This window comes from Aegilops tauschii, chromosome 2 (assembly GCF_002575655.3).
Source record: "Aegilops tauschii subsp. strangulata cultivar AL8/78 chromosome 2, Aet v6.0, whole genome shotgun sequence".
NCBI lineage: Eukaryota > Viridiplantae > Streptophyta > Magnoliopsida > Poales > Poaceae > Aegilops > Aegilops tauschii.
The window spans coordinates 652,927,136-652,999,224 of NC_053036.3; the positions used below are offsets into that span (position 1 = coordinate 652,927,136).

The 72,089-nt window shown below is 44.3% G+C and overlaps 3 protein-coding genes across 3 annotated transcripts; 2 read left to right on the forward strand and 1 right to left on the reverse strand.

Annotated features, from left to right (window-relative positions):
- Positions 1 to 6,730: 6,730 nt before the first annotated feature.
- Positions 6,731 to 8,979, forward strand: LOC109760817 (putative disease resistance RPP13-like protein 1). The gene is made up of 2 exons (XM_073509419.1): positions 6,731 to 8,606; positions 8,819 to 8,979. The coding sequence occupies exons 1-2, from the start codon at positions 6,731 to 6,733 to the stop codon at positions 8,977 to 8,979; spliced, it is 2,037 nt and encodes a 678-aa protein (XP_073365520.1).
- Positions 8,980 to 20,574: 11,595 nt separating this feature from the next.
- LOC109760845 (wax ester synthase/diacylglycerol acyltransferase 11-like) lies at positions 20,575 to 26,368 on the reverse strand. The gene is made up of 7 exons (XM_020319651.4): positions 26,038 to 26,368; positions 25,350 to 25,949; positions 22,428 to 22,494; positions 22,254 to 22,330; positions 21,725 to 21,940; positions 21,483 to 21,620; positions 20,575 to 20,848 (listed from the first exon to the last, which is right to left on the reverse strand). The coding sequence occupies exons 1-7, from the start codon at positions 26,290 to 26,292 to the stop codon at positions 20,681 to 20,683; spliced, it is 1,521 nt and encodes a 506-aa protein (XP_020175240.1). The 5' UTR covers positions 26,293 to 26,368; the 3' UTR covers positions 20,575 to 20,680.
- Positions 26,369 to 41,079: 14,711 nt separating this feature from the next.
- LOC109760837 (tyrosine decarboxylase 1-like) lies at positions 41,080 to 44,329 on the forward strand. Its single transcript, XM_020319644.3, has one exon. It carries the CDS (start codon positions 42,646 to 42,648, stop codon positions 44,140 to 44,142), a length of 1,497 nt encoding a protein of 498 aa, XP_020175233.1. The 5' UTR covers positions 41,080 to 42,645; the 3' UTR covers positions 44,143 to 44,329.
- The last annotated feature ends 27,760 nt before the right edge of the window (positions 44,330 to 72,089 follow it).

Consider the following 72,089-nt stretch of genomic DNA (forward strand, 5'->3'; position numbering starts at 1 on the left):
GCGGGTGAGTCACTAGTGGTCGTCGCCTGCCCCATGGAGCAGCTCGTGCAGGCTAAGCACCAGCCGAGCCACTGCCTTGCAGTGCCCGCGGCCAGCGCCGCTCGCCGGCGGAGCCTCCTCCGACAGCGTCGAAACGACGGGTTGGCGGGATCTTGCATCGGGGCGCGGCTGGGCATCGCCTCCGGCGTATCCGTGCACACACTTGCTGCCTTGCTTGCTGCCTCGGTGAGATGGGCAGGAGACGATAGGAAGAGTGGAAGAGGGGATAAGATTTCTGTGATGGAGAACGAAAGGCACGTGATGAGGCGTGCGAGTGGTGAGGCCCACGCTGGACACGCGTCATACGATGGAGGCGGCTTACGAGTGCTTATTATCAGCCGGTGGAAACAAATTGATTTCCCGTTTTTTACGTGCGTGCCTTCTCCTTTTTCGTGCTGATCGCTGATTGAAGCGAATTAGTACATGCGTACGCTGCTTTTTTTTTAGGATCACATGCGTACGCTGCTATACCTGCCGTCCCTTCCTATTTGGATCTGGGCTACTTCTTTTTCTTCGAGAAGCTATGGCTTATGGGCTGCTTTGCCTTCACGTAATTAGCTGGGAGGGGGCCCCTCGGTCCTGGGGGCCCGGGGCGGCCGCCCCTGCTGCCCCTCCTCAGGGCCGGCCCTGAACTTGGCACTATACTATTCTATTATGCAGAACAACTTGGCACGCGGATCAGTCAGACATTTTCCAACAGCGCATAGAATAGTAAGTAAACCGGCATTTAAGGCCATGGGCCAATGTGGTGCACAGAGATTATATTACCAACAGCCTGATCAATTGTTAAACATGTTTAAAGGCTAGCGCTGGCTAGATCAATTTATTAATTTGGCCAAGACTTGGATTATTTTATATAGTAGCAATAAAATCCAACGAGTTTTACGTCCAAAATCATGATAGCATGCATGAAAAACTCTCTAATCATGCTTACGGGTATTCTTTATTTTTATCGATGCGTTCCTACCCACCGTAATGAAACTGCTAATTAGTTTTGATCTGTCCCAACGTCTATTATTTTAGTTATTAGGTGCACCGATGACAGGATTCGCGAGGACGACGCAGAAATCTCAGGTAGTGCGGCCATCAGCTGTCGTAGGGTGGGTAGATGCAACAAGCACAGGGGTGCCTCCTCGTCAGACTGTTCCCAGCCCTCACGCGCCATGCATCATGAAAACTCACAAGACGTGCCAAGCGCTGTGACTTGTCTAATCAACATGCAGGGCATGCATCAGCACATGATCACATGAGTTCTTCCATACCCAAGCAAGCGAGCGGCTCCATCGACAAGCAAGCGCTAGCATTTTTCTGTGTCTCGTAGCAATGAAAAAGAAAACGAGAACATTTCCCAGACGTGGGCGCTTTGCGCTACCGAAGGGCCATTTGATCAAAATGAGGCCCAAATGCTACCTCTTGGGCACTTCGATTTCTTCCTAATTCGTTTACAAATTTGCCGCCCGAAACACGATTCAAACATATTCTTAGCAGGAATGAAAATTAGCTAATATAGGTAGCGAACGTCTCAACAGTTGAATATAATTCAGGCAGAAGTTTGAAGACATTGTCAGCTAGCATAGCAACAAATCATTTGCATATACCCAAAACTCCAAATAAAATCACAAATCAAATGTGCCCATGTCAAAAGCTAAAGGAAATTAGGCACAAATGGTTCTGCACGCCTTGCCGTATTCATTTCGACAGTGTCCAACCACTCCACATTTCCCACACTTAGGCATCTTCCTCGGAGCTTTCGGACATGTTGTGCTCTTGATTCAAAAAAAAAAAAAACACAGCCAACTATGCTAAAAACCTTCCCAAGACTGACATTGTTTCCTCTCAGCTGCCTAACAAGATCCTTGGTGTACCGATCAATCAGCCTGTGTGAAAGCCAGTGCATCTTCTCCCCACAAGTGCTTGACAGAGAGTGATCTGAAATATACTATCCATTGTTATCAGATCTCAAGAGCCTAATCCTGGCAGCACAGCCGCACCGTGTCGATTTTGTATTCTCCCTCTCTGGGTTACCCTCAAGATGGACATACAACAACACTGCTTGCTTCTGAATCTTCCAGAATATATGCAGACACAAAATCTACCTGAAACTAAAATACAAAGTCCCTAAAAATGCATTAGCCCCTGTACTCGCACAATTTCTTTTTGCAGTTTCGTTTCAAATACAAAACTGCAAGATAAACAAATGTATAGTGACTAACAATCCAACAGGCCGCACATATAAACAGTTTCCGCAGTAAAAATGATCATGTCCCAATTCAGTTACATCCCTAAGTGAAAAATTAGACAGTAAAAAAACTACAGGTACATCATCTAGCTAGAAACGCCTGAGATCACACTTGCACAGATGACCAGCAAAGAAAAAACCAGGTGACGTACGAATACCTGCGTGTCCAACCACTCGTGGCCTCCGAACACACTTGCAAGAGCCGGTCCTCCTCAACAAACCCGGCATTTCCGCCGCCGCTGAAGAGGTCTCCGACACGGCGAATGCCCCCCTCGGCGATGCTAATTTCCTGAAACTCAATAGGCCGTGCAGCAGCAGTATCCCCCAACTGCCTCACTGCTGCAACCTCAATAGGCCGTGGAGAATTTAGGAATCCGCGTTGACTACAACTGGTAAGCACGAAGATCTAATCCTAACTTTATCTTGCGGGAGCTAATACTTGGAGGTCTGCTAAGTGCGATTTAAATTACCTGCCTTCTGCATCGCCCTGCGGTTGCATGAACAGCTCTATGGAGCAGGTTCCAAGGTCTCGATCTGAAGGACGAAGACGAGCTGGAGAGAGGAACAGTTATTTTTTTATGTCCGATCTACAAAATTACACAAAATCTACTTTCAGATGTAGTGTACGTTTGAGAGTAAGTTAGGATTAGTTTGAGAGCTAGCCAGAGCCTCGGATTGGCAGTCCGCACCACCTGTAGCAAGGTAGTGTACTCTGGCTAAAGTAATACAGTATACTTGAGAACCTGAGCGTAGTGAAGCATCATCTTCACTACTGGAATTTTCACGTACGCCGGGTGTAATGCTCTTCGCCGAATGCTAAACACGGACACTCGGCAAAGCAAACTTTGCCGAGTGTCACTCTCGGCAAACCCAGCTTCACGGCAAACTGCCATCTTTGCCGTCACTGCCTCATGGCAAAGAGGCACCGCACGGCAAACCCTGCAGACGATGAGAGCCGCTCACGGCAAAGAGGAGCCACGCGGCATGCCCGTCCCCAACAGACGGCTCCGTCACTTACTGCATACTTTACCGAGAGCCGCAGCACGACACTCGGCAAACCATATGCAACATCCTATTTTATTTTTTTTTGTGTGTTCTTTCTAACTGATATGTGGTCCCACTGATCACATTTATTTATCAGTAAAAGTTTTAAATAACTTCCTAAATATTCTTGAAAAAATATGATGATATCTTTGCCGAGAGCTGCTCTCGGCAATCCTCCTGACCAGTAGGACAGCGTGGCCCACATGGGAGCTGACAGTTTACGTCGCTTTGCCGGGAGCTGGTCTCGGCAATGTCGCCTTCCTTCCGAGAGTGGCTCTTGGCAAAGTCGGGGCTCGGCCTGTTGTTGTGGGCCCACATGTCAGGACACGACATGTGTCAGCCACCTAGTATTTCTTTTGCCGAGCGTGGCTCTCGGCAAAGTTTGCGTGGTCCCACATGTCTGGAGCTAACGGACTTATCCGTTAGCTGTTTTATTTTGCCGAGATGTGTTGTTTAGCTCTTGGCAAAGGCTTTGCCGAGTGCCCGTGTTATGGCTCTTGGCTAATTCCTGTTTGACGAAGAGGTGTACGCCGGGTGGCTTTTGCCGGAGGTGACACTCGGCAAAGGCGTTGCCGGCGGTTTTTGGGACTTTGCCGAGTGTCCGTGGCACTCGGCATATAGGGCGATTCCAGTAGTGCTTTAGGACCGGAGTTTTCAGAAGTAAACGAACACAGTTTGGTTTGCATATTTTGGTTTTGTTTCAGTTTCAAGCTGCAACCTTAGTTGATGTAGCAGTGGTTTCAAGTTTGAGAAGTAGACAAGGGCCACCCTAAAGTTTGGTGTACGCAGTTTTGCAGGGCTCATAATTGAATTATATGCCTCTTCTGATTATTTCAAACTGCTGGGCAGAGTTGCAAGGCCCATAATTTTTATGTCCGATGGCTGCTAGAAAGGTGATGTACTACAGATTGAGAGCCAGATGAGGTGAAAGGCCCCAGGGATCAGTTTGCAGTAGTCAAGACTTTTTTTCCAAGAGCTACCATTCATGCATGCATGAGCACTGCATCGACCTGCCTGCCTGTCTGAAGAATGAACAAGTGTTGTTGTAGGAACTGATTGATGCAACTGAAATGATTCAACAGTTTCTGTTGCTGTTGGTGGCGTGCTTTGCCTGCCTGCCGTTTCTGTTGCTAGCATCCTCCGCTTCTTTTACTACCACTGTTGCAGCTACTTTTCTCAGATACATGCATACTGAGGTTTCAGCAAGTGAAGAGAACAGTTTGGTTTTCAACTAATTATTTAGTTTTAGCATACTGAGGTTTTTCCATCTCCAGCTGCAACAGATGAACATTTCAGTATTTCGAATGGTTCATTGCTTCTATTATTGCTGCTTCGAGCCACAGCAGATGAACATTTCAGTTCATGGACCCTATAATCCACATTTTTCAACATGTATGCGATTTTTACTGGCAACTGGAGGGAGTACAGATTTTGTTTTTGTTTTCACGAATGCAATATATTCGTGATTGAGGATGTCGGTATTTGGCTCCCTCAGTAGTCGATACATCCGTTTTCGTGACCGTGTCCAACTTGGAAATAAATGATACAGAATTTAAGATAATATATGCAACATGGAGCATCTAGCATGAAAAGGATTAAGAAGCGAAGCATCAAAATATAATTATCGTATAATTTAATAAGATAATATATGCATCAAAATTCTAGGATACCAAGATACCATAGCTTACAACACCTGGGCGTTGTCACCAAGGAGAAGCGAACAATGCAAGACCATGCTTGGTTGGTGCTTCCGCCCACAAGCTGTACGTATGCGAGGGTTGGCACTTCCCAGGAGATTGTCATTAGGCTCGTCCTCACAGTCAGACCAATCCAAGATTTCTCTCCTCCTCCTGCTGGTGGTGCTGCTGCTGCTGCGCATTTGGAGGAGTCACTCGTCGACGGCAAGCCGCACCGATCCAGGTGAGCTTTCTTCTAAGTGCGGCTTCATTTCGTCTTCTGCGTTTCACTCCTATTTTAGCTCTAAACAAACCAGTTTTTGAATCGAGGGAAATTTCAGCAAGCAATTTTTTTAGCTCTGAACCACCAACCTGTTTTAGCTCTGAACAAACTAGTTTTCAAAGAAGAAAAATCTTTGCTTCAACCATGCTTTCTTCTAAGTACCCCTTTTTCTGTGTGTTCTTAAAAATTGAATCCACCAATCAATTTTAGCTTTGAACAAAACATTTCTAGAAGAAGATAAAAAAGAACAAGCAAGCTGGGAAAGTTTCAACAAAGCTGAAAAAGAGAGAGCTAGAGAAAGCAGAACGCTGCGTTATGAGGGACATCTCCATCATACTCGACGTGTTCAGTTTTGCCACGCATGCTCTTTCTCTCTGTTCCGCTTATGAATCGATCTCACTTGAACTGGAATACGTTTATGTATATTTTGCGTACATAATTTCTAAGATATATAGAAACTGTGTTCTCACTTCGCGACATTTCTCTAACTCATCCATTGAAACTAACTTCATGGGGAATTTTCGTGGAACCGTATCAGGAGAAAATAATTACTGCTACTTCTGCTGCGCATTTGGAGGAGTCGCTCGTCGACGGCAAGCCGCACCGATCCAGGTCAGCTTGAACCTTTACCTTCTTCATTTCTTCTTCTGTGTTCCACTTATATCTTAGCTCTGAAAAAACCAGTTTTCAAACAGGAAAAATCAAGGGAAATTTCAGAAAGCTATGTTAGCTCTGAACCACCAACCTATTTTTAGCTCTGAACAAACCAGTTTTGAAAGTATAAAAATCAAGGGAAATTTCAGTAAGCCGAGGAAGAGAGAAGTAGGGGGGGGGGGGGGGGGGAGGGGGTGGGGGGCAAGCAAAACGCTCTGTTTTATGAAGGTGTGAGGAGTCAGAACAAGATAATTTGGTATTTACAACATGCAGTGTATATTTCAGGTCACGACATCCATATATTGAGTATAACATGCATTCCACGTACATGATTTCTAGTCAAAGCACAAAATGTTTGCAAATAATTGCAAAGACATGTTGAAACTAAATGATTTTATTTGCACCGCAAGTACCAGAGATCATTGATGATGTTTCTCTAACTTGAATTCTTCCTGATGTATCCACTGAGACTAAATGGATCTGGACAAAATAATTACTACAATAGCTGGCTTGTTGTATATTTTGACTGCAAAAATTACTTCCACAATCCTTATTCTGTCCACTGTTTGCTCACAGGACGAAGACATATTCCATCTCTGCGCTCCTGCAACCATGAGCTTGTCTGCTGCCGGGATCATCAGTGCCATCAATGATTGTGTCAGTTTGTTTCTGTCGGCCAAATCTGCCATTTCATCTCTGCGCTCCCGATGGAGTGGCTCACAAGAGCAAAGTCTCCAGGATCAAGTACTGCAATTACAGAGTGATCTACAACGTCTCTGTGACATTCTTCCTGCAATGTATCACCTCATTAATGGAGCAGAGTGGAGAAGCTATGAAGAGTGTGTGGCCAAGCTCCTTCCGTGTCTCAAGGATGCCGTGTCTGAGGCCGAGGACCTTATTGATGAGTTCAGATGGCACGAGATGAAGGTGCAAGTGGAGGGCAATGCAATCCAATCTCCTTTCATTGACTTCCTTGATAAGGTCATTCATGGCAACTTCAACAAGTTGAATGATGTCCAATTGAGGTTGAATTACCTTTCGAGTGAGATGAAGGGTATGGGGCTTCGTGAAGTTACACATCACTTTGCCAAATCAGTCAGGCCAGTGACCACCTCTTTCGTGTCAAAGGAAACAAAGATATTTGGTCGTGAGAAGGAGGTGAAACAGGTATTGGGATTTCTTAAGGTACCTACACATCCCAAACGCAAGAGAGCAACTAGTTCAATCAACGCATCAACAAGCACATCATCAAGCAATCATGTTAATGGTGAACCAAAAATATTGAGTCTTCCTGTTTTGGTGGTAGCTGGAATTGGTGGTGTTGGAAAGACCACTTTGGCCCAACATATCTGCAACCATCAACGAGTGAAGTCGCACTTCGAGCTAATAATTTGGATTTGTGTCTCAGATGACTTCGATGAGGAGAGATTAACTAAAGAAGCCATAGAATCATGTACCGGAAAGGAGGCAAAGATTGATAATTTGGATTCTCTTCAGCGTGCTATTTCTAACCATGTGAAAAATAAAAGATTATTGATTGTCCTTGATGATGTGTGGGATGATGCCTTGAAGGATAATGGGCGGTGTTGGGAGATGTTTTGTGCACCTTTTGCAAGTGCCCAAGAAGGAAGTGCGATCTTAGTCACCACTAGATGTCCAAATATTACCAAGGCGGTGCACACAATGGAGCCTGTTATAGTTGAAGGTCTAAAGGATGATGTGTTTTGGAATTTCTTCAAGTTATGTGCATTTGGATCTGAGGGTTCTAGCAATGATCCTGAGTTAGAGTGTATTGGAAGAAGAATACTTCCTAAATTGAAGGGTTCTCCTTTGGCAGCCAGAACTCTAGGGCGCATGTTAAGGATGGACCATCAAGCATCGCATTGGAGTTCTATACTTGGGAGTGAACTGTGGGAGTTGAAACAAAAGGAAACCGAGATTTTGCCTGCCCTTCGGTTGAGCTACATGTATTTACCATTCTATTTGAAACAATGCTTTGCATTCTGTGCCGTGTATCCCAAAGATTACAAATTTGAGAAGGCATGCTTAGCTGAAATTTGGGTAGCAGAAGGCTTTGTGGAGCCTCAAGGTGGTGTTCCCGTTCAAGATATTTGCTATCAGTATTTTGAAGACCTTGTGGCACGGTCCTTCTTTCAAAAGGTTAATGGTCGATATGTAATCCATGACCTTCTGCATGACATGGCACAAAAAGTTTCAGAGCACGACTGCTTCATCTTACGAAAAAAGAGTGACTTTGATAAAGTTCCCCAGAATGTTCGCCATCTATATGTACTCCCTAGCAGTGAATTTGATGATTCCAACTTGTTGAGACTATGCAAGTACATGAAGCTGCGCACCCTAATTTGCAAGATTAATTTGGGGAAAAGAACATGCTTTGTAATGGACCAATGGTGTAGTAAACTTACACGTATGCGTGTGGTGTCTTGTGCCTTCACAAATGAATTACCTGATAGTATTGGAGGCTCCCCTAATCTTTCCATTTCTACGGGCACTAGCTGCATTAGAGCATTCCCGTCCCTTACTATCCTACAAGTTCAGTCCTGTGATAAATTGTCAACCCTTGATGGCATCCTAACACAAGAATACATACCTGCTATTGAGAAAATTGGCGTCGACTTTGTCCTGAGTTACTGTCCCTGCCAGTTGAAAGGTTTGTGAGTTTTCCTTATCTGAAACATCTCGTGGTTTCTAATTGCCCAAGTCTCAACTGGCAAAGGGGGCTGGTGTTGCCATCATATCTCCAAAGTCTATGCTTATGGAACTGCGGGGATATCTCTCCATATGTTCCGAGCTGCCTACAAAACCTCACATCCCTCGTCTCTCTGAGCATTGGTGGGTGCCAGGGTATAACATCCATTCCAGGTGACATTTGGAGCAGTAATCTTGCATCACTTGAGGAACTGAGCATTTCGCAATGTCCAGAACTAGTTGCATTTGGTGGAGCAGAGGCAGTTGCAAACATAAAGAAGGTTCAGATATTCATATGTCCAAAGTTAAAGAAAGCGGATCAGATATTTAGATGACCGCCCAAGGTATCTGTGCTTACACTTATTTCCCGTCCAGCTTTTACTTATATTTTGTTTGAAATTCCCTATATACTGGAAATAACTGATGCATTAGGCAGTAGTAATCCAACTTAAAACATTATCTGTAAAGTACGATGCATTAGGCCTCTACATCATTGATGCACACAACCATCTTGTTTCTGCTTGTTACTTCCAATGCTTAGTCTGCAAGGAATCATGATCTGTTAATATCTCCGGAAAGAGAAGTCCGTATGGAATCATGATCTGTTAATATTTCCTGAAAGAAATGTTTGATGCTCACAAATTACATACATGTGACATTTTGAAAAACTTGCTAACCTTGCATGCCAAGTCGGCTAACACTTGTTTCTGTCCAGCCTTTTCTTCTCTCTTGTTCGAAATTCCGTATACACCAGAAATAACTCATGTATTATACAGTAGCAAACTGCCAATCCAAGTTAAATTGTTATCACTAAAGTACGCTGGCACATATATTGTAGAATTTGTTTCTTCTTGTTAGTTCCAATGTTTAGTTCATATAATATATAATGTTTGATATATTAATATTTCCATTCTTTGGAAAACTGTGTGCTGTTGTGTCGTGAAACTCTCCCTTTTTTCTTTTTGCCACAGAGGCTTTACTGACCTTGTTTTCTTCTTCAATTACAGGCGAGCAGGAAGCCATAGATGCATTATTTGAAAAGTGGAAGACCTGAGGTCTGAGGACAACGAGGCTTCATGCCTTCCGTCTCGCTGTTTCTACCTATCTCTCCGTAGGAGCCTCTCTCTTTTAGCAGTTTTATTATCCCAATCAATAATTCCATCTGCAATCCCATAACTATCAGTTCCCAGTTTGCACACTCGTAGTCTTGTTGTAACTTATGAAAACGATGGAAAGTCGACTCCGTCCAGCTCCTTCATCAGCTGCGCCGCCCCAGCTGGATGCCCGCTGCCTCCAGCTCAACGTTCTTCCTCCTCTGCTGTTGGCAACTCTGGAAACACCGTAACGCGGTGGTTTTGTGAGAGAACATCGTACCCTGCCTAGGGCGACGGCTTCGTGTTATATAGCATCGGGGCGCAACTCCCGTATAGCGTACAAAGATTGGGTACATCGTTAGGATCCTAACTTGAGGTCCAAGAGATAGACTAGACAGAGGTTACAATAGATAAGAGAGAATCACAACAACCCTAATCTATAGCTTCGGATGGGCTCCTGGCTCAGCCGAACTCCATACGTGACAGCCCAATCATGTCATGTAGATACGTTGCTTAACAGGTTTCTCAGAGGCTACCGCCGTTGCTCCCTCGGCTGCTAAAACAGTGCCGCGATGACGCTGTACTCTGGCGTGTACGTTTGCCCGCTGCTCTTAGGAAGGCTGTGGATGTGTGGCTTGACTGCTTTGTGGGCCAGCCACCGCTCTAGTGTAGCCGCCTGTGTAATCCCCTCCTCCCTCTCCCTCTTGTGTATGTCCCCCTGTACTCTGGTTCGTTGTTACCCCGAGCCGCTTGGCTCACTTACATGGTAATATATTCAGGTGGGGAAAACTCCTCCGCAGTGAAAATTCGAAAAAAAAAAACATCTCTTAGAAATGTTGTATCTGTATGCATTTTATGTGCTTTGGTGCATCTTAACTCTGGAATCCATTAAAGAGTAAATTAGGATTAGTTTAAACAAAGAGCCGCTTTGCTGAGCATTTTCTGGCACAAGAGTCGGCCAGTTTACTTAGTAAGTGTATGAACAATGAAAACTTTTGGCATGTTAAAGATCTGGAACGTGTTTCACCATGCATGGATGGGCACTGCGTCTGCGTCTTCATCTTGATTAGTCTGAACAATGAACTCTTTTGGCATTCGAGGTGTGGTCTGGAACTGGTTGATGCAACTCATTGGTTGATTCATCACTAGCTATTTTGGTGTATGATGCTGTAGCGTTTCCTTTCTGTTCCAGGATTTCTTCCCTTCAACTCTCAATAGAATGATGCTGTAGCGTTTTCCTAGCAACTTGAACTGATTGGTTGACACAGAAACAAAGAAGAACACAGAGTTGAGATGGCTATTGTACAACATGCCAACAACTATTGCATGAGATATTTTCTGAAACACAATGACCATCTAACAGACAGTTTAAAGGGCCAGAATATTATATCCAGCTCCAATATTGACTCTAAACAACTGAGAATACAAAAACAGAGCGTTGGAAATGATTTGCAGCAGAGCAGTCTAGTGCAGCAGAGCATCTGCTGCTTAGGGTTCAGAGTTATAGGCGCCCTGAATTTGTTTCTGATCGCAGAGTATGTTCTGGAGTCAATCAATTTGTCTAGTAGAAACTCTATACATTACCAGCCAAACTGACGTCCAAGTCAGGGTAGACACGGTCCGGGCCGATCTGACCAGAGCCGTCGTTTGGACCGGCCGTCGGCGGTCCGGACCGGACCGGACCGAGCAGCGTTGCGGTCCTGTTTTCAGGGACCGGACCGCAGCGACGAAAGCCCGAGCTGGACCGAGCGGCTCGTTTGGACCGGCCGGTGGTCACCCCAGAGCTCGCGCCGGAGCACGGCGACGTGGGGAGGGCGCTGGAGGCAGCGGGGCTCGTCGTGGAGGTGTCCGGCGACTTCTGTGACTCACGGTGGATGGCAGGGTGGCCAGGCAGAGCTCGGGCAGCAACAGCGATGAAGCATCTGGCAGGACGGCCGGTGCACGACGGCCGGTGTACAGCGGCGGTGTAGGGCCTGCCGCTTCAAGTTCTATCTTTCCAGGTGATAGATCCGAGCATGGCGCATCCAGTAGACATGCTTGCCAGTGTCAGGGAGGCCGGTGGCCGCGCGGATGAACGAGGGCGGCGCTGACCAGCGCACGACCGACGCGCCCGCCACGCGCCCGCCTCGCCCCTGCCACACCCTCGGCACGCCCCCGCCACGCCCCCGCCTCGTCCCGAGATGCCCCTGCGACGCCCCTGCCATGCCACAGCTCGTGTTCGTCGGTCCGCTCGGTCGGACCGAGCTTTAACCGGACCGGACCGAGGGATTTTCGGTCCCGTTTGCAGGGCCCGGACCGGCTGGATTTTATGCCGGACTAGGACCGAGCCTGGCCGGACCGAGCGGGCCACGAGCCGGTCCTAAAGACCACTCGTGGCGTCCACCCTGACGTCCAAGCAAAGAATTTACAGTGACAGGGAGATAAAGCACGCCACAACACAAACAGTGGCAGGGAGACGCAGCCGGCCCTGAGCTCAGGGTTCTCCCTTGTCGACACGCACAACGAAGTTTCATCCCGACAAACAGTGCGGCATCGCTAATGTCGTCTGTCTCCTTCCACTACTCGGCCCCGGCATCGAGGACCTGCACCTTGAATGTCAAACGACGCGTGGTCTTGTCATGTTCCTAGAGCACGATCATCAGCCGTCCGCTTGGCGCCACCACGAGGTACTTGCGGTGGTCCCGACTGGGCAGCCACAGCAGCCGTGGCGTGACCACCACGTTAGTGAACACGCCGGGAGCATCAGCTTCCTGCTCACAAGCCTCCACCTCGCCGGAGTAGGTGATCGAGTAGAACCTTCCCAATGATGGATGGCGTCCTTAATGCCGTCCCGCGAGGGCCCCCTCTGGCAGGCTTGGTCCCGACCTTGGCGATGCCGTGACCTTCGTGCGAGGGCGGCAGCCTCCACACGCGGCCCTGCTGTTGGGGTACGGCGGGGGGCCCTGATGAATGACTTCTCCTTGAACGAGTTGTCCAGCCCTCTGCTCGCCGGTGACCGGGTTGACGAGGCGCAGCCGGGCGAAGGCATCGGCGGTGACCAGCCACCCGCGGGAGGACGAGGAGCCCAGGACGAGGTGGTTGGGCCCTGGGGCGTGCACAACGGCTGAGCGGCGGTCGGCGAGCGAGAAGAGTGTGGCGGTCTCCCGGGTATCGCCGTGTAGGACGAGCCACGGCGCCTCGGGCTTGCGGAAGGCGGCGGCAAAGGCGAGGCGGTCGAGGAAGCTCAGGCGGGCTTCGATGTTGCCTAGCATCTCCGATGGGAGCCCGGCGACGTCGCGGCATTGGATTGGCGATGGATCGAACAGTCGGGGATTGGAGAGAAGACCAACGGTTCCTGAATTGACTAGCGTTCCTCGATAACCTAATTAGTTGAATTTTACATGGACTAAGACGATGTTTTGGACAATAAAAACTCACAAACCTTTCAACTGACAAGGACTCTTACTCGAGACAACAATTAACATGAATTTTCTCAGTAGCAAGTAGATATTCTTGTTGCATACAGTACGTCATTCTTTCCTTTCTCACAAGGCCATTAGGGCAAAGCATTCCTCCCCTCAATCTACATCAGTGAGCCGTGGATTCGCCTCCCCTTTTCCCGCCTCTTCCTCGACCGGTGGTGGGGAGGGGAATTTTGGTGCCTCGGCTCCGGCTTAGTAGATAGGTTAGTGTTTTAGTCCTTGTAGGGGCGGTGCTCAGATGAATGACGGTGCTTCTTCTTCGAGTCAGTCTTCCCGGCTTTAATCCTTCCCAAGTTTTTCCATCGGGGCGGATTAGACGGAGCTCCGGCACAGAGAAGATGGGGTGTTCCACGTGTTTCAATAACTGACTAGCCTTCCTCGATGCCCTAGTAAGTTGGTTGTCAAATGGTACCCCTCCGCGACTTGTCCTAAATAAATGGCTGCGAATTTACATGGACTATAACGAATTAAGAGTAGACGATGTTTCAACAAGTTAACAAGTTGGATTGATTAACCCGTCGTGACTTCCAACATTATCGCCTCTACTTTTGTTCGGGCTGATAAGGGGGTGCTTGTCTTCCTGCCAGGTCTTGGTTTCAGTGTGGGGTGTTAGGGTTTTGTGGAGATTGGTTTGCAGCAAGATTGGGATTGGCAAATGGCGGGATCAGGATCTCAGTCACCTAGGGAGGGCGTAGCGTTGCGCAACCGCACGACGGCGAGCAGGAACAACGACGATGAGATGACAGAACGTTTGAAACTCCCAGGATGATGAAGAACATGACCTCAACTTTGAGAATTCCCAGATGGACACCTCGAAAACGGTGAATGGGAGCTGGAGCTTGACTACCCTATAGGTGAATGGGAGATTCATCTGGCAAATGCCTTAAGGACTACCTGTCTATGAAGAAATGAAAACATCTTGCTTCCAAGCTGGACGCCGCCTCAGCAGACTCAATCGGAGGAGGCCCCTCAGTAGCTCCTACAGTCCAACTCTGCTATCTCCGCTGCCTCAGCTGTCTCCGGTGCGTCCGCTGTCTCCGCCGCGTCAGCGGACTCCGACGGAGGAGGCCCCTCAGCAGAATCCTCCGCCGCCTCAGCTGTCTCCGCCTCCTCTGTCGCGTCAGCATACTCTGCCTCCTCCGCCTCCTCCACCGCGTCAGCGGACTCCGCCTCCTCAGCAACGGCGGAAGAGAGCCGTCGTCGCTCCGGCGGCTAGTAGTACAACAGGGAAAAAATTCAGAGCTGGTCCAAGCCTCAAGGCTCCTCCGAAGTTACCATATGAGATGACTGACGAGGAAAATAAGGACATCGTGGCTGCCAATGCGAAACGCCGGCTTGCACTGAAACGTCCACCTCCGAAGGTGAAAATAGATCCGGTAAAAGTGAAGTGCTCTCTAGATGCCCTTAGGCGACCACCACCGCCTCCGCCGCTATCTTGCTATGACCGCTATATTGAAAAGACATTTGATGAAGCGCGGCGGTCGGGAAGTACTAGCAATGCTGCAAGACGAAGTGGGAAAAAAATTCCCAGCTCGGCGAACAGGAAAAGCAATCGTGCCCCCCGCTCAAGGTGTTTAGCGATATCGCTAATGTTCCGGCGGGGGTAGCAGCCGATACCACTCTTGGTGATTACTTAGACGATAATGTACAATTCAAAATTGCTGAGGTAGTAACCTTCAAATACGAGCACGGGAAGCCTCTCGTCAAACCCGAGTAGCTCCCACATCTATCAACGATGATGCAAAGATTGCATGACTAGTACTCTAAAACCTGCAAGGATGGGGCCGATAATATCTTGCTGGGAATTAAAGATGAGCACGACTTCATTGGAGTTGACGTGTTGTACGTTGAATTTGAAGAGTTATTTTAGTTATACAATCAAGACGCCTCAACAAAACTTTCATCACTTGCTATTGCCTGTAAGTATTATTTCTGTAATTAAGTCTCTAGCTCAGGTCGTTCAATGCATGTATAATTAATTATCCTCATTATATGATGAAGATTGAAGATCACCGAATGCAATAGAGGACAAATATATTACATTGGGTTCATTAACCCATATAATGTAAATGAATATATGGTACAAGAACACCGAGAAAACTGAGAAAAACTTGCTAAAGGCATTACTTCGACATCAAAACAAAAGGGAAATACTCTTTCCTTGGAACTTCAAGTGAGTGCAAATTAGTGTCTTGTGCATATTCTGTTTCACTTACTCGAGGTTAAGTGTAACTGATGAGTTGTGCGTGCGCAGCTTCCACTTTATTCTGCTAGCCATTCAGCTTGAGGCGGGAAAAGTAATTGTCTTGGACTCGAGACGTAAAGAGCATAAGGAATGGGTGGACATGAGTGAAATGCTCCAGAAGTAAGTTCAATCATTATCACACCATATCGGCAACTTATGTTCATTTCCTGATATCAAGTAATCATTTTCTTTGCCGGGCAGGGGTTGGAAAGAGTTCACCAGCTTGGTACCGGGTCTAGAGAAAAAGGAGCTGCGATTTACGCACCCCAAAGTAAGTAGTACTAGCTAGTTCCGCGCATCTCTCATTGATTCTAGTTTCAATCCCATTATCATGCGTGATTATCATTTTGATTGAACTCTATTCTCGTAAAGTGCTTGTGGTAAGCACCCGGGAATAATTTATGTGAATACTACGTTTGCGAGTTCATTCGCCACTCGACCTCTGAGCGGGGCAGATCTTCAAGACAATTTGAAGTACGTAAGCAATATTCACAATTTTATTTTATTACCATCAATTGTGTTGAGTTTCATTCATATATATATATATTGACCCCCTTCTTTTAATTAGATCTAGGAGAAGCGGAACGAACTCCTACCAAATGATCATGTAAAAGCAATTCAAGAGGAATTGGCGGGATTCTTTGTTGAGCACGTCATACCCGAAGACGGAGAATACCATTGGGAATTGCAATGCGATTTTGGTAGATGATGTTAGGGATCTTAAGAGATGTTGTTTTGTATATATGCATGGTCGTGTACTATATGTAGTAGCGTCGGATAGATATATGAAAACTTGTTGTTCGACCAAGCACGGAGAAAGAGAGGTCACTTCTCTCTATATATATGTTCATGACGATGTTGTGTAATATAATGCTTCCTATATTTACTATATGTAGTAGCTGGCGTAGAGTTGAATGAAAAACATAAAATAAAAATGAAATGCTAAACGTAAAAGAATTGAAGGGTAAACACAAAAAAAGGGAGAAACACAATATGAAAATCCCCTCCTTAAAAAAAACAAATACCCCAGCGCCTAGCTGCCGACTTGTGGCTTCCTTTTAGTCCCGGTCGGTGTAACAAACCGGGACTAAAGGTCCTCTTGCCTGGGCGCCCCACAGCGGCCACGTGGAGCCAGTTTAGTCCCAGTTCGTAACACAACCGGGACTAAAATTGGTGGGCATTAGTCCCGATCGTTAAGTCCCGGTTGAAAAACCGGGACTAAAGGCCCTCCGGAACCCGGTCTGATGGCCCGTTTTCTACTAGTCTCATTATTGAAGCATGGATGCAGTCCAACGTTGTAGCTCGGACACAAGAGGACACCGCCGCACGGGAAACACTTCAAACCCGAGGTTTGGGGTAAAAATAATAAGGCATTGGTAAATGCCGAGAACTTAAAGGGGCTTCTCGGATACCCGACGTGTAAACTCTTTGGATTCACCTCGGCGATCCTCAAGATCGAAGATAGGAAGATTTGTTGAACCAGTTTTCAAGACTGGCGACCGAAGATGAAAAACAGTTCAGAAGAATCGAGGAGCATCCCCAACTTGAAGACCGGTTCACGGAGCTAATGACAGTCTCATGGGCTAGGGGATACTCATCACGTTGTCTCCCGACCAGGTGGATCGGGCCGAGGACCCCCATGACGGTTCACTCATGGGCCACTTCGGGCAGCTCATGACGCATACAAGGAAGATTCCACAAGACTTGACGCACAAGACGAGGACTCCTCTAAATACTAGGCCTCTGGTGTGTTATATAAACCGAGGCTAGGCTAGTCAATAGATGATCTCATATTCATTAGAACAATCTCGTGGTAGATACATGTACTCTGCACCATCCCCATATGAATACAATCAAGAGCAGGACGTAGGGTTTTAACTCCATCAAGAGGGCCCGAACCAGCGTAAAATCCGGTGTCCATGTTACCATCACTCCAAGACGCCTAGCTTAGGACCCCTACTACGAGATATGCCGGAAATAGAACCAACAGCGGGCTCTACTTACGCCTGCCACATATTCTACTAAAAGCACTGGCAGGGGAAGAGAATAGTTGTGGCGGGCAATACTTACAGCCCTCCACAACAATAAGCCTAACAGTGGCGGGCACCCGTCCGCCGCTGATGCCATAATAGCAGCGGCAGGAGGTCAGTGGCGGGCGGCCCTAGGCGCCTCGACCGCCACTACTGGCCTTTTTGCACCCACCACTGCTAAGCATTCCTGCAGTAGTGTGAGGCAAAGGATATTAACATCATTAAATAACAAACAAACACATAGACACACGCCAACGTGCGCGCACATGCACACACGGGTTGAGATCCTCTACAGTACTGTAAAGTGTTGTAGTGCGGATGATACATGGGGCCTGATCCACACCACGGTGACCGTACTGCACGCTGCGCTACAGCAGATGATCCTAACCCAACACACACACATCACTCGTTCAGTCATGGAAAATGGTTAATGTATCCTAGTCCTAGGGATGTCTCGCACCATTTCCATTTCATGCGTCTAGTTTTAAATAGTTAATAATAGGTAAATTTACAAGAAAGGATAAACCACACACATATTAGAACATGATAAACAATGTTGAAACTAGACAAAATCCTCGTTATTTACAAACCTTTCGGTTGATATAAAAACTATATAACGCTCCATTTTTACCATGTTTAACCAAGTTTTTCAAGTTTCAAGCTGTGAAATTTGAAATTCTTAAAATATATTCAATGTTTTTCTTGTTTTTATCTTTGGTCATGAGGAAGCCAAATGTTTATTGGGATAAAAAATGCGATTCATATTCAAAAAGCTACGGAGTTATCTATCTTCCTCATAGAATAATGCATGTGTTTGTGGAAGTGGAGAGTAGATGGACAGTGCACTCTTCAACCTCCACAATGATGCACAAATTGGCAACATGTCTGACAACATAACATATTATCCCCACTTAGAGCATCTCCAGCTGTGCCCCCAACAGCCACCCCCCCCCCCCCCCAAGGTGTTTTTCTGGCGCCGGCGGCCGAAAATCGGCCCAGTCACGCCCCCAGGAGCCCTTTTTCGCCGGTTTGGGCCGAAACTGGCGCCGGCGGAGCCAGGCCGAACCCGGCGCGCCGAGGGGCGCCGGGGACGCGTTTTCGTCGTGAACGGGGATGGGACCGCCGAGTTAGCGAGACACCGCTTCGTCGTCCTCATCGCCTCGGTTCCCGCGGGAATCAATGCCAAGACTGACGCGCTGCCGCGCCGGTCAGCCTCCATTGATGCCTCACGTGCGGTGTAGTGAAGGCGCCACCTCCGCGCGTCCCGCCTGCTCCCGCCACGCGTCGCCCGGCATGCAGGCTCTCGCCTTACCGCTGCGGCTATAAAAGCCGATCTCCCCGCTGGACAGCTGCCACACATCGCCTCACATTGTCACAGAAAAGCAACACACTCCCCCCTTCCCGCCGACGAGCAATGGCTGAGAGGTACCCATGCGACGACGCGGCGGCAAACGGCTTCGGCCACCGCCATCTCCAAGAGCCGGAGGCGCGCCTCCTCTACGAGGCCGACTATCCGGTGCCCCTGGACATGCGTGTGCCGGAGTCGTGGAAGTTGAGCGCCGGCGGCGTCCCGGTGCCACCGGTGCCCGAAGGCGCTGCACGGCGGGCCGAGATCGCCCGCGTCCGCTCGTCGCTGACAGAGACGCAGCAGAACGAGCCGAGGTACGCCGCCGACAGCCACACGCTATGGACGATGTACTTCGAGCGCCGCCGCGAAGACCAGATCACCTCCGCCAACGGCATCATCCCCAGCGGGCATCTCAACTCCGACGGGTGGCGCGAGTGGTGGGGCGTGCCCGGCCACACCCTCGAGGCCGTCCTCGACCACATCGAGGCCGGCAACACGCCGCGCCTCGAGTACTCGCCGCGGCCGCCGTTCTCTCGCCGCCATGGCAGCTCTTGGACGCCGTGGCGAATGGAGCCGGGGGCATCCTCGTCGTCGGGCTCCGGCTGGCTCTCATCCCGCTCGCCGGCGCTCCGCCCTGTCAAATTGGAGCCGGAAGAGACGCCGCTTCGATACCGCACCCGCAGCGGCACCCTCGTCATCAACAAGGGTGCTCTGCTCCTTCATAGATATAATTTACGCCAGCCATGGACTCATGTATGATTGTTTGCTATCACATCCAGAGCCAGAGGGGGAGGGGCGTATGATCTCAATTTGAGCTATGTTTGCATTTATCTCTATCTTATTAATACCAGACAGGTGATCCGTACGGGACATGATGGAGACGACTAGGGGAGGATACATATATGTTGATTATAAACTCTATAGAACCTTTGTAAATGCTGGCTATCTAAGTGTTATCATATACGAATATATTATGAGGCAAGATGAGATTTTGCAAAATGAATGATAATGTGAACGCTTGTGTATTTTTTATGTCAGTGTTATCTAGGAACTTCATTTGCAGGGATGGGTACCTACTGAAAATAAGCTGACAACTCTCACAAATGAATGGAGGACGTTCTGGGCCAAAAACTGATTCAATAGAAGAAGCATGTCATGCGTATATGTATGGGACTCCTTCAAGACATATATCATTGAAAGTGGTTATTAAAGGGGAATATCTTGCCACAGGGAATGACTCGAGAAGTTTTGAAAGTTCCTCCGATGAACTAAGTATTAGCGGTGCACGCTTACGGGAAGAATGAGTAACCGCCTAAAAGCACATTTTTGTAGTAGTGTGCACATCAGTTCCTTCTGATCTTCGTTGGGTCCAACACTATTACTGACAAAAATATCAGCAGGCATTCTCCCGGCATTACGTAACACTATATTGCACATGAATAAAGATAGTCATCGAAATATGTGGTACACTGTGTGACTTAGCCAAATGACTCGCATTGTATTGATAACTCAAACCCATTAATAATTTTAGATTATTCTTAGAAAACTTTGAGAACATCCACATACGTAATATGTATATACCTTTCCACAAGATCCAAATCCAAAATTAATTCACACAGCAAGTAAAAAAGATAAATCCTACCTTAAAAAGTGAGAACAATTCAACTACTATTCACATAAGGAATTCTTTCCATGTGCAGTTTAAATGTTTTTGGACATGAATTCTTATGGTAAGGTAGATCGTGCAAGTTGTATCGATGTTGCAAAATTTTCTTCAAATTTTTTCATCATTATTATAGATTATTTAAGCATTGTGTACAACATACACTCATATAACTGGGTGCACATAATAATGCGCTTATGCATTCATGTCATGGCTTCCATGTTTTTCAGCTGCATCCTTAATACTTCTGAGAGATTCAACAAAGTCGTCCAAAAGCTCGTGACAATCTGGAAACTGTGTTTCGTCCACAGCTAGAACCACCCTGACGGTGTTGACGTAACTATTGAAGTTAACGTTTATGGCCTATACAAAAAGACGACAAATGTAATAAAAAGTTAAGTTTTTCATTGTTATAAGTACAAACTTTGGTGGAAAGACATACACTTACACATGCTAGTATAATTAACTTTAGGCCAACTAATTTAATTACCTTTTTAGCAAACTTGTCCGTAGTACCATGTACAACACATATAAATGGTTGTTCCCCACTACATTTGTGTATCTTAACATGTACACATGACACATCACCATTGGTTATCTAATTAAAGACCCACCTAAACATGCAAGTGATTTTTTCATAATTAGTTGATTTCAATATGCATGATTCCCATCTCACCTCACATGCCACCTCATATAAGGCCAATCAGAACAAGCATGGAAAATATTTTTCTCTATATTCTGCTACTTATATCCGTAGATATTTGTAAAATATAAAATAATCAAATACAATATTATTTTTTAGTTTTAGTTTGCATATTTTTAATTCAAATATTAATATTTCATAAACCAAATTTTATTGAAATATATTGCAACTGATAATCGCAGCATTGCGTGGGTTATCATCTAGTTTCTGATAGTTTAGGCTGCATATATAAAATTATAGTTTGCATTTATTTAATTTGTTGTATATATTTAGTTCCGGTGTTGTCTAACTTACTTGTTGTAGTCCGTACTGGCTAGGGGCAATGAAGACAACAGGATGTCCACAGAACTCCACCTGTTCAACTGGACCTATCATGTTTGACAATAACGTAGTTGTATTGGAGAACATACGATCGACAATATAAGCACCTGCCTGTTTCACAAGTTGCAACACATAAAATATATTATACTCAAAATAATATAATCAACTCTTTTATTTTATACTCAAAATAATATAATCAACTCTTCCATATGTACCTTTCGACCAAATATTTTATGGATGACTTCTGCGGCAACATGTGTGAATTCCACTTCTAGTGAGCTCTTCTTCCGATCCACGGTATTCTTAGCCTTGCGAATGAAACTGAGTGGATCATGGTGCATGGCTATATGAACTGGAAGGATGATGAAACCAAGTTGATTTGCCCATTTCACATCACTTCCCTTTGCAGACTGTATCATACTAACACATTCCTGGGCATAGTAGTATGAATGGTATTCAAAACACAAGCTAACTTGTGAATTATCTATAGGGCCTAATATGTATTTTGAGGTTTACCTTAACCACTTGTTATGACAACAATATATGTTGTGTATGCTACAAAGACTATTCCACGGAATTTTTAGTTGAAAGCGAGTATTTTATTTGTATAATAGTTGAAAGCGGTATTCCACGGAATTTTTAGTTGAAAGCCAGTACTTTATCTATGGTAAAATTAAATCTCAAGGTACGTATACCAATATATATGTATGGAGGCAGTAGTTGTCTCTCTTTTCTAGTACTTACGTGTAGGGCTGTAGTTGCCCTTAAATTAACCACAAGTACCGATCGTAGACGTATCTCCTTGCCAGTTTTATTGTCACCTAAAATGGATAAGGATTAAAAAGGAATGAGTCAAACTTAAGTGTGGCATTAGTTAGGAATAGACTAGTATCAAGCGTTTGGTAATAATCTCATCACCCGACTTCCGGTAGTAGTATCGTGATAGGGCAGCATCCGTACATCCAACTAACACATCATTAACTGTCTGTGCAAGCAAACAAGCATAAAAATCATTCCCAGAGTTACACTTCATGGAAGAGGGCAACTGTCAATCGAGAAGGGAAAACAAAATCTGTGGAAGCCTCAAAAATGAATTAGTATCTTATAGTAGTGAAAAACATAAAAGCAACAACAATTTTGAGGCAATACGGAACAATATATTGGAGGCCATGTGACATAAGAGAAACAAATACGTTGATCAAAATATTCCAGTCTGGGAACTTCTAAACCTAAATAACTCATCTTACTACAAAAGAACTTACGTGTGTAGCTATTGTGATTTCGTGACGTTGGGTTGAATTAATTCTATATAACTAATAATGGATCCCCAGTATATATATTTCTCTCACCATGAACTCAAAATCTCATCAGGCATGAGAAAAGACCCATCGTAGCATGACCCACTATCTCTAATACTCTCAAGATGTAACTATGCTAACTAAACTTGCCACCGTGCATTAGGAAAGACTCACCTTAACATCCACCATGCATGGTACTTATATTAAATCAGTATTCCGCAACTACAAAATAACCATATACAATAAACTATATGTATTCTACGTTAAAATATCACATTGTAAAACTAAATACTAATGTTTCATACAACCAAATCCAATTGAAATAATTGCAACCAATTCCCTAAGCAGTGAGAGCTACAGTACATGCTCTATTGCTAGAACCATATAATATATTTTGTGATTTTCATGCAGGTCACGAATAAATATGTTTTTTCTGCAAAAAATGATTATATTGTTTTATAGGAAGTTAACATGGTAAGGTTTTGTTCCAAATATATATCAAAGATTCGTTTCATAATTTTTCAAAACTGCAAAGGTGTATCCTTTTTTCTAAGTTTTAGAATATGTATTCGTATGTGCCTGTGTCGTGAATAACATTTTCACATTATAATGAACAACCAAGCTCTCCAGCGACTTGTCTTTATGTGCTTGCTACTATACCTACAACTATTAACTCTGTAGATTCTGGCATATGGGAAGTGGCGAGTACCACCAATTTTTTAATAAGAAATGACATGGTCATCGATCTATTTCTCTCCGTCTTTCACCATATATCTATCTATTATATTATTAAAACAGAAGTCAAACAAGCCATCACGGTTGTCCACACAGATTAAATTATTTCTAACCGTTAATTTTTTCATGTAAACGGCTGAGATTGAAAAACTATAATGTTACATACAAATATTGCATACAGATAGATATTGTGTTGCACCATGAAAGTCTGTCATGTATATATTATATATCTGTGATGTAAAGTTGAATCACGATCCTGTGCATAAAAAGGCACGTACAAGCTTTACTTACCATGCCACGAACGTGTATGTGCTCTCACGTAATAAGTTCCGGTTACTATAATCTAAACAGAGACACAAGAGAAGCCAGCCATATCATAGCAACACGGTTGACGGAAAGTCAAGAGTCCATATGCGGTTAGGCGTGCGTACGTCGGCAAAACTTAAGAGTCCATCTGAATTTGGAGACGACTCATACTTAGAGAAAAAAAACATCAACCTGACACACGTGCTAATTGATGTGATAGACAACTAACGTGTTTGATTTTTTTTTTGCAGGGACTAACGTGTATGCAAACATAAGAAGTGATCCGACAGTATGGCTGCTTAGTTAAACACAAGAAATACATCGCTCTACAATATATAATTAACTAAAAAATCAGAACTAAGAAAACAATTTTCGAATTCAGTGAAGCTTTAGAATATATTTTTCTTAAAAGGTAGTCTAATTTGTATGTGATTATATGTAGGACAACCTGTACATTCCCGGAAATGAAAAGAAGCAAAACAATTTAGTTTTGTTGGATGCCATGCAGCACATACTAACTAATAAGAAAGATGGCTACAAAGTAAAAAATGAAAAATTCGAAAAAAGGTGTTTTCATAAGCACCTAATGAATTCCACAAAGATTTATATGTATACTAAATATGGAACAACATAAAATGAACCTTTAAGCATGCCCATGATTATCAACATGAATGGGTTCAGTGATACAGGAAAATAAGTCTATACTAGTTCATGAGTTTCGGTATATTTTGAAGAATAAAAATCTATGTGTGCATGCGAAATGGGTTTAATGCATGCAAGACATCGGGTTAAAGGAATTGAAATATGATTTCTGTGTGAAACATGTATCATACTTGAAAGCACCATAATGTTCTGACTATAAAAATGGCAATGTATAAATCATTGCAGAACAACATATACAATGAGAGATAATTCATACGAAAATGGAGGAAAGTGCAGGCGAGAGAGATAGTACTTTACAAAATATTAGTATAGAGAAACCATCTCAAGTCTTTAACATACATTTTATTAATGCAGAAGGGATAAAGCGAGTGAGAGAAATAAATATTGTGTTGCTAACCTTATATAACTGATACCAATTATATCGACGGTTAGCGGACTTACACAATAAGAGCAAGAATAGCTATCTAGCTAGAAAGAAATTCGAGCTATGACATGGAGGGAAATACATCCACCGAGAATATGGTTACAAAATAAAGACATCTAGGTTCAAATATGAGTACGAACTACAAATGTTTGGATTTAATTTCGAGAGAATTTGTAATTGTCATGGAAAACATACATAAATTATTAGTAGAAAATTAGGCACTTGCAAACATGGATTTGAAATAAAAAACATCATGTCTTATTCAATCTAATAAAGAAAAAATATATTAATAGATCTAGTTCTTTACCAATAAACTATGGGACGGAATCTCACTGATATTGCACGTATGGAGATCGCAACAAGACTCACTTGCTCAGTAACAAATTGGGATTCCAAAATTTAAATTAATCTTACGCAGTTCATGGCATCCTTGACGAACTTGACGTCATCAAGGCTAAGACTTCGGTGCACGATGCGGTTGGGGCGACGGTTCCCATGGTCCGTACATGAGAATAGCGTCTGTGTATCTTTCAGAAATAGTATGGTCGAGATAAAGATTGCAGCGTCCCACATGGTGTGCCAAGCGAGCAGGACGAAGGACCAAAGCCACAAGGCGAAGGCCAGCGAGCCGGCAGACATTGGCGGTCGTGGACGCACGTATATAGCACTGGTGCGTGCCGGCAACGGTGGCAAAGCTGGCGGCTTCGAAGGATCCGCGGCGCTGCGTGTGCTCGACAATAGGAGCATGAGCAGGGAGGTGCCATCGCTGAGGGAGTGGTGCACGCGCATCACGGCTGTTGCGGTGGCCTCGGAGGTCGGGAAGTCGAGGATGTGGAACTCCCACATAGGTCGGGAATGATCCATGGGTTTAGTGGACAGAGACGCCACGTAGTCTTCCACAGCCTGGTCTGGGTTGACTAACACGGCCGCCGTGTCCAGCATGGGGAAGATGATGTGGTAGTCCAGGTCAACCGTTGTCCTCACCCACCGTAGAGTACCGTCCTTATCTGTCGCCTGCACGTAAGTTACACCAGTGAGCGAGATGAGATACGGTTCTCCTTGTTTCAAAACAACTTCCATATAGGTAACCTTGTACTAGTACCTGGATGCTTTGAAAGCGTGGGTAGCATGCGATCTTCGCACCGATGCCCGCGCGGGCGCTGGATTGCTTAATGGGCGCCCCGAGGCCTATGACGACAACGATGAAGTACTCCTCAACGAGCCTGGCGGAGGGGCTGACCGGTTCCCCAAGCGACTCACCGTCATCCGCCGTCCGCCCTTCCACAGCCGACGCTGCTCCATTGCTCCTCGTGCGAACCGACAGTGACCGCTTTCGCAGGGTACTTGAAGCGTCCATTTGCCTTCTTTACAGCCTTTCGCTGGACGCTGTAGTACAAAACAGTTGATTAGTGTGGGTGCTATATATCCATAGTCCAGGAGGCATGTGGTATATATAAGGACATCAATGGTTTGTCGTTTGTGTGCTTTCTAGCGCCCAGTCGATTACGAACACGTTTAAATATGCGATCCACAAAATGAGCAATATTTTCCCAGTACTGGTCAGGGAAAACTGGGCTATGAGAACTGTTCGCCCAATGCAGGGGGAAAACAACTCGACGAAGATACCAAACTTACCAAAGTAAAAACATTACTGATTTTTGCAAAAAATGAACTCGGCAAAGACCTGAGCGAGTGACCCCACAAGGACAAACCAACGTCGCCCGGAGACAGCTTAGAAATCAGACCATCTCCCATGAAGGATCTACGTTTCAAGAGGGGACACAGCGGGTTTGTTAACTGCCCCATCCATCACTTGCCGTGAAACTTTTTCTACACTCAAAAGATACAATTACATGACGCAATGAAGGTCCTGGCCATGTTTCGGGCATTTAGTGCATTTTCAGGATATTTAATGCCAGAAATTTAAGATATGTAGTACTGTGGCCCATGAGAGCATGGTTAATAATATAGGCAGCTGGTGGCTATAACATGTTGTCATGTCATTTACAGCCAATGTAATATCTAACACGTATAATAGTTGGCTATAAAAAAGTACTACTTTGTCAATATATGGCTCACCTTTCACTCTCACAAAATATCTTGGAGCTCGTGCCACCGTCGGGTGTAGACTGCTTTCCTTCTCTCTCCTCCAACTAAGCAATAATACAATATTTCAATCCTTACAAGCCCCTTACATAATCTTATTATACTTGCTCTGAAACCATGTAATGAAATGGGTGGAAACTCCTATGTGAGGTCTTTGGGACGTTCCTTGGCCATGTGCAGCGGAAGTATAGGAATGGACAGATAACGGGGAGGAAGCCTATGCCGTTGATAAAACGGGGATGCTGTCATTTAAGTTCAAAAAATTCACGCGAAGCCTAAAATTGACTGGACCAAGCATGGTGTCATCATATGGCGCGTGGATGGTGTGGTCAAAACTTTAGAGCACTTCGCAAAAGCTTTCTCAGAGACCGCATAGAAACTAGAACATCTCCCAGGAAGGTTCTACGTTTCAAGAGGGGGCACGTCTGGTTTGTGAAGCAAGTGTCGTGCCAAAACGAAATCAGCTTTGAAACTTTTTCCGCACTCAACGGAGGCCAATACATGACATATTCCAGGTTCTGGTCATTTTGGGGGTATGTTTGCTATATTCAGGATATTTACTGCATTTCAAGGGTTTTAATGCCAGAAATCTGCGGCCCCATGAAATCATCGACAAAAATGGGAGGCAAACTCCTACGTGTGGTCTTTGGCCCATGCATATACCATGTGCACCAAAACTATAGGGAGGACCCCGGACCAAAGGGGGCAAAGGCTAGGCTGCCGATAGGGATGCTGACATTTAAAGGCAAGGCCGCCGACATGAAAAATGATGTCGTTTAAATCAACCAAAATTCACATGAAGCTAGAAATTTATGGGACCTTCCATGGTGCCATGATATGGCGTCTGGAAGTGGACCATCTCCCCGGAAGGATGTAAGTTTCGAAGGGGGGTTCATGAAGACCGTGTCGGGACAGCTCCTCCCATGGCCTTGCCTCCCAAAGTAATGTGGCGTCTGCATGGTTACTTGGCCTGAGTCACTCACTCCCACCGTCCGGTGAAAAGTGTACATATAGAAATTTTAGGACAAATTATGGAGTGGGGTAAAAAAATGTACTACCTCCGTCTAGGTGAATAAGGCATTCGCGTAGTTATAGGTCATCGATTTGAGGAATTAAATATGTGTTATATGCCATGAAAAGTATATTAGTAGATTTCTACACGGATGTAGTTTCTACATATATATTTTTTGTCACATATAATACATATTTAGATGGTTAAATCATCGACCTAGAACTACGCGAATGACTTATTCACCGAGACGGAGGTAGTAGTATTGGAAAGTTGCAAGCCACCATCTCTCTCCTCTTTAATTATCTAATCCCCAATGAGTTAAGTGCATGTAAAAATTAAGGAGACCACGTGTAGAGTGTTATTGGTCTTGATAACCGTGTGATGACAGAGAAACATTTTTTTGTATTTTAAATTGCATTGAGAAGAGAGAAATACACTCTTTTGGGGACAAATTTTAAAGCCAAATGTACACTCTTCACCGGACGGAGTGAGTACCTACCAGAATACTAGATTCTATACTTGGGTAATGCTTATGTTTGAAAAAGCTGCCTGCGATGTCCTACATCAAATAAACAAAGGACTAAAGACTTGAACAATATGATTTCTGACTTCTCACCTCTAACTACCGTACTATTTAATGGAGTACCAATGTGTGGCTTCTTTATTTCCTAACTTTATTTGTTGACATATGGCTATCTTAATAGCAGCTCAGTAATTTTGTTGACTTCTTTAATGGGTTTGCTCAATAATTTTGTTGACCAATTTAATGGCGATAAGTATCCAGAAAAATAGCCGTCCAATTAATGTTATTTATTCGTGGGTGATTACTATATATAACTACCCATTTATTATGGTATTTGTTGTTAGGTGGTTAGTTTAATAACTGCACATTAACTAGGAAAGGTAACCAACAACGATTCAGTCTAACTAATACTCCCTCCGTTCCAAAATAGATGACTCAACTTTGTACTAACTTTGTACTAAAGTTAGTACAAAGTTGAGTCATCTATTTTGGAAAGAAGGGAGTAATAATCAAACAATACTTTCTTAATATGTTTTTTTATGTTGGTAGATGCTTAATTAACTTTACAAGTTCTCAACTATAGTGACATCTAAAATATTTGATGTTTCGTATCTTGAAAATTTGCGCCTCAACTGGTTAACGAAAGTGATATTTACTATATATAAGATCTTGATTGCACAAAAACCGGACTTGATTAATTGCATTTTCTAACACTATACAATAAATCTAACTATTGCTTTAATCTTACTATAGCCCTTTTATTGCATATGAGTTTTTGGGAAGTTCAAAAGTTTTTAAGTGAATTTTAAGCAATCATTGGTTTTATTGGGCAGACAAACTTGCGTCGCTGTATTTCAGAAATGAGCGAGCTGTTGTTACACTGTACTAGAGGGGATATATATTTTTACTCGTTAGTTTTATGAATTGGAAAAGATTCATCTTCTTGTAAAACTCTAGATTTTATTGCATTATAATCAGGTACTAGCCCCTTATCATGTTCTTCAAGGAAAATAGCACAATTTTTTTATTCCGGGCTATATCCCTTTTTAATGTAGGCACCTCCCGTTCTATAAGGGATTACTCCACAATACTTTTAGATTCTTTCGCAATAGAGGGTTGTCGATCAAAATTCTGCAATTGTGTAGAGAATGCACTATATGCTACAATATTAGATGATGGCATGTGTGTTCCTGCAAAATTTCACCTATTCGGCTATGACCATGAAGGCGCAGAGCCAAATTATAAGGACTTAAAGGAACAACGCGTGACATTTCCCCATAGGGACAGACACAGGAGTAAAGAAGGAGACATGCTGGTCAATCCGTGTGATCTGGAGCAGTAGCAAACTACTATGGCTCAGTGAAAGCACTAGGAGGCATTTCCATATAGGAAAGGCTACCAAAGGCACACGTCTAGGTGTCGAATCCCACACATACCAATGCATCTCCTCGGAAGGATCTAAGTTTCTACTGGGGTTCAGGAAGCAGGTGTCGGGGCAGCTACTCCCTTGGCCTTGCCTCCCAAAGTGATGTGGCGTCCGCGTGGCTACTTGACCTGAGTCACTCACACCCTCCGTCTCGTGAAAAGTGTACATATAGAAATTTTAGGAAAATGATGGAGTGGAGTAAAAAATGTAGTATTGAAAAGTTGGTAGCCACCATCTCTCTCCTCTTTAATTATCCAATCACCAATGAGTTAAGTGCATGTAAAAATTAAGGAGTCCATGTGTAGAACGTTATTAGTCTTGATAATCGTGTGATGACAGAGAAACATTTTTTTGTACTTTAAAGTGCACTGAGAAGAGAGAAATACACTCTTTTGTGGACAAATTTTAAAGCCAAATATACACTCTTCACCGGACAGAGTGAGTACCTACCACAATAGTAGATTCTATACTTGTGTAATGCTTCAGTTTGAAAAAGCCGCCTGCGATGTCCTACATCAAATAAGCAAAGGACTAAAGACTTGAACAATATGATTTCTGACTTCTCACCTAACTACCGTACTATTTAATGGACTACCATGTGTGGCTTCTTTTTTTACTAACTGTATTTGTTGACATATGGTTATCTTGATAGCAGCTCAGTAATTTTGTTGACTTCTTTAATGGGTTTGCTCAAAAAATTTGTTGGCCAATTTAATGGGCGATAAGTAACCAGAAAAGTAGCCGTCCAATTAATGTTAATTTATTCGTGGGTGATTACTACATGTAACTACCCATTTACTATGGTATTTGTTGTTAGATGGTTTGTTTAATACCTGCACATTGACTAGGAAAGGTAACCAACAACGATTCAGTCTAACTAATAATAATCAAACAATACTTTCTTAATATGTTTATGTTTTATGTTGGCAGATGCTTAATTACCTTTACAAGTTCTCAACTATAGTGACATCTATAATATTTGATGTTTCGTATCTTGAAAATTTGCACCCCAACTGGTTAACGGAAGTGATATTTACTATATATAAGATCTTGATTGCACAAAAACTGGACTTGATTAATTGGATTTTCTAATCGTATACAATAAATCTAACTACTGATTTAATCTTACTCTAGCCCTTTTATTGCATATGAGTTTTTGGAAAGTTCGTAAGTTTGTAACTGGATTTTAAGCAATCATTCACTACCAGGGAAAACCTTATACACAACATCTTAGCAGTAGGGCTGGACAAAATCATGCGCTACTGCTACTTAGTAGTAGCGCGTGTAAATAAACCGCGCTACTGTTACCATTTTAGCAGTAGCGCATACTAGCAAAAAGCGCTGCTGCTATGTTTGAACTGGGCGCACATGGCTGGCCCCACTTAGCAGTAGCGCGTATACTTGCCCAGCGCTACTGCTATGCTCCTTAGCTGTAGTGTTTTTCTCGAACATGCGCTACTACTAACCCTACCTTATCCTCCCCACGCGGCCGACCCTCTCACTCACTCTTCCTCTCAAGTCACTCTCGCCCGCCCCGATACCCGTCGTCCGCCCCCGCCGCCGTCGTCCGTCCGCCATCGAGGTACTCCCTCCATCCCTGCTTCCCTCCCTCCTCATCCCACCGCGCCCTCCTCCCTCCTCCTCCCATCGCGCCGTCCTCCCTCTGCCTCCAGCCACCCCTCCTCCCTCCTCCTCCGGCCGCTCCCTCGTCCCTCCTCCGCCGGCAGCCCTCCTCCCATCGCCCCTCCCTCCTCCTCCTCCGGCCGCCCCCTCCCCCTCCTCCTCCAGCTGCCCCTCCCCATCCTCTCTCCTCCCTCCCTCCCTTGTCTCTGTTCTTGCAAATTGTAGGTAATTTAAATGTAGATTTGCCGTCGAACTATTTTAGGTGTTTTGAATAAAATAGAAGTAAGAAAATTTAGGGTAGAACTAGGGTAGTAGAATTTTTAGCAAGTGTTTAATAGAAATAGTTTATTTAGTAAGTAACTAGTTTATTTAGTAAGTGCTTAATAGAACTAGTTTATTTATAGTAAGTGCTTAATAGAACTAGTTTATTTAGTAAGTAGTTAATAAAACTAGTTTATTTAGTAAGTAGTTAATAAAACTAGTTTATTTAGTAAGTGCTTAATAAAACTAGTTTAGAGAGAGACCTATATTGGCAAATTTAGTTATGTTAGGATTATATATAAGATATTTTGAAATGTTTTTGTTCATATTTTCAACCATTGAAATGCAATGACCATCGATAAGTGGCCTCTGTTTTGCCGGAGTGTTGATTAATTTCCGTTCTAGCAAATTTCAGGCGCTCGATATGTCCTTTTTTAGCAAAGGTCATGCCAAATTTTTTGGGTTTTTCCATGGAGTTATAATCTTTGAGCTTTGAACGCAGGAGATGTCTGATGACGATGGGATCCCAGAGTGCGGGTACTGCTACGATGACCTAGTTTTGTGCGACGGGTTTCCTTACCTGCAAAATGATAGGTTTTTCACCGTGAAGCTAGAAGAGACCTTTGATGTTTGTACGGTACGCAATGACAAGCATTTCATCGTAATTAATATCATCACTTGTGCTTCTTTTGTTCAACGTGTAATTTATGGATTTTTATCAATTCGATTAGTACATCCCGTGCCATGCTAGACCATATGTATTGGAGAAGCTTGGTTTGGTTTAGATGACTTTGAGAATGTGGAGACGAGGAGGGCTCACTTAAGAACTAAACATGGTTATGAGTTTCTGGTTAAGCTGTACAATGCGGTCGATCGCTCCCATTTCGGTTGCTCTAATTGGGAAGCTCTCTACAAGGCATATGGATTTGAGGAGGGAATGCGAATAAGATTTGATATTCGTCCCGAAGATTATGATGGTGATGATAATATCGACATCTGGGTGGATGTGGATATGCCTCCAGTTTTGCCTAGATGTGAGTTTGTAAAACTAATTTTTTAAGTTCAGTAATTTATATTGTTAATTTAAAAATACTTGGTGTTCGTCGGTACTAAACTTATTTATTTATAGTTGTCAACTTATTTCTTATCTTCAAGAAATACTCGAAAGGTAGTAGACATCACATACTACAGCTATGACTCCAAGCTTAATTGTGAGGAGAAAGGTTATCTTGTCTCATTCCATAGAAGATGTTGAGGCCTTCAAAACCAGTCACTCTATCAGCCCAAATTATACTAGATACGTGCCACTAGTCCATAAATTGCTTGATGGTAACTTCATTGCCAAAAACTTGGTGAGATTTTGTTAATGATGGCAACTTCATTGCATACATTATTCTTAAGTAAACTACATTGCTAACTATATATGTTACTATTACGTTTTTGAACAGAGGCTCCCAAAGCAGGTGTGCCCGACATGCTAGACCGAAGGTGATATGCATATGGTTAGCTTACGACCAACTCCTTCGAAGGCTTACCATACTACATACTCAATTTCTTCAAATGATGGAATGCTCAAAATCAAAGAATGGAGCAAAGTGATGAATGCGCACACGCAAATAATTGGAGACAAAATGAATGTGCGCAAGCCAAAAGTTGGAGATAGGTTTATGTCCATTCTCCATTATGGAGAAGGACCGGTTTATCTGTTTTATGGTATTTTACCTAGGAGAGAGGAGTTAGTGTTGACTATATATGACTATGATGATGATAAGAAGCTTTTACTATGTGCTACAATGTCTTAGATTTGATGGTGATGCTGAGTAGGAGTAGTGATTATGAGTACTATGATGATGAGGAGGAGGAGTTTTATTATAACTAGTGACCAAGTTGTTAGATGATGTCTCATGGACGAAAATGATGATGATGAGGAGTTATATGACAATGATATATTATGATGATTGATACGTCTCCGTCGTATCTACTTTTCCAAACACTTTTGCCCTTGTTTTGGACTCTAACTTGCATGATTTGAATGAAACTAACCCGGACTGACGCTGTTTTCAGCAGAACTGCCATGGTGTTATTTTTGTGCAGAAATAAAAGTTCTCGGAATGACCTGAAAATCCACGGAGCAACTTTTCAGAATTAATAAAAAATACTGGCGAAAGAATCAACGTCAGGGGGCCCACACCCTGTCAACGAGGGTGGGGGCGCGCCCCCTCCCCTAGGGCGCGCCCCCTGCCTTGTGGCCCCCCTGGACGCCCACCGACCTCAACTCCAACTCCATATATTTTCTTTCGCGGAGAAAAAAATCAGAGAGAAAGTTTCATCACGTTTTACGATACGGAGCCCCGCCAAGCCCTAATCTCTCTCGGGAGGGCTGATCTGGAGTCCGTTCGGGGCTCCGGAGAGGGGGATTTGTCGCCGTCGTCATCATCAACCATCCTCCATCACCAATTTCATGATGCTCACCGCCGTGCGTGAGTAATTCCATTGTAGGCTTGCTGGACGGTGATGGGTTGGATGAGATTTACCATGTAATCAAGTTAGTTTTGTTAGGGTTTGATCCCTAGTGTCCACTATGTTCTGAGATTGATGTTGCTATGATTTGCTATGCTTATGCTTGTCACTAGGGCCCGAGTGCCATGATTTCAGATCGGAACCTATTATGTTTTCATGAATATATGTGAGCTTGATCCTATCTTGCAAGTCTATAGTCACGTATTATGTGTTATGATCCGACAACCCCGAAGTGACAATAATCGGGATACTTCTCGGTGATGACCGTAGTTTGAGGAGTTCATGTATTCACTAAGTGCTAATGCTTTGGTCCGGTACTCTATTAAAAGGAGGCCTCAATATCCCTTAGTTTCCATTAGGACCCCGCTACCACGGGAGGGTAGGACAAAAGATGTCATGCAAGTTCTTTTCCATAAACGCGTATGACTATATTCGGAATACATGCCTACATTACATTGATGAATTGGAGCTAGTTCTGTGTCACCCTATGTTATAACTATTACATGAGGAATCGCATCCGACATAATTATCCATTACTGATCCAATGCCTACGAGCTTTTCACATATTGTGCTTTGCTTATTTACTTTACCGTTGCTACTGTTACAATCACTACAAAACTGCTACTGTTACTTTTGCCACTGTTACCGTTACTTCCATACTACTTTGCTACTAAATACTTTGCTGCAGATACTAAGTTATCCAGGTGTGGTTGAATTCACAACTCAACTGCTAATACTTGAGAATATTCTTTGGCTCCCCTTGTGTTGAATCAACAAATTTGGGTTGAATACTCTACCCTCGAAAACTGTTGCGATCCCCTGTACTTGTGGGTTATCAAGACTATTTTCTGGCGCCGCTGCCGGGGAGCATAGCTCTATTCTTTGAGTCACTTGGGATTTATATCTGCTGATAACTATGAGGAACTTGAAAGACGAAAGAACTAAGATTTATCCCTCAACTACGAGGGGAGGTAAGTAACTGCCATCTAGCTCTGTACTTGATTCTCCTTCTGTTATGAGTAAGCTTGCGACACCTAAACCTGCTTCTGCTATTAATTCTGATATGTCGCATGTTATTGATGATGCCACTTCTACTATGCATGATACTTATGATGAAACTACTTCTGTGCTTGATACTACTGTGCCATTAGGTGAATTTCTTGATGAACAACTCGGTAGGGTTAGAGTGAATGAAATTATTGAAACTGATATTATTGAAGATAGTGATGATGAAGGTTCTCCCCCTAAGTATGAATTGCCTATTGTTCCAGAGGGTTATGTTATGGATGAAGAAACTACTAGAGATATTCTTGCTTGCAATGATAGATCTGATCTTAAAAAGTTATTAGCTAAAGTAAAACAGAAAACTCTGAATGCTAGAATGAAATATGACCCTGCTTTTGCTACTTCACCTATCTTTGTTACTGATAAGGATTATGAATTCTCTGTTGATCCTGAGATAATTACTTTGGTTGAATCTGATCCTTTCTATGGCTATGAATCTGAAACTGTTGTGGCACATCTTACTATGCTAAATGATATAGCCACCCTGTTCACTAATGATGATAAATCTTGCTACTACTATATCCTTAAGATATTTTCGTTCTCATTGAAGGGTGATGCTAAAACTTGGTTTAATTCTCTTGATCCTGGTTGTGTGCGTAGTCCACAGGATATGATTTATTACTTCTCTGCTAAATATTTCCCTGCTCATAAGAAACAAGCTGCCTTGAGGGAAATATATAATTTTGTGCAAATTGAAGAAGAGAGTCTCCCACAAGCTTGGGGGAGGCTTCTCCGATTACTTAATGCTTTGCCTGATCATCCTCTTAAGAAAACTGAAATACTTGATATCTTTTATAATGGACTAACTGATGCTTCCAAGGACCACTTGGATAGTTGTGCTGGTTGTGTTTTCAGGGAGAGAAGAGTCGATCAAGATGAATTGCTATTGAATAATATGTTGACTAATGAAAATAATTGGACTTTTCCTGAGCCAACTCCTAAACCAACTTCGAAGAAGAGTGGGGTTCTATTTCTCAGTCTAGAAGATATGCAAGAGGCAAAGAAATCTATGAAAAAAAGGTATTAAAGCTGAATATGTTAAGAATTTACCTCCTGTTGAAGAAATACATGGTCTTAATATACCACCTATTGAAGAAACACATGGTCTTGATAACCCGACATAGGTAGTAAAGGTAAATTCTCTCTATAAATAGGATAAAGTTGAAATCCCGTCTACTAAGTTTCCTAGCCAATGTTTAGATGAATTTGATGACTTTATGGCTAGACAAGAAAATTTCAATGCTTATGTTGGTAGAGAATTAAAGAGTAATGCTTATATGATTGGACGCTTGAGTGATTATATGGCTAGAGTTAAAGGTGAACTTAAACTCATTAGTAAATATGCTTCTATGGTTACCACTCAAGCAGAACAAGTACTTAAAGCTCAAAGGGCCGGCCAGCCACTTACCCCTTCATTCTTCTCCTCCTCTCGTCCACTCCATCTCCTCCTCTCCTCCACTCCATCTCCTCCTCTCCGGCGACCTCCTCCTCCTCACGGTGCTCCTCCTCCAGTGACCTCCTCCTCACGGTGCTCCTCTTCCGGCGACCTCCTCCTCCCTCCTCTCCTCCTCACGGTGCTCCTCCTCCGGCGACCTCCTCCTCCCTCCTCTCCTCCTCACGGTGCTCCTCCTTCCTCTCCGGCTAACGGTCCTCCTCCTCCTCTCCGGCGACCTCCTCCTCCCTCATCTCCTGATCCTCACGGTCTCTCCTCCCTCCTCTCATCCTCACGGTCTCTCCTCCCTCCTCCTCTACTTCCGGCCACATGTGGAGCTCCCCCGGCACAAAGAACATACCAGATCCAGGTCGAGAACGAAATTTGAAACAAATTCAAGCAAAAAAATGAGCAAAAAAACAAGCCAAAAAAATGAGCCAGATCTAGATCCAGATCCAAATTCAAAATTCAAAAATAGCAATGGCGCACGGTGGGGGTTAGACGGTGCGCCACTACTATTTTCCCGCCTTGAAAATTAAAAAAGAATCATAAAATTTCAAAAAAAAAGTTACCAGTGGCGCACCTGTAGCAATAATAATGGCGCACTACAAGGTGCGCCACTGTTACCTGCAACACTAATGGCGCACCAGAGGTGCGCCACTATTACCTGCAATACTAATGGCGCACCAGAGGTGCGCCATTAGTATTTGTTACTAGTGGCGTGGTAATAGTGGCGCAGCTATAGTGCACCATTAATGGCAAAAATAGGTGCGCCACTAACAGTCCTTTTTCTAGTAGTGTATACTACTTCCTTACCACTTCGGGTGAGTCAGACTGTTTTGTACTACAAATTCTGTTTTTTCTTACTAGCTAGATGTTAATTAATAAGTGTATAGGGTTTAGGGTAGTTGATGAGTGTTATGCACATGCCCGCTTAATTTTTATACATGCAAACGTGTGCGCATGCAGTTTTCACTGGATCTTTTTAATCATTCGAGTTGAAGATGCTGAAGCTGAAGTTCTGGACTCGCTACTTAAACAACTCGAGTAGTACGAAATCGGGGATAGTCGCCAGGTAATTTCAATCATTATGGAACTATATGTAGGCCTCTTTAGTTCGTCATTTCCTGATATCAACTAATTAATAACTTCTTTATTCATTTTCTTTGCCAGCGGGCAGGGCTTGGCAAAAGTTCAGGAAAGAGATTCCAGGTCCATGGAAAAAAACTTGTATTGGTATCAACCCAAGGTATAATTAATTAAGTAGTGCTAGCTAGCTACCTTCTCTTTAATTCTAGTTTCAATATACCATTAGTTATCATGCTTGATTAATTATTATCTGATTGAATTCTATTCTCGTAAAGTGCATGAAGCAGTTGTCGGGGAATGATTTATGTGCATACTACGTTTGCGAGAACATTCGCATGATGGCGTCCGAAAGGAGCACAGATGATAGACAGCAATGGGTACGTTGCGAGAGCATTATTCACAATTTTTACATCATTGTCGATATCTAATATATATACACACAACTAATACGTGCATATTTCATCTCCTTCTTTAAAGATAAAGGGCTTTTTAAATTAGTGGTAGAGTAATCTCGTGCTAAGACGTTCAAGGATGTACGGGAGAAGCTCCTACCAACGGATCGCGTACGAGAAATTCAAGAAGAAATAGCAGGATTTTTGCTCGACCAGGTCAAGGATCCCAAAGGAGAATTCCATTACCCGCTACCACCGCAGCAATGCCTCCATGTAGGACAAATTGTATATACCAAATTATATATATAGCTTTGCTAAACTGTGCCTGAGCGTATTACTTTTATTCTACGCGCCGGTCAGGGACGCGCATAACTCCCAAGAAATCAGCGCGGGTGGGTTTCGTCTAATCACAAGGAAAAATTGAACCACCGTAACAGACAAGAAAAATTACTATTCGTGCCTTTGCTCTAGTAATTTGGTAGCCGACCAGGGTATGCTGGACTGGACGTAAAACAACTTTGACTCCATAGTAATGATGGTAACGAAAAACACTAATTAGTGTGATCCTAACCACATGTATCATGGACTAGTAAAATCTACTAGGAAATTACGACACATGACCATGTTTCTGCTATTGATGTTAATTGTGGTAAAAACTACCTATACATTACTACATTCTCACTAGGAATTTACCATCCTCTCTAAGTACAACCATCTACACATGGTAATTGAAGTGGATTTTTTTAGATGGTAACAGAAGTGGACCTATTTACTCGTAATACAGTTAACATAGAGTAGCTACATGCAATTCACCCGCAAAAAACAAAACTACATGCAATTCGCTCATAACACCATTACTAGAAGTGGTCATCCGCTATATAAGCAAAAAGATGGTCTGGTTTGGTGGATCGATGAACTCCTGCATGCACATAGTAACTACTTTAATTCTATTACCATACCTACCAAAGGTTTTACTAACAAGTGGGAAAAAGTGACTTGATTTCGCGGCGGGGACTGGTTTGTGCACATGGTAACCGTTTTAACTCTATTACCATATTTATCAAAAAGGTTTACGAAGAGGAGTAAAGAAAATTGCTGGTTTGGCAGCCCAACGACCCACGCGATTTGGCAGGAGCGTAGAATTAGCATCTGCGCTCAGGCTTAGTTTAAGGGGACCGTATATTATATATATCGGTTCGACGAGAAATTCTATTTATATATATGCATAACGTGTACAATATGTAGTATCGTAAAATACCAGGAAATGAAAAAGAATTAAATGGAAAACATAAAATTAAAGGAAAAAAGAAATCATAAACCCAAAACCCCCTAAACCTTTAGTACCGGTTGGTGTTACCAGCCGGTACTAAAGGTCTCCCAGCTCCCGGCGCGGGCTCGTGCCATGTGGTGACCCTTTAGTGGCGGTTCGTGCTAAACCGGGACTAAGGGAGGGGTGGCCTTTAGTCCCCACACTTTAGTGACCGGCACTAAAGGTCCTTACGAGCCGGTGCTATAGCCCGGTTCTGCACTAGTGCCTAAACGCATTGCTTAGTGGGAAATTGAGGTGGACACGTTGCGTGTTGAGAGAATTGGTATGAACTTCTTAAGAATGTAGCATTTGGAATGGAAGAAATGAAACCTAAGCTTGCTATGTTGGCTTTTGGTGACATTAAGGAACATGTTGGCGTTCAGAGGCGCCTAACCGACTGTATTGCTAGAGTAGTAGAGTTTTCTATACTCCGTGGGTTGGCCTTGTTCCCTTCAAAAAAGTGACATCTTGAGGTTATTGTCTTGCCTCTACTTGATCAGGGATGTTTGCCGAGTGTCAACTGTGATGTCCTGCAAATGCAGAGGGCTTGATGTAGTTGCTTTTGAGTAGGAATATCAATCACACAAAGGGCTGATGGAGTGGTTGCTTGCGTCTTGTAGAGGTTTATTGTAAAGTGTCTGCAAGTTATCTTAGATTCCAAGCAAAAGTTGTGTCATAGACCCAGAAAATGGCAAAAAAAATGTACCATGTAACGGTGAGTGCAAAACAGGCCAAGAAACAAAGCGACGTGACAGTTTGAATATAGACATGAGAAACTTCCACGGATATGGTCTGCTTTCTAACCAGTTTATGTTACAACTTTTGAGAAGCATTTCCGAAATTTTACTACAGGCTCGAGAGGATATATCATGATGTTTCATATTTTTCTATATTGGTTTGCATTTTTTGAGAATTGAAAACTCCATGTTGGTGGAAGCCTCTGCTACCCAGTGTTGGAATTCACTATCTTTTTGGATAAGGCATAAAAATAGACTAAATACCCCAGATAGGATTGGTCAACCCATTTTTACCCACTATCTTATCTACATGCCGTTCAAATATGAGCTATACTGATTAAATGCCTATAAGTGCATTTAATGGTTTCAATATAGAAAAACAAACCCAAAAAAGTATCAAATTTTGACATGTGACATGTAATGTTGTGTGCAGAGTGCAGAAAAAGTCTCAAGGTTAGCAAACGAAGTGACCCAACACTTTGAATGCAAACCTGAGCCATTCCATCTTGTAACCAAGTTCTTATCTTGGAGATGGTTTAGTTTCTAAAAGCAGTCTATGTGAGAGCATTTGTGAAGCATTCTAATATTTTTACCATTGTCTCTAGGGGCCCTATCATGACACCGTTGCAAGTTTCATCCTTTTCTGGCTTTGTTTCCATGTTTGCGGGAGAGTCATGGCCCTGCTGATGTTTGTAACTCCTTTTTTCTTACCTAAACATAGACTAATTAAGGCCCACAGATAGGATTTTTCAACCCATTTTTGATGAATATTTCATGTACTTGCACTTCAAACCAGGTCATTATACATTGAAGGATCACAAATGCACTTTAATGGCTTAAACATAGGAGATGGAACTTAAAAAGTGTTTTTTTTTACATGTAACGTGTTTTATTGATAGCAATAAAGCCTTTAGTCCAAAACAAGTTGGGATAGGCGAGAGATGAAACCCATAAGATCTCGCGACCAACTCATGGTTCTGGCACATGGATAGCAAGCTTCCACGCACCCCTGTCCATAGCTAGTTCTTTTCTGGTACTCCAATTCTTCGGATCTCTCTTTACGAACTCCTCCCATGTCAAATATGGTCTACCCCGACCTCTCTTGACATTATCCGCACGCTTTAGTTGTCCGCTATGCACTGGAGCTTCTGGATGCCTATGCTGAATATGCCCAAACCATCTCAGATGATGTTGGACAAGCTTCTCTTCAATTGGTGCTATCCCAACTCTATCTTGTATATCATCATTCCGGACTCGATCCTTCCTCGTGTGGCCACACATCCATCTCAACATTCGCATCTCTGCCACACCTAACTGTAGAACATGTCGCATTTTAGTCGGCCAACACTCAGTGTCATACATCATTGCAGGTCAAACCACTGTCCTGTAGAACTTGCCTTTTAGCTTTTGTGCTACTCTCTTGTCACAGAGAATGGCAGAAGTTTGGCTCCACTTCATCCATCCGGCCACATCGAATTTTATTTGCATGTTTCATGATCGACCTCCCAGGTAACCAAACTGATTTTCGTGTTTTATTTTACAATGAGCAAATTTTCATTGATGCCTTAAATAAGGATTTTTTTTTGCCGAGTGTTAAAATATCGAGTACGCGGCGAACAGTCTGCACATTTTAGAAAAGGAAAATAAATATGTTTGCCAAGTGCCTGTCAGATGACACTCGGAACTCCGGCAATAGTCACTCTCCCGTCAACTGCGGTAGGCAGGGCCACGTGGCATTTGCTTTGCGAGTGCACTCAGCATAGTCATGAATTCGGGCAGCGCTCTTTTCGTTTTTGTGAAAAAGATAGTGCGCTTCTGCTTGGTTTGTGAAGAAAAAGAATTACATACATTAATCCTTAATTATGGGCTTTGTCATATACTAATAACTCTTGGTTGGTGGGTAAGAAGATGGGAGTACAAAATCAGTTTCTGGATAGCCCGCAATAAAGAGAACTGGTGCAGATTTTGTCTTTTGATTCTTCAGTTTTGTTTGTCCGATCTGATTGTAAGCTTGCATGTGTATGTGTAGTACGAATAGCAATTGCGGCTATAAATACGCACGATCCACACACTGAAATGCCAAGCCCAATCACAATTCACAAGTAGTCGATCCGATGTTGTGAACCCTTTATTTCCATATATACGTACGTGGTACCTTGATTAGCACACTATACTATACTAGTCACTACGTACGTCCCTGCTCGAGTAAGCTAGCATGGCGATGGGTACCCCACCACTAGTTGATGTGCTATCGCCACTCGACCCCGAGGAATTCGCCGTGGAGTCGCGCGCTGCGGTTGACTTCATCGCGGGCTACTACCGCGATATCGAGAAGTATCCGGTCCGGTCAGAAGCCGAGCCAGGTAGCCTTCGCAGGCTTCTATCCGATGAGCCACCGGAAAACGGTGAGCCCATAGATGGAATATTGGCGGACGTACAACAATACATCGTGCCAGGACTGACACACTTCCAGAGCCCCAACTTCTTTGCCTACTACCCATTCAACGCAAGCACGGCGGGGTTCGTCGGCGAGATCCTCTGTGCCGGTCTCAACGTTGCACCGTTCACATGGGTTGCCTCACCTCTCGCGACCGAACTTGAAGGCGTCATGATGGACTGGATAGGCAAGTTGATGGGCCTTCCAGATTGTTTCCTCTTCTCCGGCGGCGGTGGTGGGGTGCTGCACGGAAGCACCTGCGAAGCCGTGATATGCACGCTTGTCGCCGCACGCGATCGAGCGTTGAACAGGCTCACCCATGAAGGCATCCTCAAAATGGTGGTCTACGCCTCAGATCAGAGCCATAGCACCTTCCAAAAGGGTGCGAAGCTGGTCGGAATTCCACCATCAAACTTTCGAGTCATCCAGACGTCGGCGGCATTCAGCTACGGCCTAACGGTGGACAGTGTCCGCAACGCGGTGGAGGCTGACATAGCCAGGGGGCTTGTGCCACTGTACCTGTGTGCAACAGTTGGGACGACCGGTGTCGGAGCGGTTGATCCTGTGGGTGAGCTTGGTGAGTTGGCACAACACTACGGAATGTGGCTACATGTTGATGCTGCATACGCCGGTAGCGCGTTGATCTGCCCCGAGTTCCAGGATTGTATCCAGGGTGTCGGGCTCGCGGACTCTGTGAGCATGAACCCGCACAAGTGGTTCCTCACCAACATGGACTGTTGCTGCCTGTGGGTTACCAGCCCAGCCGTGCTTACCTCCGCACTCTCTATCACTCCAGAGTACCTCAATGATATCAGCCATGGAAGTGCGGCGAAGACGGGTATGATCGATTACAAGGACTGGCAGATTGCATTGACACGCAGGTTCCGAGCCATAAAGTTGTGGGTGGTGCTACGCAGATACGGCGCTGTGGGCTTACGAGCGAACATCAGGAGGCATGTCGAGATGGCCAAGTGGTTTGAATTGGCGTTGAAGGCAGACGATCGGTTCGAGGTCATTGTGCCGAGGAGATTCTCCCTTGTGTGCTTCCGCTTCCGCCCAAGGTATGAGGGTGACCACACAGTGGACGCCTTGAACCGTAAGCTTCTCAATGTGGTGAACGCGAGTGGGAAAGCCTTCATGATACACACTATCGTGGACAACAAGTTCGTTATCCGTCTCGCAATAGGTGCTACCATGACGGAGATGCGACACATCCGTGACACGTTTGAGCTGGTCCAGGAGAAAGCCACGGAAATAGGACAGGACCGTGATTAGTATAGTACACTACACATGATATCGCGTGCCTCTGCGTTGTCGCGCAATCAATCATATACTTAGTGATTAAAATAACCACATAAAATAAAGGATATTGTAACTACATGCAGTTTATCTAGTAAAAATAAGCTTTAAATAGCAGGCATCGATCGCTTTGTCAGTTTGGCTTGAGCATATAGGGGGTCTAAAGAAATGTAACCGTGTATTCAAGAAAATAAATTATTTAGTATGAACTTGTTGCAACTGGTGTCGTCGATTTTTCCTAGTGCCGAGTGTATTTCATTGGGCAATCAGCAAACATGATATCTGCTGAGTGTCTCAGGAAAAACACTCGGCAAAAAAACTGTACTAGCCAAATCGGTTGTTTGCCTAATGTTTGCACTTGACAAATAAAAACACTAGGCAAAAGGCGGTCTTAGCCAAGTGTTCTGTTGGAAAAGTTTTATTCTTCCTTTTGAATCTTCTTCTTTTTCTTTTGATTCATTTGTTTTATCTATAAAGAAGACAAACAAAGTCTCAAAAACATGAAACTTGGCATAGTGTCATGATTCATCGTTTGACCTTCAAAACATTTCTACACTCAACATATGCCATTGGATATTCACGGTCAAAATTCAGCATTTTTGTATTTGGTTTGCTATTTTAAGCCATTAATCAATTTCTTGGCATCATCTTATATTTACTAATTAGAAGCACTAATGGAGCCTCCATGTTAATCCTAGGAAACTAATCATATTGTCCATCCGATCGTCTTATTAACTATCTATAGCCGTCTGATGCATCAGGAGTCCTGACCTACCGTCCCACCTGATTTCCTAAAAAAAGCTAATTCACCCTAAGATCTACGTGTTAACAGCGTTTAACCGTTGGATATGTATTACCTAGGCCGTCCTTACAATCCTCCTCCAACAGGTAATCCCCCCACCGGCACATCTGAACTCTCACGTATCTCATCTCCATACCCTCCTCAAGCTCCAACGATGCTGCAACATGTCGAAAGCAAAATTATGATCCAATCTAATCCCCTTCCCCTCCAACTTCTAAACCTCTTGCTGTAGCCTTTAAATTTGCCTCCACACTGTAGAAGTGCATGCGATAGCCAATGCGACCAAAAGACCGATGTGATGGAAGAGACTAGGCAATACATCTATACGTCAATACTCCGACTCCCTCAAGCCTAAACATGGACCGAAAGTAGGCAGCAATTTAATTGCGCCAGCCGGGTCTTGAACTCAAGACCTCTTGGCTCTGATACCATGTAGAAGTGCATGCTCTAGCCAATCCAACCAAAAGACCGATCTGATGGAAGAGACTAAGCAATACATCTATACGTCAACACACATCAATCTGGCGGCACGACGATTTGCATGTTGCACTGCCATTGTTCTCTAGTGGAAGGGGTTGCGGGAAGGGTGCACTACAAGAAATCTGTTAATCCGTGACGATTTTTGATGACGTTCTTCTAAGCCGTCACGGAATCCGTCACAGACCAGGAAGATGTGAATGGGCTACAAAATGGTAGCCCCTTTATGACGGACTTCGAAGCACTGTCACGAAAACCGTCATGAAACGACTAACCGGGCCTACTCGGGCCTACTTTTTCCCCTTTAATACACCACTAGACCGTCACGGAAGGCGCTCATGCTGATGTGTCGTGCGTGCCCTTTGTTTGTCCCACATGTCAGCGAGATGTAATAAAAAACAAAGACGAAAACTGACATAGCGTGCGAGAGAATGAAATTATAAGTCGCCCACGCGGGGAGTCAAAATTTTGGAGCCTACCCATTCTGAACCCTAATTCACCTTCCCCTTCTCCCATCTCCTCCATACCAACCACCAGCCGCCGCCGCCACCTATCCTCCTCGCATCGCTCCATGTCGGCACCGGCGGCGCCGACGCTGAACCACCACGTGCTAGGCCCCTCCCCATCTATCCTGCGCCGGACATCTCCCCATCTATCCCGCGCCAGACCCCTCCCTGTGTACCCCACGCCATACCCCGCCCCATCCAGATCTCGGTGTTGAGATACTGCGGCCCAGTGCTACCCTTCGAGCTGAGGCGGCAGCGGTGGCGCTGGGACAGACTGCCGGATTTGGAAGTACCCGAGGTCGCCGGCGGCAGGCATGGATCCAGCTCCATCCGGCGGCGAGCACAGATCCAGATCCGTCCGACGGAGAGACAATGTGAGTGAAGAATCAGCCAAGCCCCCACACGCTTCTCCTGGGCCCTTTTGTTCGTCGGAATTGAGTTCTTATACATTTTCTTATTTGGGTTGAGGGATCTGCAGGTTAGTCTCGTGGGGATGGAAAGCGGCAAAGCGGAGCGGAACATGGACGTGCACTTCACGCTCGACGACGGCACCGGCAGCGTTGATTTCATCAGATGGTGAGTGCATCTCGGCAAATGGCTTGGTTGTACTTGAGTTGCAGATGTATTTTAGGGGTACAGTTTTAGATTTTTTTTTTGGATTCCATTGCTGGATGTTGGGCGTGGGATTTGTCCAATGCTGCAACTTCAATCTTCACTAGATTAAAATGCTGTTGGCTGTTAGTACAACAGTGCAAGAAATCCAATAATGGGAATTAAACATGCAGTTTCTTAACCCGAGGAACTACAAGTTACGAGCACTCCAGTTACGTTCACTTTGTTATGAGCACTACAGTTCCGCTCACAACCTGACGAACTACAAGTTAAGCTCAGTACTCTGATTGCAAACCTCTGCAACTCAGGGCAATCAACTCTATACGAATCCCACCAATCCGCTGGCCTCTTTTTAGTTCTTGTCGTAATAGCCGATTGCATTCCAAATAGACCCTCAACATTCCTAAATGAATCAATCTGCAGATCTATCTTGACTCTTTCATCTTAATCTGAAACCATCTTTTCAAGACAAGTGTACAGGCCACGTTTTACTTCAGCAGTCTTGAAATTATCAATATAGTGGCATTGTGGATTCAAATAATATGCAGCAGCATGCAGAGGCCTTATGCACTATAGCAACATTGTAGGAGCACTGTAGCAGCATGGGCCCTGGGCTTGGCACAATCCTGGGTCCGCCCCTGCTTGTCATGGATCCAGCGGCCGAATCAAGCTAAGCATGTAGTGTATGTGCCTACGCGCCGACCATGCAGCCGCGCATGTAGTCTTGATTAGAGGAAACATCATGAAGCCGTGCCTAATGAAGTCAAATCCAACGCCCACATCATGCAGCCGCGCTAGCTCGCTATGGGAAAGGACAACATATAGTCCCACATGGGAGGCCGTCCAGTCCAGTCAAGGCCGCACTTCTGCCTCAAGGCCATCCAATATGAAACTTGAAAGTCAAGGATTTCGCGGCTCGACACAGTCCGTCGTCCCTCAACCGTCGACAGTAGCTCCTTCATCATCTTCCGTACCCACCACTACGAGAATCTTGTTAATACATGACGGTACTAGTCCGTCACAGATCAACCAAAATCTTTCATGTGTGTCCGTCCATGACGGACACGAAATCAGTCATGTATATCGCGTCATAATTTGACAGAATACCTTCCATGACGGTTCTTGGCCGTCATGGACCTGCCCCAGGCCTGCCCAGCCCAAATTAGGTTGTGACGGAAAAAACCGTCAATGATTTACATGACCTGGAAGCAACGTGGACCTAACATGGCGTCTACATGGATCTGACATGGAGGCTAGCAAGGCCCATGCAGTAACCAACCCAATTAGTTGTTTATTTTGGCCCTACCTTTGGCCCACCTGTTTTTTTAGTCCAACCCATTTGCCCCTTTCTTAGTCCAGCCTCTTCTCTCAATGCAACCCAATTTACAACAAGAGAGCCAAATTATATTCATTGAAACAATAGCATTTGTTCACATGACAATACAAAGTTTCAACAATCTAGTTTGATTCCAAAAACGAAGTTTAATATCAAAACATCACAAGCGATATAAACGTATTTAATTTCAAATAACATGACTTGAATGAGAAAGTGCACTATTAGCTGATTTAATCTACAACACTACACCACCGCTTCCAGACAGCTATTCGAACCCAAGTAATTCCTGCTAAAAAACCTCAATCTCCAAATCGCCAAACCTGCATAGAATCCAAAACACATACAAAATTATAACAAGTTATAACAGGCAGCTCCCAAATGAATCTAAAGAGTAATAATATTAGTTGATTTTCCAACCAATCATCTAATGGACACACCGCTACTATATTAAGGTACCATGAAAATGTGGGCAACGCATGATAAAAAATAGCAGACTAGTTACAAGTTTAAAATTTTGTTCTATAAATGTGACATTTTATCATCCAAACATAGAAATGTCAGCATCATTTTAAAACAAAGGGTGGACAAATCATTTCATATTCATCAAGTACAACAACAAAATATCAAGTTTATATGCACGTGACAGAGCTTGGTATATCAAAATGGATGATTCCATAAAATAAAATGTATTTCATAATTAACAAAACATGAAAATAGTAAACTAATGGCATACTTTCTTCATCAATTAAAGCTAATTTATGTCAATAAACTTGCCTTTTGCATGTAAAATAACAACACTCAAAGCCAAGACCATTTTAGGCAATTAAATGATGCACTTAGTGACCTTATTATGCTAACAGTAGAATTCTTTACAAAGACAAACATTTGCTAGCATTAGAAAACTTCAGTTAAGCACTTGAGAACATAGATGAACCTAATGGTTCAGATTTAGTCTGATGCTTTTGGACCATAAAATTCACATCTAGATTAACCACACCTGAGAATTGTGAAGAACAGTAACATGTTGGAAGAAAAAACATCATGCATTATCCCATTTACTGATTAGTCTTCATGGCATACAAGGTACATAATTATCTCCGCCCACACTTCAATATGAGATGGGATACAAGGCACACAATTATCTCTGCCCACATGAAAAATTATAAAGTAAATAATCTAGTTCTGGTTGTATACATAACAGTTTAGTTTAACTTAGCACACCATTGATTAATTATTCTTTCTAGCAGGCTTTCACCAATGACGTGGTGTGAATAATACCAAGAAATATAGGATATCCTAGCTAGTAATAACAATGAAATTTTGAGACTGAACAAATGCACTATGTAGCAAATCGAACACTCCTAAATCTGAAGCGAGAATAATATACCATCGAGCAGTAATCTTAAAGAAAAACGCGCAATCTTCATTTCCATATGTCCTTGAGATTGCAATTCTGTGTACATGCATTTTCGGAAATACAATAGTACAAAATACATCACCTCTGCTGTAATAAGCAAAAAAACTCAGCATCAATTAAATTGTTAGCTTGCAAAAGAAAAGAAGAAGGAAAACAGAAGGATTATTTATACAACTACATTAAGAAGTCAGTAATATTTGAATTGAGTAAGACAACAAGGCAGTAATGAAGTTCATTTCAAGGCTCTCACTTTGTGTCACCTATTTGATCAAAGGAGAAGCAATCACAATTGGACAAAGATTAGTATGATAGAGAAACAATGAGTACAGCAGGATGAAGATGTACTCTCATCCACGTTAGGAAGTGAAACACAAAGTAACAATTCTAGTGTTTGCATACAATAGCCTAGTCATGCATCAGCGTTGTTTGCAACCATAGTAATACAAAACTTAAATATTCAATCAGAAAGCAGAAGAATAAGGGAGGAATAACCCACTATCCCAGTGATAGCAAACAACAAAGCGTACCAAACAGAGGAATAAATCAATCTAATCATCGTCGCCATGCAAGCCAGACATGGACACATGTGTAGTGCAAGATATTACTGCGATTACTTTGAACAGATGTGCATTGCAACATTGAGGTCACAACATCAATCAGTTTTACTTGTTTCTCTTCAGGGGCGTGTGGCTTCCTGGTACAACATAGACAGCAGCATCATGGCAATGGTTCTTACTTGGTTGACAGAGTTCACTAGAGGGAGGGATTTAGGTGAGCCAGCAGTGACAAGATTTGCTACTGCCTTTGACTTTGGGTTGTCTGCATTAGCACAAGGGGGCATTGATCAATATGCTCACTTCAAAGAGTGGAGGGGTAGTAGATTTAATTCTGCAGAAGGGAAGGTCGTTCAAGGAATTGTTTTGGATAGCTGTGGGTTTTGGCCTAATGTTGCCACATGTCTGAAGGTTGCACTCCTAATTATAGAAGTTCTTCGATTGGTGGATTCAGATGAGAAGCCAGCAATGTCGTTCATATATGATGAGATGGATCACGCAAAAGATTAAAAAAATTAACAGTATGAAGAAAAGGTACGTTACTGTACTGACTTAGTAATTCTTAATTGTAGCTTTTGGATATGCTATCTTAATCTTATTGTAGTTAAGTTTGACCATTTCTATTTTTTATCAGCCACACTCCAATATTTAAGTCAATCTTTTTGGGCTAGAGACAGCGAAGTAAGTCAATCTCACGCCCCGGGCCCAGGCCCCCCCGGCATGGGTCCTGGATCCGCCACTGATGACAAGCTAGCTTTTCGACTAGCCAGAAAGGAAGGAGGAACCACACACACGTATTACAGCCTGTGCTATTTGATTTCCTCGGCCGGCTCGACTGATGATTTTGTCTAGCAAGACATGCTTGCAGTGGACTGCAAGCAAACGAGCAAATTCAAGGTACGGGCCTTATTTTCTCGCCTTCTATTCCTTTGTCTTGGCTCTGCACGTATAACATAGATATCTATAATATGATGCAAAAAAGGTACAAATAGGCTTCCACATGGTTAAGAACATTAATGATGTGGTTCTGTTATACTATGTTTGTAATAGTTTGGATTTAGTCATATGCTTTCTAAGTAGTGTTCAGTAGTACAGATTAGAGCAGAGTTTTGTTGCTTTTCTGGCTGCTTGATTTCCCCGTCATAAAAAGAAGAGGGAAGCGAACATGCTTTTTACATTGCAGATGATAGAGGAATAACACTTGGCTAATATAAATGAAATTACACAATAAAGTGTTTCATGACCATGTAGCTTATATCATCCGCATTTTTTGTTTGTATATTATTATGTGCGAGACCTTTGGTTCACCTAGAAACGAAAAAAGGATAACTAACTACAGTATGAAATTCCCCCAACTATGGCACACATTCATGTCTTCACTTTCAGATTCTTTAAGTTTTATCAGAAGTATCAATCGCTAATCCGATGCTTAATCTTTTTTTATCATGGAACAACTCGAGTCCATTCTAATTCTTGCTTCTTTTTATCAGGGAGGAAAAGGGGGGCAGAGTACTAGATGTAAAATCTTCGAATATGATGTTGATCTATTCTGCTTCTAGATTTACGGATTTCTTATATTAGTTGATCCGACAATGTAAGTATTTAATAGAATCTTCTATATATAGTGTCCGACATTAACTAAACCTTACCAGCTTCCTTTGTTGTATGTAATTACGATAGTGTTGAAGACTAGCACTGAAGATTTTGACTTCGGGTACATGTAGTAGTTCCTCTGTATGTTTTGTACTCAAATTTCGTCTATGGTTGATTCTTCACACCTACATGCTTATTTCAAAATCACATTTCTGTTTTTAGAAACTAGAGGACCTTTTGGACATTACTGAATGGTTAAAACTTTCGGCACATTACATAATTATTTGATGTTGGTAGACCTCAATGACCAGGAATTTCCATTATGGTTGTGTTAGCCCTCTCGGCAAATCTGAATTTCCAATCACTATAGGTATCATCCGATCTGATTCCCCATGCCTGAACTTTCTTTCAGTGCACTCCTACTCTTCTCACAATCTACATGGGATGTATACATCATCGACAGCGGCAGCCAATTATGCCTTACCTACTGTGCTGGCCGGCTGCTTACAGTCGAGCTACATATTGACATGTAACATACTATAACTAATCACACTAATGGGTTGTTTATCGTGGTTACCTCTCTTTTTATTTTTGCATTGCCCATATTGCTAGAGAGAGCCTATCAGTTAGTATGCCCGCAAAAAAAAAAGTTAGTATGCCGTCGGAGGGATAGCCATATCTGCGTTCAGTAGTGCACTAATCACAACAACGTGCAGCATGCTAAAGTATAGGCTTCGTATCTACTACCATAGTAAAATTAATAAGTTCTCTCAAATATTTTGGTACCAAGTAGTTCTTGGCTTGCACTTCATATATAGATTATACTATTAATTAGTCCATGTTCGGAATTTGTATTCCCAAAGAGTGTCATAATTGTTGTTATCTTTCTTGTCAGGCAGCGGCCGCGCTTGCTTGCTCTCTCTCTCCCTCTCACGATGAACTCTCAGGAGACAGTGGATTTGCGCAGCGCACAACTGATGCTGCTTTTCTGTTTTTCCTTCCTCTTATTCTGTTTCTCCTAACAGGCCCGGCCGATGCGCACGCCACTACCCCGTTTGTGTTGAACAAGCCATCGCGGAGTGGGCGTGCTCACCGCGACCATCATCTACACCTAGTCACGCTCGGCGCGCACAGATCGCGCGCTCGACGTCTTATGCCTGCAGAAAGCAAAAATGAACCGGGGAAGCCGGTCCAGCTACGAAACAGCTTCAGACAGTTCACAACTGGCTCATTTAGTGTCTCCATTTCATGGTCAGTATATGTGTTTTGACTTTCGGTTTGTGAATTTTTTCGCCACAGACTGAGATGGCAGAATTTCGGCCATTTTCAAAAAAATTCGGCCGAAATTTGACCAAAATACATTTTTTTTTGCCGGAAGGTATTTTTCGCCCCTAGCCGAGATGGCCGAAATCCATTTTTCTCGGCCGAAATTCAAAACACAGGTCAGTATCTCCATCTTCAATAGCAGTGTCTGAATCAGAGCCATCGAAATCTCTCAACAGCTTAGTGCAGTATGTTTTCTGGACAGAACCCACAAGGTTACCAGCAGTGTCAGCATCTTGAACATCAGGTATGTTCATCCCAAGGCCATCAAGCAGTTTAATAGCTTCAGTAAAGGAGATGGTGACAGTTTTCTCATAGCTTCTTTCCTCCACATTGATCTCAGGTTTGTTGCAAGGAGCATAACAAGCTTCTATCAATGCAGTCGGGTGAAACGTAGTGCATGCCTTACCTTTTCCAGCAGGTGTTGTTCGAGATGTACTAGCTCTGTTAGCTAGATCCAGCTCATCAAAACCATCTTCGAAACGGTCGTTGTCCGTCTCAGCCCCATCAAGATCATTCTCCAGGCCATCCACATCTATATCAGTAGGTCCATTATCATCATTAGGATCATCAGCGCCCACTTGCTCAAACCCTTCCACAGTGAAAGATAGAATGTAACGCTTCTTCCTCATTTCCATAATCCGTTCAAATGGGATTTTCTCAGGACTCCTGCATGCAATCTTGATCCTAACCTTCTCGTACAAACTCTTCATCAGACCATTCCAGTCCACATCTACCAGGATGCCAAAGCAAGAGGCAATCTGGGAAAAAACTTTCCATGTACACCATTTAGATGATAGGCCTTCCACAACAACCCAAGCTTCAGTTAGTTCAGAAAAGGGATCTATTTCACCAGTCCACTTCTCAACAGTGACAAAAACACCAGTAATTGGTAGATCAAAGGCAGGGAATTCAATCGATTCTTCCACATTTTTCCAAGGGGAAAATCTAACCAAGAACTTTTTCTCTGAAAGTGTCCTAACTTGCCATGGCCACTGTCTAAGCTTGCAGAAGATTGCAGACAGATTTTTGACCAGCTCTGCTTGGTTGATCTCTCCTTTGACCACATGCACCTCACCACAGTTCCTGAAATTCTGCCAGTTCGCCTCACAGCCCAACGGTGCGTCAGTGTGATAAAAACCTAAACCAAGAGCAGAACTGCCGAAGAAGGTCGCAACAGGGTGTGGGCGTGTGGCTGCGCCCAAGCTGAACAGTTGCTAACATTATGCCCCTCTAGACCACAGATGAAGCAGATCTTTTTGGCTATGCAGTTACCAACACAGTGCCCAGGCCCTCCGCAAGTGAAGCAAACCATATCTTTGTACCTCTCGTCGAAAACCTGGGTCACAGGCGCAGGTGGAGTAGGCGGAGCAGTCGGGGGAGGCATGGCCGCAGGAGGCGGGGCTTGATGTGGTGCGGCCTGGGGAGCAGTCTTCTCACTTGCTGCCGTTGGAGGACGCCCCCCCGCGTTCCCCTGCTGACGACCACCTGCGTTCTTGCGTGGAGGCGACGCGTGTAGCGACGCCCCTTGTTGTGATCCCTTATCCGCCATTGCAACCACTTGAGCAAAGGACATGGATAGGGGGCCAACGCCCGCACGCACAATTTTGAGAGTTGTAGGGGTAGGATCAGAGGGACGGAGTTTGTCAAGTGGATTCAGATCAGATGGAGAGAAGAAACCCGAGCGGACCAGGTCTTCCCTCAGCCATCCTATTGTCGAAGAGAGCGAGCGAGAATGGGGTAGGCGGCGGCGGGGGAAGAAATAGACAATAGCTCGAATTCGACTCGAGGAAACAACCGGAACTCTCAGTAGTTAGAGTCTGGGACAACCCATCGGAAATGTTAGGCTCTCGGCCTGAGAACCGGCCGTACTTCATCGATTTGAACCAAGACGGAACCTCGCCGCGGTCACCTGGCTATGGGGGTTCCAGGTTGCCGCCGCGAGCCGGGCAGCCAGAGCGGTGTTTGGGCTTCTCCGCACCGGCTCTGGCTCCGGTGGGGCTCAGTTTAGGGAATGAGGACGCACGCCGGGTGGAAGCGCGCCCGGCGGTGGGAAGGCCAGAGTCCCTACCGAAGGTAGACGAATGGCGAGGGGGATGGGCCTGCTCGCATTGTACATGCGCCACTTCCACGCCGTCGTCGGGTTCTCTCTGCATGAGTTTGATTGATGGATAAAAGAAAATTAACTTGCACAGTACGTACCATTATTATGGCTTGACGAGCATTGCAAGAAAGGAGGACAACAGGTTGATTTACCCAGATATATTTCCAGAGGTTTCTCCTGTCTCCATCTCATAGTGGTTGTACGTGCTGCATTGTTTCCTAAGAATACGCATGTACCATTCCAATACTGCGGGTGATGGTGGTGCTACCATCTGCGAATACTGCAGGAGGCGTAGAAGAGGAGTTGAGTATAACACACTTTCTTGCTCCCATCAGTGGGGTCCATCGCTTATAGGTTAATCAAATTGATATGTTTCTTACTTAATTGGGACCTCCATCGACTCCCACAGTCTTCTAACGCGCGCGGTTTTAACTAGATCTGAAAACTGAAGCGGAATCGGTAGACACTTGAAAATAAAATAAATTGCCCCTTGCATGTGAATGTATCTTCGGGCTCAGTTTGCTATGGAGCTTTGGGAAACTTCGTGGAAGGAACCCTCGACGGATATAAGTATGCACGTTGACAAGTGCAGCTCGTCGGCGGCAAGATCGGAGGCTTGTCAAGCGGTGTGGAATAATCTATATATCCTTCTGCACTGCAACTGCAAGACAAGTGCAGCTTGTTTAGCTTTGTTGCAGCTCTTCTGAATTATATTGTCTGAACGGAGAAGTGCGGAATCACCGAGGAGCAGGTGACGGATTGGAACTTGCCCTCGTGCATGCATAAACCACGACTCGCCGTGGTGACCAGTGTGTGTCTAGGTCTAGGGCAAGTTCGGGCGCCGGTTCGTGCTCACGTCCGTGTCCAGCGAGTGAGTCTAGTTTGAGCCGGTTTGTGGTCGTAGGACGACGGTGATAGCATTCAGCGAAGCAACCTGCCGTCCAGGTCGTGCGGAGGAGCAGGTGTGCTCACGATTGACCGGATAAGGTTGTTAGCTAGGAGTAGGCTAGTTGGTTAGTGCGTGCATGGATCAGCTGGATAGGGACGTGCATGTAGGGTTGGTTAGTGAGTGCTACGTGCGTGCGTGGCCGAGTGTGGCGGCCGGCCCTGTGTGTGCGGGGCTATATAAGCCGATGTATTGCGTCTTGTTGGTTGAGCCGAGCATAGCCATGTAGCCACTGTAAAAAAGAAAAGATTGAGGCGGTTGAGCACCTGTGGCGGCGTTCGTCGCCGGCCAGAAAATCTTGTGTCCACTGTTCTTCTTCTTCCACCTTCGTTCGAGTGATAGGAGATGTAGCTAGAGGGCTTCGGTTCCAACAGGCTAGCTAGGGTCCTCCACGCGGCGCCCGGCGCCCGGCGAGGGAGAAGAACGTTTCGGCCTCCAAGGTCTCGCCAGTAATGCTAGCTTACCAAAAAGTAACAACATGTACACTAGTATAAGAGCATTTAGATCACTAAAGTAGTGATCTAAACGCTCTTATGTTAGTTTACAGAGGGAGTACTTAGCATATATATACACCCTCATTTATTGCTAAATATATTACCCAATTTGATGAACAGAAAACATACAAATTTGCTTGCATTTTTGGGGACATATGTTAGTTGATTGGAATAAGCCGCGAGCAGGCACGGTGGTGACCGGCGTCATCGCGCCAGTGCGGGCGCACGTACTGGGCGTGCCAAGCCATCGCGGGCATGCGTGTGTGCGCATGTGTGTATGGCGTAATGGCGACAACGGTCTCAACAACGACGACAATGGCGGCAGCAATACGGCATCAGGCGAAGAGAGGTGGCGCGGCCGGTGCTACAACAACGGCCACTTTCGGAGGGACTGCCGAAAGCCAAAGAAGGCGGAGGAGAAGGCGCTCCTCGCCAATATCGACAAGCCGGTCCTCCTCTAGGTCTCGGCTTAGGGGTGATTGTTGGGAATAAGCCACGAGCAGACACGATGGCGACCGACGTCAGGGTGCCAAGTCGAGTCTGTGGTAGTGGAGTCCAGTGTGTGTGCACGTACTGGGCATGCCGAGACGTGGCGAGCATGCGTGTGTGCGCATGTGTGTGTCTGGCGTGATGACCACGGTAGGCTAGGTCGTTGGCGATGTGTTGGAACTACCGCGGCATGCGTGTTGGTCACGTCGTGAGCACGCGCGGGCATGCAGATCGTTGAATTCCCCGTACTGCTGCCTGTTGTGTGTTGTCAATTGATAATGGAAAAGATATGTGGGATGCACTCGAGGCCAAGTTTGGGGTCTCGGATGCTGGCACTGAGCTGTACATCATGGAGCTATTCTATGATTACAGGATGACTGAAGAGCGCTCCATGGTTGAGCAAGCTCATGAGATACAGTCATTTGCTAGAGAACTTGAGCACTTCAGTTGTAAGCTACCGGACAAGTTTGTTGCCGGAGGTATTATCACTAAGCTTCCTCCTTCATGGAGGAACTTTGCTACCTTACTGAAGCATAAGAGACAGGAGTTTTCCGTCCCGGATCTCATTGGTACTCTTGATGTGGAAGAAAAGGCGAGAGCAAAGGACACACGTGCTCGAGGTATTGAGGAAGGATCTAGTGCCAATCTGGTACAGAAGAAGAACTTCCAGCCCCACAAGTTCAAGAACAAGGGCAAGTTTGATGGGAAGAACAAGGCTGTGCAACACACGAACTTCAAGAAGAAGAATGACAAGAAGAAAGGTGCTTGTCATGTGTGTGGGGATCCTGATCATTGGGCTCCTAGTTGCCCTAATCGCTATGACAAGCGTCATCCTGGGAGAGGCGGCAAGACCGCTAATGTTGTCATTGGAGACACTGACATGAAGGATGCTGGGTATGGTATATTTCCCACTATTCTTTCAGTATGTCATTCTCCTGGTTGGTTGATTGACACGGGTGCTAATGTGCATGTATGCGGTGATATTTCCATGTTTTCGTCGTATCAGAACGCAGGGACTTCAACCGTGCTGATGGGCAACGGTTCAAGTGCTTCTGTTCATGGTGTTGGCACGGTCGATCTGAAGTTTACTTCGGGGAAGATCGTGCGGCTGAAGAACGTGCTTTATGTCCCTTCCGTTAATAAAAATCATGTTAGCGGATCTCTTCTGTGTAGAGATGGCTACAAGCTTGTCTTTGAGTCAAATAAATTTGTAATATCCAAGTATGGAACCTTTGTTGGTAAAGGTTATGAGTCAGGAGGCCTGTTTCGTTTATCCTTATCAGACATTTGCAATAAAGTTGTTAATCATATTTGCAACAATAGTGAATCAAATGTGTGGCATTCACGTCTTTGTCATGTTAACTTTGGTTGCATGTCGCAACTAGCGAAGTTGAACTTAATCCCTAGTTTCACCACTGTCAAGGGATCTAAGTGTCAAGTGTGTGTGCAAGCTAAGCAACCTCGTAAGTCTCACACGACTGCGGAAACGAGAAATCTTGCACCACTAGAGCTCATACATTCAGATCTATGAGAAATGAATGGTGTTTTGACAAAAGGTGGAAAGAAATATTTCATGACGTTAATTGATGACTCCACTAGATACTGCCATGTGTATCTTCTGAAATCTAAGGATGAGGCTTTGAACTTTTTCAAGATCTATAAAGCTGAAGTGGAAAACCAACTTGATCAAAAAATCAAGAGGCTTAGGTCCGACCATGGTGGAGAGTATTTTTCCAATGAATTTGATGCTTTTTGTGCGAAACATGGTATAATCCATGAGAGGACGCCTCCCTACTCACCTCAGTCAAATGGGGTGGCAGAAAGAAAGAACCGTACTCTAACTGATTTGGTTAACGCCATGTTAGACACATCGGGTCTCTCTAAGGCATGGTGGGGGAGGCGATATTGACAGCATGTCATGTCCTAAACCGAGTCCCCACAAAGAACAAAGAGATAACTCCATTCGAGGAATGGGAGAAGAAAAGGTTAAAACTCTCTTATCTACAAACATGGGGTTGTTTGGCGAAAGTCAATGTTCCAATTCCAAAGAAGCGGAAGCTTGGACCAAAGACTGTGGATTGTGTTTTCCTGGGATATGCTTTTCATAGCATTGGCTATAGATTCTTGGTTGTAAAATCGGAGGTACCTGACATGCATGTCGGTACGATCATGGAGTCAAATGATGCGACTTTCTTTGAAGATATCTTTCCCATGAAGGATATGGCTACCTGATCTAATCAGGAGATGCCTAGTTCATCGAATCAGGAACCAGTTACAATTACCAAACCTGCCATTTCGATGGAACACTTTGAAAGTCATGTGGAGGAAAACAATGAAGTTCCTACTAGGAGCAAGAGACAGAGGACTACAAAGTCCTTCGGTGATGATTTTCTTGTGTATCTCATAGATGACACTCCCAGTTCTATTTCAGAGGCCTATGCATCTGAAGATGCTGACTACTGGAAGGAAGCGGTTCGTAGCGAGATGGATTCCATCTTGGCGAATGAAACTTGGGAGATAACTGATCGTTCTTATGGGTGCAAACCTATAGGATGCAAATGGGTATTCAAGAAGAAGCTTAGGCCTGATGGTACTATTGAAAAGTACAAGGCTCGGCTCGTGGCTAAGGGTTATACCCAAAAGGAAGGTGAAGACTTCTTTGATACTTACTCACCTGTGGCGCGACTGACCACTATTCGAGTTCTACTTTCACTAGCTGCCTCACATGGTCTTCTCGTTCATCAAATGGATGTTAAGTCTGCTTTCCTAAATGGAGAGTTGGACAAGGAAATTTATATGGAACAACCAGATGGGTTTGTAATAGATGGTCAGGAAGGGAAAGTGTGCAAGTTGTTGAAGTCTTTGTACGGACTTAAGCAAGCACCCAAACAGTGGCATGAGAAGTTTGAAAGAACTTTAACAGCTGCAGGCTTTGTTGTGAACGAAGCTGACAAATGTGTGTACTATCGCCATGGTGGGGGCGAGGGAGTTATCCTTTGCTTGTATGTTGATGACATACTGATTTTCGGAACAAATCTGAATGTTATTAAGGAGGTCAAGGATTTCCTATCTCGTTGCTTTGAGATGAAGGATTTAGGAGTGGCTGATGTCATTCTGAACATCAAGTTGTTGAGAGACGATGATGGTGGGATTACATTGCTTCAATCTCACTATGTGGAAAAGATCTTGAGTCGCTTTGGCTATAGTGACTGCAAGCCCTCTCCAACACCATATGATGCGAGCGTGTTACTTCGAAAGAATCAAAGAATTGCTAGAGATCAATTAAAATATTCTCAGATTATTGGCTCGCTTATGTACTTAGCCAGTGCTACAAGACCTGACATCTCTTTTGCTGTTAGCAAACTGAGTCGGTTTGTCTCAAAACCAGGAGATGTGCATTGGAAAGCTCTAGAAAGAGTTTTGCATTATTTGAAAGGCACTGCGAATTATGGAATTCACTACACTGGGCACCCAAAGGTGCTTGAAGGGTATAGTGACTCAAACTGGATCTCAGATGCTGATGAGATAAAGGCCACGAGCGGGTATGTATTCACTCATGGAGGTGGCGCTGTTTCTTGGAAGTCTTGCAAGCAGACAATCTTAACGAGGTCAACAATGGAAGCAGAACTCACAACACTAGATACAGCTACGGTCGAAGCAGATTGGCTTCACCGGCTCTTGAATGACTTGCCGGTTGTTGAGAAACCTGTACCGGGTATCCTTATGAACTGCGACAATCAAACTGTGATCACGAAAGTGAGCAGCTCAAAGGATAACATGAAGTCATCAAGACACGTTCAGAGAAGGTTAAAGTCTGTCAGGAAAATGAGAAACTCCGGAGTTATTGCATGGATTATATCCAAACGTCTAAAAATCTAGCAGATCCTTTTTCTAAGGGTCTATCACGTAATGTGATAGATAATGCATCGAGGGAGATGGGTATGAGACCCACAATATGAGTTGTTCACAGTGGTAACCTATTCTTTGTGATCGGAGATCCCGTGAATTAGATGTGGAAGACAAGTTGTTGGTCAACTGAGAGGAGAGTATCCTTACTATTAACAATACCACTCCATGAAGATGCAATACTCTTCTAATCTGCATGGCAGGTTGATGTATATCTTAATGTGTTCTAAGTGGCTCTTTTAAGCAGAGATGTTGTCCTGCAGAACATCTTTTGAAGAACACACCTATATGAGTCTGATTGTTAAACGTCGCAATCTATGAGAGTAGGGTTCTCTCTAGTAAACTCATGAAAGGTCTCGGAATATGACGCATAAGCTCCACCCGCGGGGAAGACCCACAGTAGCCACATATCGGTCAAGGCTTTACACTACAAAAAAATACACTTCCGTGATGATACGTGTTTGTCACAGTAGGTGGCGTTTTTTGTCATGGATGTACATCCATGAAAAATTTATGACAGAATCAAGATCTTCATACCTGTGCTGTCGTAGAAGTGTTCCATGACATTATCAAAATTATCATCACGGAAGTGTCCACTTCCATGACGATAAATCGCGCGTCACGGAAGTGCTTTCGTCAAGGGTGACCGACACGTGGAATCCACCGTAACGGAACGCCGTTAAGCTATCGGGTCGGGTTTTGGATCCGATAACCCGTTAACAGCCGCGACCAATGAGGATTTTCCACGTGTAAAATCATCATTGGCTGGAGGAAACACATGTCGGCTCATCGTTGGGACAGATGTCATCCACTCATTGGACAGAAGGCGCCTATGATACGTCGACATGTGGCACGGCCCATCAAGTTTAAATGGGCCGGCCCAACTAAAGGCCCACAAGATTTTGCGGACCATAATGGGCCGGCCCAGCTAAAGGCCGACGAGATTTTGTGGACCATAATGGGCTGGCCCAGCTAAAGGCCCACAAGATTTCGCGGGCCATAATGGGCCGGCCCAGGTAAAGGCCCACAAGATTTTTGTGTGCCATAATGGGCGGGCCCAGGTAAAGGCCCACAAAATTCTTGCGGATCATAATGGGCCGGCCCAGCTAAAGGCCCACGAGATTTCGCCGACACTAATGAGCCGGCCTAGCTGTAGGCCCACAAGATTTTGAGGACCCTAGTAGGCCGGCCCATATTTGATCCGGTCCATTAATGGCCTGCCACGTTCCGGGCCTAATAATGGCCCATATGAGATCCGGCCCGTTAAAAGCCTCCCAGGTTCTGGGCCAAATCACGGCCCAGATCAGGTCCGGCCCTTTAAGAGGCTTTGGCCTCAATTATGGCCCATATCAGATTGGGCCCGTTAACTGGACGCTATGCTTTTGGGCCCACTTGCTAAAGGCCTATTTAGTAATTCGGCATGATATTAGTTTTGGCCTGTTAAGGGCCCGTTTAACATTTCGGCCCTATAATAGTTTTGGCCTGTTAAAAGCCCGTCATATAGTTGGGCCTAACTACGGCCCGGTTTGCATCCGGCCTGCTCGCAGCCGATATCTGATTGGGCCAAACAAGGACCGAGACAATTTTGGCCTGTTAAAAGGCCGTGATTTGATTCGCACAATCAGGGGCCGGGGTCCATTTCGGGCAGCTGCCGGCCCGTGAGCTGTTCGGCACGTTTCAGGCCCAACCTACTTCTCAGCCTCCTAAAAGCCCATTGAGTTTTCTTGCGAAAAGAGGGCCGGGGGTTACTCGGCCTATTAAAGGCCCAAATCTACTAGTGGGCCAGTTTGACGAGGCCCATGATGCGGGTCATACATCGTGGTTGCATGACGGCCCGATTATGTACCGTAATTTTACGGTTTGGCCGGTTTACTGCGAAGACAGGATATATATACAGTAAAATAACTACGGCATCGTGAATAAGAAAAAACCTAGACTATACAGTAAAGAAATTACGGCATATTACATCCACTGGGCATCAAAGTTCGCCACTATGATAATAAAGCACAAGCAGACAGCAGATTACATACACTGGGCATCAAAGATCGCCACCAGTGCAAATAAACACGCCGACAAAATAATATACAAAACCGACAGCACTTCAATAGAGTTCAAGAAAGGTTAGCCCTGCTGGCGAGCTGCAGCGCAAGCACCTAACCAAGATGATGAGACTGCGCTTGTTCAACACTTATATCTTCCTCACTCTGAAAGATAAACAAGCAGACAGATGACATGTTTTGCACATAAAAGTATCAGTGATGACAATTCATCACATTTCTTACTGACGAATAAAGTGACACAGTTTAAAATTGCATTAACACAATATGGTATTGTTCAGGTCAAGACATGGCAGGAAATGACATTGTGAAGGAGTTGGCAGCTTCACGACACCACTGGATTACAGATCAAGAACTCATAAGTATCAATGGTTAGTGTGCTGTCAATTTATCCCATTTCAGATTAGCAAATAAAGAGACGGTTTAAATAATAGTAGAATGATATGACATTGTTCATAGTTAAGACATTGCAGAATATGACATTGTGTTGTAGTGGGTAGGTTCACCACACCAATGGATTACGGATGAAGAACAGAAGCATACATGCAGTGCAAAAGAAGATCACTTGCTCTGTATAGTTTAATTTACATGGTATGAAGAAGGAACTTGGTTGTACAACTGAAAACTTAAATTGAGAAGGACAAACTTTTGTTTATCAACTACATAATAAACTTTAAACATGCAATTTGATGCAAACACCAAAAATAAACAGCTGTTGCAGCCATGCCTAACCAAATATACACAACAAAGTTTGAAGGCTTGAGAAGGACAAACTTACATTACTGGTGAAGACAGGCTCTATAAAGCCCTTGTCCATGCTGATGGGGGGGGGGGGGCAATTCAAGAAGTTTACCATAGAATCTTCTTCATAAGCATTGCCTTTATTCTACATTTTGTTAAGAGTAAATATAGATGTGATAATATACGAAAAATGGAGAATATTTAAGATAAGATGAAGAGTGATGCTACATAACCAAGTAGCTATAAATGTATTTGCAGCGATACAGGCAAAAGGCACAGCCAAGAGCAATGCACAGCTAAACTTCTTCAGTACCAACCTTATGGTAAGAGTAAATATAGATCTGACGTGTAGAAAATGGAGGGCAAATGAAAATAAGCTGCAGAGTGATGGTACATGAACAACTACCTGTCAATATAAGTACACTGATAAAGGACAACATGTACTTACAAGAACAATGCAGAGCTAAAAAAATCATTGGCATTGGATATATTCTACACTAATGTAACCATTCATACAGATCAGATAATTTGGAGCGAACAATTGATAAGCAAGCTCTCATGCATACTGCTGTCACATAATGAACAAGGTATGTATGCAAGTACAGTGATACAGGACAACAGGTACTAACAAGAGCAAAGCAGCGGGCAACATATTTGCGATATCATGTCGTTCTTTTCAAACCAGAATTCTTCTTCGAGCAGATTTCCTGCAAAAAAGATCCGTAAGCCACATGCGGAAAAGTAGAAGTTCAAATTGTCATTTGATTTCATAGACAGTACCTCATCCTGGGAACGAGACCAGTGCATAACAAGGTTTTTCCATTCAATGTCTTCTAAATTTAGCACAGGAGACTTCACCGGAAATTCGTTTATAGACTTGCCATCAAAGTGTGATTTCCTTAGGTAACACCGATACTGCTGCAATGCTTCCTTGAAAAGCACAAGCAAGATTTGCTCGTCATGACTATCCAGATTGACCCTCGCCTAGTTACAACAATGTAATGTAAATCATTGATGTGTTCGATCAGCAGAAAACAGGAAAATAATAACCATGAATAATAGCACTTACACGTGAGTTGGACAGGAAGATATGAAAATGGTGTTTGTCTTCACTATAATCTTCCCATGATGGGAATATATGCACTTAGACCCTAACAACATTGAAAGCATTGTCTTTTAAACTGGGAATAAATGGAATGGGGTTCCAATCTGCAGGAATTGGCCGTCTCTGCAGTTGGGATAGGTCTTCGGCCGGTGGACTTGCTGTACTTTTTGCTGGAGTGGGTTTTTCTGTGGTACAGCTGGTGCTATGGCAAATGAAATGGGTATACCTTTTGCTGGAGTGCAGGTCCTGTGTGGTGGGGCTAGTGGTGTGGCCAGTGAAGTATGGGTACAGTCTGCTGGAGTCGGTCCTACGTTTAGTGTCACTGGTTGTACAACCAATATAAGTGGGGTGCTGTCTGATTTCTCCGGCACCACCACGTTTTTCAAGGACTTTGCTGGTGCTCCTTCAGGTTCGGCAATCACCCTCTTCCTTTTTGATGTCTAATGCGCAAGAACAGCATTTGAGTGGAAAAACATGGTATGATGACAGATGGAATATGTATTGATAATGGATGGGCATGGCATCTCGAGTTATATGATGAGTAAACTAAGCAGATGGCGGTGCAACAAAGTAGAAGAAATGCAATACAACATATGCAAGATACGCGCAATCAATAAAACCTTGCCAAATTAGAACAGGCACCTTGATTGGTGAACAGGACAGGCCATCTGCCTTTGACTCCTCGAGGTTAGAGTAGTCATTAGGATGATATTCTGAACAAGAATAAACAGGTGGGGAGCGTATGAGTTTCATTGCTTCCAGAATCGCACTCAATGCCTTGGTGCTAATTTTGTAAGTCATTGCAGTGTTCCACAATATTCTTCTGATGCGCGGATTTTGATATTCACTGTAATTGCGTATAATATCTGAGAACCATGAAAACATAAATAGTTGTGAGATTATCTTTGTAATGCAGACGATATTCTAATATAGGGGCGCCCCTGTAAACACTTGTGTGCTATCACTGGATTCTGATGAGAGAGCTCATGTGTGATGTAATATGGTGCGTGCATTTATATAATCTGGCACAAGTACACAAAAAATAGGCTCAAGAAGTAAGGATAGCTGGCAGATGATAGGTTCATAATATACTATATAGAGAGTTTATTGCCAAACCATGATAACAAGAGCACACAACAACTAGGCAGATCATAGTGTACATAACAGGGGTACACCATAACCACGATATATAAATCGGGAAAGTGGAACTGGCTTGAAAATACGGTGTTGTATTGCCGCTAGTAATTGAAAGCCTATCGATCATGTACAGGCCAGCTCTATCAGCTATTGACTGCAGATGTCCCTGCGCCCCTTCCTGACAAGGAACATACTGTACGTACTAAATACAGAATAAACAAAGAGGAACATGTTAAAGAACAGAAGAGGAAGCATATTCTTGAGGTTCCGCTTCATTGCATACAATGTTGGTTGCCCACTCATGATGAATCATAGCGCCCAAAGAAATGCAATTCCATGATGTCTCTCTATATGTGGAAATTTTGAACAAGAGTCATTAGGATCATATTCTGAACAAGAATCAACAGGTGGGGAGCGTATGAGTTTCATTGCATCCAGAATGGCACTCAATGCCTTGGTGCCAATTTTGTAAGTCATTGCAGTGTTTAGCTTCAAGAGTGGACTGCTGCTAGTGCGACACAAAGCAGCTACACAGATCATAGTGTAGATATAACGGGGAAAACCGTAAGCATCAGAGTAAAATCAGCAAAGTGGAACTTGCTGGAATATATGTGCTAGTATTGCCGGTACGGCTAGAAAGGCTTCGGATACCAGCTCTCTTCAAGTGAAGGTGTGGTACTGTTAATATCAATGTTACTCTCAAAGGCGACACAGCTCCCCGCATTTCCTTGCTATTCTTATAGGATTCAAGTGGGCAGGTGACTACAAATCCTATTCCTATGTTTACAAGATCCTACGAATCAAAGAGGCTCAAAGTGTCCATCACAACCGACCATATAGACCTCTACACTGCAAAAGTCCCTGCTCATCTTCAGTACAAGGAACATACTATACCACTATCATACTCCCTCCGTTCCAAAATATAAGTCTTGGTAGAGATTTCCACTATGGATCACATACAGATGTATCCAGATACATTTTAGAGTGTAGATTCACTCATTTTGCTCCCTATGTAGTCCATGGTGGAATCTATACAAAGACTTGTATTTAGGAACGGAGAGAGTACATATTAAAGAAGAACGGAAGAGGAACATGGTAAAGAAGAGCAAGCAGATTTTGGATAATAAAATGTTGGTTGCGCAGTGCCCACACATGATGAACCAGAGCGCATTAAGAATGCAACTCCCAGCTGTCTCTCGACCATTTCAGGCGGTTGGATGAAGATCCTACGTCTCCTAACCCATCTTCTTCCTCGTCTCTGATTCTTCCCATACAGAACACCGCACGGGCTGCCGGCCGGACCACCGGCCCCCGCCGCCTGTGTTCCTCCGCCACCCCACCCCCGCCCCAACCCCCACCCGCGTCGAGTTTTCTTCGTTCGGCGAGGCCCCACAACCACCCGAGCCCCTTCGTTCGCACCGGCGAACTCCGGCGAGCTCTGAAAAATCGACTGACCCAATTTTGAAATTTAGTCTACTGTGATTTAACTAGTGTGGAATATAAAAGGGGAAAACCATAAGCATTGGGAGCATAGTGTTGAGCGTGCCATGGCGGATCTGAAGGTGCAAAGCGGACAAAGGCAACTTCGCAACCAAGACAAGAAATCAGAGTAAAGCAGTGGCGATCTATTTTCTTGCTGCGATAAATAAGTTGAGCAGATACGAAAGAGTACCGCCTCTGGTGCGGCGCCGTGTACGCATCTGCTGAGAATTTGACGGTGCTGCGGGAGCGATGGCTGTCGGCGGCGTGGAAGCAGATCTAGGAGGGTAGACGGTGGCGGCGGGGCGCGGTGGACGAGACGGTCATAGGAGCGGTGCCGGCAAGGTGGACGACGGCGGGGATGAAGCGAGAGGACAGGATGCAAGGATCCCGGTCCGAAGCCATGGATGAGAGAGGTCGATCTCTTGTAATGGACGGCGGCGTCGGGGTATCAGCTCCGGCATGGTGGAGGAGGTCGGCGGTGGGTGGGGTGGCGGACGGCGGCGGACGGAGGAGGGTGGGGTGGAGAGGGTGTTTTGGCGCCCATGGAGTACGAATGGGGAAAATGGAGGTAGAGAGGAAGGGGGGAACCATGTATTCATGGCGCGCTTGTCTCAAATGCGAGGAAATTTACAAACTTAGCCCCGTTTCAAATTTCTACTACATCACAGCAACATTAGTCGGTTGGGGATAGGACGGTAATCTCGCATACACCAAATATTTGCCGACGAGAGTTTGTTTTTGGCGCCCACCGTGTATGAATATCAATCAGGGCGGGAGTCGATTTCGGCGGAGGACACACTGTGTTTTGGCGCCCACCATGTATGAATCCGGGTGAGAGGCGGTTACGTCACGTTTGGGTGAAATTACAAACCTACCCCTATCGAAACCTATAGAAATCCAGCAGATAGGCTTTGCGTGGCAGGGATAGGCAGTAGTGATTTCCATCTCGCAGATTTTGGTTTCGGGCGGTTACTGCAAATTTCCCCGCTTCGTTCAAATTTTGCAGAGTGCACGTTTACCGTGCCAACTCAATTCGAATCCCGTTTGGATTCTATTTTTTTTTCGGGCGGGATCCATTTTCAATTGGAATTACATTCTATATACATCATTTTTTTATATATATACTTTCAAAAGCACAACACCATTTATACATAAGTATGGTTTACAAATGGCATGATCTCAGATTCATAAGGTTGTATCCATCAATTTGGATTTTCAAATTTTTAAAACCACTTTATGTTGAAATCCAATGTGTGCATTCCTCGCTAACTGTCTCCAATTAATATGTGTTTCATGCGGGTTTTTTTACTTCTCAAACATGTATAATGTGTTTCACACACGCAACATATAGTGTAATCCCGTTTAGACATTAATTGCATATAAACCATGCATTGTTTGTAACTGAAGAATCTATGGACCACCAATATTGATAAACTATATAACATTACACGTGTGCCCAAATTCAAATGAATATGCATGTTTGATACACCAATTTGCGTTATGATATTATCGATGTCGTGATCTCCAGTTTAAATATTTGAATCCGCTTTAATCCAGATATTCGTCTCATATAACTATCACTCATGCTTATATGGGACTATCTCTCTGGACCTATACGCGTTCATCGTCTCTCAGGTATCTCCCGTGCTACCTGTATGTCGACAATGATCTTTTATCTTCGTAACACACGGACGGTACTCTCTCCCTCGACCTTCATCACTCTATCTCTCTTTAAGTATATCTCGCTCCCTGCTATGTGTCTCTAACTATGATTCTCCATGTGGAATCTCTTTCTCTCACACAAACACAAAACTTTGTCTCCCGGGGTCTCATTTCTCTCTACTATTCCCATGTGTGCCACTCGCACACCCCTCATACAATGATGTCTTTCGCTCCTTAGATATGAGAACCTACGACTCTTCCTCTTCAATATCTATTTCTCACACACAAACACAAACTCTGTCTCCCAGGGTCTCCTATTTCTCCATTGTTCTCTTGTATGTCGCTCACACACACCCTCTATCCCTAGATATATCTTGCGTTCCCTCGTATGTCTCTCTAGCTATCACTCTCGTTGTGAAATATCTTTCTCTCTCGCAGACACAAAACTCCGTCTCTCTGGATCTCATTTCTCTCTGATATCTGTTTGTATGTGACTCACATGCACCCGCTCTCTATCTCTCTCACACCCACACACATAACCCAACCTTCTGATACACTCGAATCCTATCTCTAACGCACACTAGCTAGCATCTTTATCATTCTATTTATCTGTTTCTCCATCAACCTTCTTTCTCGCCCTCACTCTTTATTCCTATCACGCACACTACATATGTTTCTCTCTACATGCAGTCAAGTGCCCTCTCACACACATATATAACTTCACCCTTTGAACCACCCAACGGTCATCTCCAACACCCAAACTAGCGGATGTCCCTCTAGCTAGCATCTCCATCTCTGTATCTATCTGTAGTTTCTCCGTCAACATTTCTTTCTCGCACGGTGTCTTGCTTCCTATCACCCACACTATATATGTCTCTCCATACATATGCATTTATAGGTTGGTCTCTTTTGCACAATCGTTGCGCCTCACTCCCTCTGCTCGCCATAGATGCATGCTCCAGCCCACGCCACTATCTCTTAAAGACAAAAACACATGCTCAATTGTCGGGCCTTCTTCCCTGCATTCTCACATGCATGCATATTGTCATACCGATCCGTCTCTCCCATGTCGTTGATCTTATGACTTATGTATTCTTTCTTTTATCTCGATCATGCGTGCGCACACACACACATCCCACGTATACATGTATACCTCTCACACATGCACGTTCAAGGTCTCTATGTCTCCATACGCCTGCATGCACCATCGATATATAGTAGTCTTCCTCGGTGTCTCTCGAACAAACACGTTCTCTCGATGTCGACTCCTCTCACGCGCACACACCTTCTCTTCCCTCTCTACGGGCATTTTCTCTCTCGCACCCCATCGTTGGTGGCCTCTGCCATACACATCACCTCTCTATGATGAAGCCATGGACACTTAAATTACATCCGCCACAGAGGACCCCGCGACACACACACACACACACACACACACACGCACGCACCCCCCCCCCACACACACACACTAAGACTCCATCTCTCTCTCACACACACAAACACACACACACACGCACGCACGCACGCACACCCCACACACACACACACTAAGACTCCATATCTCTCTCTCACACACACGCACACACACACACAAACTAAGACTCCATCTCTCTCTCTCTCCTCTCTCTCTCTCACACACACACACACACACTAAGACTCCATCTCACACACATGCTCTAGGCAGAGCATTTGTTCCTACCACCCTTCATCCAACCTTACCCGTATGATAAACAATTACCTTTATTTACTTGCATAACATGGACAAATTCCACTTTACTTTAGTAGTCAGCAAACTTATCATCTGTACCCTTATAAAAAAATGAGTTGGCGGTGATGGTGTGCCTGCCATCTTGTAATACAGACCGTATGATCTATATCTGAGGATAGAAAGCAAACTATGATAATTTTACAAAAGATACCCGCACCTCTCTCCACATCATTATCTCCCGCAACCTCATTGCTCAGCAATTAAAAAAGAAATAAGTCTCTGGAACAATCTAGCATGCATGGTGGCCGCTGCCGCCTGCCGGCGCCGTCCATCCCCATGCCTCCGCCCATTCCGACCACCAGTCACCACTACGCTCCACTCCTCCTCGCCTTATCTCTCATCTTTCATTTTTTCGATGACATTCTCGAGATACCAGTTTTCTGATAAAATTCTCGAGATATCATTAGTTTTTACACATGGGATTACTCCTGCATGGGTCAATCACAACAGGTGTTCTGTAAAAAAATGCATATTGATGTTCCGTGCAATGCACGAAAATCTTGCTTGTAATTATATAACGCAAATCACGAGCAGGAAGTGACATTTTTTTGACACAACCACGTTAACATGGCCACGTAAATCACTAGCTAAAGTAAATACCATTATACTTATATCCCGATGGAAAAGGTTGAGTACATGTCCCAAGAGTAGAGTTGCACACACGCACTCTGTCTCTCAGAATCTCTCTGACACACACACCTGTTACGTGACGCCCACTTAAGCAGACACGTATGTTACAATTTGTGCACCCGCGGGTACACGTGATGCTGCGCATTTATTTAAGCCGGAAGGTGAACCCAAACAGTAGCTGCATTCATTCCCCTCCCGCCGCCTCTTCTGTGGTCGCCGTCGCCCGGTAGCCATGGGCCGGCCGAAGGTAACAACATACGCCATACTCCCGCCGGAGCGGCGCTTTAATATGGAAATTTTAGTGGTCATGCATGCATCTCTTTGTGCTAGCACTCCTATATAAGGGTTGACCGGTCGCTTCCCGTGGACGTGCTCGGGCGGTGGAAGAGAAGGAGAAGGGAAGCGGGCTGTGGAGTAACTTTTTTACCACAATTTCTTAGGAAACTGAGTGCAATAATTGAGTAGTTTTGCAAACTACCAGTACTACACCTGAAACGGTTAAAAACCTATACTCTCTTGCCAGCGCGCGCTTCCCGCGTGAAACGGTCAGCGTCGCCCTGGAGCGTCAGTGCCGCATTAATGCCCGGCTTTGAAGTGGCGCGACGGCCGAGAGAGCGCCGCTTCCCGGTGCACGCGACTGCTCCGCGTCGAGACTGGCCATAGGCCCTGTTTGGATCCATGGGTTAGAGTTAGTTTGAGCTAGTTGGGGCTCAAATATCCCTAAAGTATCCAAGCATGAGGGTTTAAATTGGAGCAAGTTGCACCAAACCCACCAAAAAAAC

Coding starts and splice junctions, on each gene's coding strand:
- LOC109760837 (XM_020319644.3), top strand. CDS start 42,646: ATGGCGATGGGTACCCCACCACTAGTTGATGTGCTATCGCCACTCGAC.
- LOC109760817 (XM_073509419.1), top strand. CDS start 6,731: ATGTATCACCTCATTAATGGAGCAGAGTGGAGAAGCTATGAAGAGTGT. Junction 8,607..8,818: donor CTGTCCCTGCCAGTTGAAAG/GTTTGTGAGTTT, acceptor CATCCATTCCAG/GTGACATTTGGAGCAGTAAT.
- LOC109760845 (XM_020319651.4), bottom strand. CDS start 26,292: ATGGACGCTTCAAGTACCCTGCGAAAGCGGTCACTGTCGGTTCGCACG. Junction 22,495..25,349: donor TCAAGGATGCCATGAACTGC/GTAAGATTAATT, acceptor TTGCTTGCACAG/ACAGTTAATGATGTGTTAGT. Junction 20,849..21,482: donor GCCAGTACGGACTACAACAA/GTAAGTTAGACA, acceptor CTTTTTGTATAG/GCCATAAACGTTAACTTCAA.